This window comes from Orbicella faveolata, unplaced genomic scaffold (assembly GCF_042242905.1).
Source record: "Orbicella faveolata isolate gen_17 unplaced genomic scaffold, um_ofav_v1 contig_13, whole genome shotgun sequence".
Taxonomy (NCBI): domain Eukaryota; kingdom Metazoa; phylum Cnidaria; class Anthozoa; order Scleractinia; family Merulinidae; genus Orbicella; species Orbicella faveolata.
The window spans coordinates 26,822,648-26,894,736 of NW_028301540.1; the positions used below are offsets into that span (position 1 = coordinate 26,822,648).

General features: G+C 38.6%; 3 protein-coding genes across 3 annotated transcripts; 2 read left to right on the plus strand and 1 right to left on the minus strand.

Annotated features, from left to right (window-relative positions):
* Positions 1–6,830: 6,830 nt before the first annotated feature.
* LOC149115826 (uncharacterized) lies at positions 6,831–10,236 on the plus strand. The gene is made up of 4 exons (XM_089285223.1): positions 6,831–7,004; positions 7,509–7,707; positions 8,217–8,329; positions 9,960–10,236. The coding sequence occupies exons 1-4, from the start codon at positions 6,981–6,983 to the stop codon at positions 10,161–10,163; spliced, it is 540 nt and encodes a 179-aa protein (XP_089141349.1). The 5' UTR covers positions 6,831–6,980; the 3' UTR covers positions 10,164–10,236.
* A 9,991-nt stretch (positions 10,237–20,227) lies between these two features.
* On the minus strand, positions 20,228–26,136 carry LOC149115827 (uncharacterized). Its single transcript, XM_089285224.1, has 2 exons — positions 23,081–26,136; positions 20,228–22,810 (listed from the first exon to the last, which is right to left on the minus strand). The coding sequence occupies exons 1-2, from the start codon at positions 24,152–24,154 to the stop codon at positions 20,819–20,821; spliced, it is 3,066 nt and encodes a 1,021-aa protein (XP_089141350.1). The 5' UTR covers positions 24,155–26,136; the 3' UTR covers positions 20,228–20,818.
* Positions 26,137–60,438: 34,302 nt separating this feature from the next.
* LOC149115828 (uncharacterized) lies at positions 60,439–63,176 on the plus strand. Its single transcript, XM_089285222.1, has 4 exons — positions 60,439–60,506; positions 60,934–61,135; positions 61,752–61,861; positions 62,889–63,176. Exons 1-4 carry the CDS (start codon positions 60,483–60,485, stop codon positions 63,099–63,101), a joined length of 549 nt encoding a protein of 182 aa, XP_089141348.1. The 5' UTR covers positions 60,439–60,482; the 3' UTR covers positions 63,102–63,176.
* Positions 63,177–72,089: the final 8,913 nt, after the last annotated feature.

The following is a 72,089-nucleotide window of genomic DNA, read 5'->3' on the forward strand; positions in this document are numbered from 1 at the left end:
TACCGCCAGCAAAAGCAAACAAACAAACAAACGATATAAAAACAAGTTCAGTTTGATCCATGCGCGTTATTTGAGGTGCCTTGTTAGAATTTATCTGCGCCAAGTCTCGCAAAATCACCAGGGACAGGTCTGAAAGGCGGTCCTTCAGCTGCTTTCACTTTTCGGATGAAAACGCACCATCTTAGAGGCAGCTTTTTGTATTTTTTCTAGCGAATGCACATCAATTGCGACGCTTCAGCCGGTCGTTCTAAATAACTAAAATTTTCGGGCTGTGTTCAGGGGCGACTCTTTTTCTACTTGGTGTTAGTGGCGCGGAACTTGCTGCTACCTTGGTGTTTTTATTTCTGAAATTCTATGAGAACAGGGCTGTACTCCTCTAAGGCTGTGGGTGTAATTCGTAAAAACACTGAGTTCTTATAGTCGTTTTGAAATTCTTCGTTCCAGTTCAAATTTATGTCGTTGGCGCATGGGTGGGCACTTTATATGTAGACCGTGATGTAAGTAGTCTGAATTGGTGGTTTTCAGTGTCACGCCATAAAAAATAGATTAAAATAAAAATCAAATCTGTTCAACAGATAAAGTCCAGAATCTGAGAAAAGAAAGAAGGTAAATATGCCAAGACTCTCGCCAAGATTCAGGTCACAACAATTTTTCTTATGCAAGATATGGGGAAAAACTTTTTACCTAAATTTACAGAGATTTGTATGGAGACGCGATGTTGGTGCCCATCCGGATGGGCACCAACATGGCGGCCGGAAACCAACAGAAACATCTGTGACTGAGTTTTGCTACAAAAGCGTGCATTTATCCCTCGAGGAACTCTAAAACATTAAAATAATACTTTTTCTAATACAAGAATTGTTCAGATAGCCAAATTCCCCGCAATAAGTCACTTTTTTAACCAACATGACAGCTCTCTTCGCCGTCATGTAAATGCCGCGTCACGCAAAAGCTTAGAAATCCAGGCGCAGTCTATCACAAAACCAAGAACCCATTCGGAGCAAAACTTTCTATGAATATTAGTTTTCAGCTGCTCTTATACATCATTAAAGTAAAATCTCAGGAAGATCGATAGTTTTGTAGTTTGAATTTTAGTGACGTCATGTGAAAACCGGCAATTCCAGCCGTCTCTTCCCCTGAGCAGTTAAATGTTTATAAGGCAGACTAACGTAGCAGTGCATCATGAACGGCAAAACGATATCTTACATCATAGTCTGAATTTCAGCCGTCTCTTCCCTTCACCCCGCGCCCCCCTCGGGGTAAAGGGAAGAGACGTTAATCATTCACGACTAATATTTGTTCATCTGCTTGTCACAATCTCAGTGGAACCCATTCAATTCACCCCATGCACTATCAAACTCGATGTGTACCCTTATTTGACAACTTCGTAAACCTTTACCAAGTAACGTCTGAACCACTTTACATTAATAAAGGTAAATATAAATCACTAAACAGCAGGGAAAGAGTCCCTATTTTAAAAGGCTAAGTGAGAAATGAATTCCGGGCACATTCATTGTACATTTTTTCACGGTCTACTAGGGCCAGTTAAATAATAAACACTATGCTGTCAAATGTATAATTTTTCACTCATTTTCATTTTCTATACTAAGTTTAATTTGGCTCAACGGTTAAAATTAGACAGCGACACAACATTGTGCTTCACCAGGTGGTCCGTCGTATGAACGGTTTACTTCGAATTGAATGATTGGGTTTAATTGTTGTTGACATCGTGATGGTTTAACAAACGACGCTAAATTAGCTTAAATTAACATAGACATGCAACTGGGGGCTCCACGTTCTGAAATCACGCAAAGGTCACGGTGATAAAACATGCATTATGCTACGATCTGCTACAATAAAGACAAAGTGGGTCTTGAAATCTCTTTGTCTTCTGTGTTGTCTCAGTAACGACTGCGGATTTTGATTTAATACCCCATTACTTTTTGTAGAATTAGAACGATTATATTATTTAGATAACATTACGTCAGTGTCAGGTTTGTTAAATCTTAAATTGGTAATTACCTTAATTTTCCAGCACGTTGGACGCCATGTTCACGCCGCCTCACATGCAACATTCAATTTCTACACCTTTTGCTGTTCATTTACAGAAAATAAACATTCATTTGTTTCCAAGTTTCTTTCATTATGATCATTAAACTCTCATTAACACCAATATGACCTTCATTTGCGCGTAAGGAACGTTCAAGAAAAACATTTACATATGCATTAACATTCAAAATCATCAAAAGAAAAACAATACCTTCATTTGACATTCATTGACTGTAAATGTATTTTCATTTTGGTCGAAAAAAAATTCGTTGTCACGAAACGACAATCATTTACACTTTACGACATTCAGTTTTCAACAAAAGACTTTCAATAACACAATTTGCATGAGAACTAACATTCAATTGCATTACTATGCAACCATATCCATGAAGGTAACAATCTTTAATGCGGCGAGACAAACATTACAGCCATAATAACATTTATTTTTGAAAGATAGAATATCAAATTCGCTGAACGATTTATCCTTCAATTGCCACACTAGTAAATAGTAAATAGTCTTCGTTGACATCTTCAAAAGCCCTGACTATCCTTTCGCGGTGTTCAAATGCGATTCTATTTCTTCGTGGCATTTCTGGACAAATCGAACTGTCACTACATGTACATGTATGTCACACGAATACTGTAGTGCGCCCTCTGAGTTGTACGCAAAAAGTTTCGTAAGTGGCCGAATTTATATCTGCAAGGGGAGGATTGTGAAATTATGATTTGAAAAAAGTACATATGGTCCCTTGTTCTATAATCAAATTTTCGAGGAAAATTGGGCGAGATATCTCTGTTCAAAAGAATTACGCTAATGGGCGATTGTTTTCTCTTCACGTTAGGTGAAAACACGGTAATGTATGTCTCACCGCATTTAAGATTGTTACCTTCATGGATATGGTTGCATAATAATGCAATTGAATGTTAGTTCTCATGCAAATTGTGTTATTGAAAGTCTTTTGTTGAAAACTGAATGTCGTAAAGTGTAAATGATTGTCGTTTCGTGACAACGAATTTTTTTTCGACCAAAATGAAAATACATTTACAGTCAATGAATGTCAAATGAAGGTATTGTTTTTCTTTTGATGATTTTGAATGTTAATGCATATGTAAATGTTTTTCTTGAACGTTCCTTACGCGCAAATGAAGGTCATATTGGTGTTAATGAGAGTTTAATGATCATAATGAAAGAAATTTGGACACAAATGAATGTTTATTTTCTGTAAATGAACAGCAAAAGGTGTAATAAAACTGGGTCGTGCAGTCTCACGAGCGCTAGTTTCTTAACTACAAAACTGTTATCGAGTTCAACTTTGAACGTAAAATTAAGTTCATTTTATTGAAGCAATAAAGTTACAATGTTTCTGTGCATTTACTTTAGTCTATAACGGAGTTTATACGCAGTTATAACGCGTTCAGTTTAAAAGTAAAGCCTCTTCTGTCTTTTCTTATCAAACAGATCTCTATTTTATTTTTATTTTTCTTACAGCAACTGATGATTTGTCGGCAAATCGATTTCTAGCCAGGACTGATAATTATTGTGTATTTTGGCATCAATCAAATGCAACAGAACGTGACATCAGAGTTTTTAGGAGTTTGAAATGAAAATATGTAAGATATTTGTAAGAAAACTTTTTTTCATAACACGAGCAGTACCGAGGGACAAATCGGCTACGAGGCGGCAAACTACATTGATAACAATTATTAAATTATCGTGTAACTGCTGTGTACAAAAGAGTTTCTTTACTTTCAGCTTAAAACTGGAGTAATTGAGGCCAAAATCTTATTGGACGTCATTAACACACATCACTGAAGGTATGAATCGAAGCTTCGCCTATTTTCATATATTTGAAATGCGTAAACACAATTTTACCGATTGCCACTAGGTACGGCCCAGAAAGACTGACGGATGTGTCACATTTCTGAAATCTTAACAAGGTAAACACTATTTACGGTCACTTAAAGGATGTTTAAGGGCTGCGTGATTCCAATTATTTCAACGGTGTGTGGTCACTCCTCCCTTCCCAGAACGTTGTCCTGATAACGTGATCATCCAGCTGACTGATGCTCGACTGGCCTAGCAAATACTGCACGTTGAAATTTTTGCACGTTTTGTCATAAGTCAAAAGGTTGATCTTTTCATATCCGCCCACCTTCTCTACCCTTCTAGAGACTTCATGTCGGGCGAGATGCACAGGGTTCCATGTAATTATTATATTATCCACCATCCGGTCCGAGATTACATACATGCATAGGCGTGCGGATACCTTTGGGAGCTGTGACCTACTTGCCCGAAAAATTTACGCAATGCCCGAGTGCAAAAGTGTTGAAATCGGGATCCAAACGAACCCAAATAACATAAAAAACAAAAAATGTTCACAATTTCCACATCTAATGAAACTTCTAAAAATACTTATATTCAAAGCTTACATAATCAATCAATCATACTCTGTCAACAGTCTCAACCCGAGTAAAATTTACAACTTGTTAATAGAAAAATTCTAAAAAAGGTAACTAACTAGAAACTTTATTAACGAGTTTTGGAAATCACGCAAACAGCATTATTTTTTAATCTTTTCTCTCAATTGTCGTTGCCCGAATCATTAGCGTTTTGCCCGCAGTCCCCCTTGCCCCCCACCCCCCCCCCCCCCCCGCTCGTGCGCCTATGCATATATGATCTCGCCTTAAAATAACAGTAAATAGTAGGCGATGTAAGAAAAGACCGGAAAAAAGAAAATACTGAACAAACAAGCAAACTAACTAACTCTGTTATGTGTAATTTCTTGGAAACTTTTGGTTAAAAAAATGTCCAACACCAGCCAAGAAAAGGACAAAACTATATTCATTTGCATTCAGCATCCGGCCGCCCACTCCACTCATAGGTTCAGCATGTTTGTTTTACTTTATTAAATCCTCATTCTTGAAATTCACAGTAGTTCCCTATAAGTTACATTTTTATTTCCATTGGTATCTTCGGTTACCAACAGAAACTAAAACTAGAATATATGCCGAGCGTACCCACTGGGTCCGCCGTATTCGGCTCAACGCTTTCCAAAAAACCAACAGGGCAAAGAACCTCCAATTTTTCTAGTAACCCTGTTTGCGCAAGATTCACCTAGGCGTTCCATTGATCTGGGTGAATTGCGGTGAGGAACTGTTTCAAATCTAAATTTGAGCAGCATGTCTTGAGAACGCCTAGCAAATAAGGGAAAATACAGGAGTCAACATTTCGTGGACTACGTACCTGATCACCTGAGAACGTTCACGACAATCTCAAGGTTTAAAATATTCGTATTGTCTTTGAAAGTCAATTAAACCATTAGAGGAAAATCAATGAAACGTCTGAAACGTGGAGATGATACGATATTTCCTCTACGGAATCACGGTCCTGCCGTCGACGCAATACAAAAGATAAGCGGTAGAGTTGGTTACATTGAAATCCACGTAAATGCAGCTTAAAGTAAAAGAGGACAACGGCCTCGGGATATAGAAGCTTTACGAGAGATAATAAACAGATAAAGTAACCAGTTCAATTCCAGTTTACTGAGCAAAGAAATTGTTTCGTGCCCTGTTTGAATATTTACAATTAGATGTTGCCAAGCGTGCAAAGTAAAGAAAGAAGCCTTCTTAGAGCCGGAGGGTTTCAGCATTCTTCTAAAATAGTGACACCTCTCTAAATAAAAAGCTACATTTGCCGCGTTTCTTAGTACACTCAGCGTGTTATATAGATTTTCCCCGAGACCTGACTGGCTTTCACGCTTAGTGCTTAAATGACAATATGATATAGTGCCCGTGCTGCTCTTAAAAGAGAGAAATATTCTTCAATTTTGTCTTTAATATACTGAAAATTGTATGGTTTGGAAACAAGAGTGTGGCAAATATGGACAACCCGTAGCGCATAAACAATGCGCGTGCCCTATTCTATGGTTCACAAATATTATCACTCACTCGTCTCCCCGCCCGAGACAACAGTGTTGTTATTTGGCAAGCCAAGGACTCCTTTATTTAACACCGCTTGCATAGAAAACTGATTATACAATCTTACTTATCCGTGACTAATCGACAGACAAACATCCCTCGGAAGAAAATAATCTGTGCCTCAGTCACTTCGCTGGTTCGCGTGAGTTATGTAAAGTTTCGTGACTTTCGATTCACGGCCTTGGAAAAAGTGGGTTAGTGGGCTGGAAAAACTAATTTCAACGTTATCCAATACACAAACTAAGTAAGAAACGAGATTGACTTAAAGAAACTCAAAACAATTTATTCTGTATTGATCGATTCTGTAGGAAACTTTGCATGGCTATTGAATTATTCAGTCAATGTTCTCGGCAAGAATGTTCACGCCATGTCTAAGGTGTGGTTTTACGGGGGTGTAGCAATGAAAAAGGAACAAATTGATATACCATCCTACGTGATTTGTTGTCTACGGCGTTTGAAATTTGATATCAACAGAGAAATCCGTAAAATTATTGTGACCCAAATGGACCAGATATGTTTGTTTTGCCACTTTGTTTACATTATGACCACGATCGAGTCCCAGTATTGGATGTTTAGCTAGCTTTATGCGCAACCTCTCTATTGACCTTCATTTTAAAAATACACCCTCTTCGTCGAACGATCTGTGAGATAAAAAGTACTTAAGACCCTTAATTATTTTCGCCCACGTACCTATGTATGTGGGGGCTGGTGGGTCAGTTCTTCGTCGCGTCGCTTTGGTTGTAACAAGGACTAATACTTTTTTCATTAGTAATCTATTTTATTTCAGCTACATGCAGGATGAAATTCTTTTCATTTTTAATCAATTACATGTGCAAGAGCGGTTAAAATAAATCGTACATACATTAAAACCTAACCGTATAAATAGACGCTCTAAGCGTTAAGACCATCGTAACTTCGATCTAAAAGAACAAGCTTGTTACAAAGAGGGCAACATGGATTTAACACATATCTTTCTAGTAAGTAAAATAAGCGTCAATGACTAAGTCATTAGTTGCAACTTTTGATACTTTGATTAGGGATTCTTTTTATGTATGAAGTCGACGAAACTGTCGTATGATTTTGCCAGCATTGTATTTCATCCCCGTGTGCAATAGCTGTTTCGTTTTAAAAAAGGATGTGCTTTAGCCTTCCTAATTTTACGACAATATTTTCCCTGCACTACAAATGTCCTTGTCAAGCACATAAAAACTAAGTATATATAGCAATGCTTTCTGAGGTTCTTCCGGTAGATATTAAAGTTTTTCTTTTGTTAATTTACTAGATTGTGAAAAAAATAACTTTGATGGTAATTAATTTTATTTGCAACCTCTTACTTGAAGAAAAGTAATCAATTTTATCCAGACATTGTTTCCACTGTACGTGTACTGTATGCAAAATCAACTAGCAAAACTGGCATCAGTTGATTGGTTACCTTGGTTACTGTACATGTTGATATATGGGGTGTATTTTCATATCTGTAGACCGTGGTAGTATTCTTTTTGGCCCATGTAGAAGTCGGATCAACGTTGACAATAAACAGACCACGCCTTATGCAATCACTTCGCAGACTAGAGCAGAAGTGCAGCGGAGGAAATCTCCTTAAGATTCACACTAATAAATGTACCAACGGACAGTGTGAGGCAAAGTTAGATGGGGCGTCGACACGAGAAAAAAAAGCACGTAAGTGTTGCTATAATGCTACCGTCCGCGTTAACACAGGCTACGAAATTGCCGAACGCTGATTGGTCAGATTGTAACATAGCTGAGGAAAATTACAGCAAGTTGAATTAAATCCAGACTGAACGAATTGGGACAGATGCAAGGACCATTAGATTTAGTTTTCGCTGATTTGAGATTGCTTTGAGTCATACACTACTGAGCTCATATGAATTTGACAGCAAGATTCATTAAAATTTTTCTGCTTTAAAAAAAGTAACGACCCGATCTCTGCTTTTGGAGAAGGAAGGAAGAGGGAGGGACTGAGAGAGGGACTGAGGGGGGCGGCGGTAAAATATTCTATTAAAATCACCAGACAAGGGCCTTGGGCAGATAAGTTCACGGCAGAAATATTTAACGGGAAATTCAGAACCATTTCCGTTTATTGTATTTGCCTACTACAGAAATTTTGTCAGCTTTCAAGATTAAATTTGTTTCAGGTTTTCGCTAATAATGTATTTTTTATCTCAAAGAATTTTGGATCATAAATATCGCTACAGGAAAGAAGTGCATTGAGGTCTGTCATCATGGATACACTTACGCACTAAAGGCGGTCGTCAACAGCAACAATGTTACTTTTATAAAGGTGAGCGTGACAAAAACTATTTTCAACTGATCATTTTTAAAGTGGTTTTCAAATGAGTGTCACAAAACTAGAGAAATCACTACGCTGAGCGAGTGCCTTCAAATACTCGCGCCACTTTGTCATACAATCAGTAGTAAGATCAAAAGGAATTGGGAATCACTCGATTACGTTTCCCGGGATTTATGATTGGTTTTCTGGATTGTCTGCGTCCTATGTAATTGGCCAGAATGGTTTATGATGATTATTAAAACTCAAAACAGAAGGCCAAACAATATACAGAAAACCTCACCGCAAAGTTACAAAACTCAAATCAAAATTCTACCTTTTCCTGGGTTAACTTAACCGGGCTCTGAACAATCCGGCCCAGGCGCAACGCTTTTAGGCTGGCCTAAATCTTTATATTATACGGGACGGTTTGTCCAAAATGGTTCCCCGCGAGGCTGAACTGACAAAAATTTGGGTACCTATAGGACTGAGTTGGCACTTTGTGACTGCATGAGATTTATCGAGTTGTATATTCATGTCAGTAAAGACGTGACAAACTGAAACAAAAAGAATACTAATAAAACTAGACGCTCTAAGAGCGTTTGCTCAGGCTTCGTACCGCAAGTAGGCGTATCGAACACAACAAAAACTTTACATTGTGTCTAGACATCCCGCAGCCGGGAGGGGTTTTCAGAAAACTAGTACTAGATACCCGGCAATCTGAAATTATTATAGAATTTCCGCGAAATAACTCATTACTTAGAATAGCAGAACTTTGTTTAGACATGCCAAGCGATTTCAGGTATTATTTTTGTAGTTGAGGAAATTTTCCAGCTTGGAAGTACTATAAAATCTCGATTTTTGGACATTTTCTCCATTATGAAAATAATATTTTGTCAGAAATGCCAAGCAACTCTAAATAACGTTTTGTTTCAGTTGGGGACGAATTCTCCCGGCCATACTACAAAAATCTTCACTCACGGGCAAGGTTGTTCAAAATACTAGCTACTCGGCGGTCAATAATTCATAGATAATCAATTTCCGCGAAGATCATCGTTATTATTTGAAACCTCCCGAGAGTATATGAGTATTTTGATCTTTGGTCATAAACACCACGCGATCATGTTATTCAATGATTTGAGTTTGCCAGTTGTCTGATGAACTTTGCGTGACTCACAGGCACGGATTTTCAAGAAAAGAAATAAGCTATATATACCCGGCAGTCAGAAATTCTTTCCGCAGGTTCGAAATGTCCATTCGAACCTGCTGAGAATGCTCGATCTCTGTGTGGAAATGTCAAGCAATATAATTCGTGGGCCAACCCGTTCCGAAAACGATCGACATCTTCTTCGAGTCTTCCCCAACCTTTTTTCACAAATCACTGCATTCTCACGAAGAGCGAAAGCTGTCACATTCTCATCCCCAGTTTCCTCGCACAACGCTAGGATTGCCTGGGACCATGACCCCCCATTGGGCGACCAAGTACGACGACGACGACGACGACGACGACGAACGGCTTGCATTTTTAGACTAAGGCTTTCCTACGGAACCCTGAGTAAAAAGCGCTGCTTACGGTAAGGTTTGGCCTGATTTAAAAGGTTGAATTTGTTAAATTTGTCTTTTTTGTTCTCTTTTGCATTTTCAGAATCAAAGATGTGTCGACACTCTTAGCAATGAGTTCCAGTTTGAGGAGGATATAATATCTGAAAAACCCCTTATATACAAATTCAATATTGATAATAACAAGTGTCTAGGAGTAAAGGAAGGCTGTGATGATGCGACCTTATATTTAATCAGTTATATTGAAGGGAAAGATCGCGATAGGCGTTGTTTCTTTCAAAAACCATGAACACCAACACGGTAGTTCTTTTTCTTGTATTTGCAATCATTTAAACAAAATAAAAACCAGCAGTTATGATTAAGATTTGTATTTTTTGTGGAATTCTCCCTACGTGATAAAATGTTTTTGATTCATACGTAAAGTTAGGTGATACTGTCTTACTGACTTTCCATTTGTATTATCAAACCTTTTTAAACCACTCCTTGACGCCGACCAGTTTTGGAGACTTTATTCTACATTATAAATGTGGTTGTACAAACAGCGTCCCGGAACATTTTTGCGTATATTTTCTTGCGTTTGACCGGTATTCTACTCATGTTCTTAATTGAATTATTGTCTTATCTGGAGACCTGAAAGAAAATCATTAGTAGAAGAATCGAACCAAGTCGATGAGGTACAGCCGAGTTGAAAGTCAGGGCAATTAGGCAAAAGGTTTAGTACGCACTGCAAATGACTGCAGTTCAAAACCTACAATTTTCAATATTTTATTAACGGCAGAATTGAAGAACAATTTTGCATTTCATAAGCAGCACGTGCACCATTGACGGTAAGACAACGTGTCCGACTTTTCTATGAGCAGGAGAGCCAACCAGATTCGCCTTTCTAAAGAAACGAGATAAAAACTGAGAAAATTGTTTGTATAATCTTATTAAACAGCATTTTGCTAAGTGAGGCAAGAGTAACCAATCTAGGAGACATAAATCCGGTTACTTTCAACTATGGGATGTTGGGCATTCTGTCACGTAAGTCCAAATGGGGATCGATATTTTACATTTACTTAAATCTTCATAGTTATCCTTCATCACCCATGGGGGAGCATACAGTGCTTTGCCAATGCTTTGGCTCTCTCCTAGGAGTAGCTTACTCTTTCCAGCGGCTGCAGCATGGACAACTTACGACGGTGTCAAATTCTCAAGCACATGCCAAATTGACGTTTGACAACAGCTTCGTTCCTCAGTTCTGATTTTTAATCAAATAAGTCGGAACTAATTTTGACAATTCTTCAACCCACGCAATAAAGAAGGCCACAGTCCGGCACGTGTTCTATCGCAGTTACTAATGGGTAGTTTAGCCACAAGTTGACAACGCGATATGGATTTTCGGCGAAGCTGATTAGGATAATTGAACAAGTTAAACCGGTAGTTTTTTAAGAACAGGCCAGAGCCTTCGTTGACGGAAAAGTAAATACGGTAACTAGTGATCCCTAGTATCCACCCTAAAATCGCTTTGTTTCAGTGACGGAAAACGCCGGAAGTTGCGTTCTGACACAAATACAAACAAACAATATAGAGTGGATATATATTGACACATTATTGAGCTGTTACAATTGGCAATCAAAGAACGCGGTTTCGACAGCACGATTTAACGTAACCATGTCTCAGTCTTGTTTCACGAGAAAAGGAGAAAAACAAAGGCCTGCACATGGCCCACGTTTAGAAAGTGCTTTGTAATCACGACTGAAACAAATACAACCCTTAATTGACACAGATTACGGATCGTTGCTTGCGGTTGCGCCCGATTACCCGCGATATTGTTTGATTTTCAAAATTACTGAACTAGAAAGGGCATGTGCTAAAACCCAGACGGTGGATTCTGGACGATAGACGATGGACGATGCACGATGGACGATGGACGATATCTCTGACATTCATTTATTTCTCTCAGACAAAGTATAAAATTGTCACACAATCTTTTGCTCTTGTCACGCGATGTTAAAATATTGAACAGCGAAAATTCGTGCCCTCCCCCCTCCCCCGAGAAAAAATCTAACTTATTTGAACTGGACAAAGTTATGATCGCGAATTGTTCGTCACGCAATTTCACGAATTCCTTCTTTTATCACGCGATGTCACCATGGAATTTTGAAATAGTGCACAGCGAAAATTCGTGCTCCCCAGCAAGAAAAAAAAAAACAAACTTATTTTGACTGGACAAATTTTGACCGCGGATTCTTTGTCACGCAATGTCAGTTATTCATTTATTAAATTCTGACAACAAAGTATAAATGTGTCACACAATCGTTTTCTTTTGTCCCGCAATCGATTGCTTTTTCACATGAATTATTCCAGACTGCACGCAGAAATGACGCAGGAGAATCGTATCCCATACGGCAAGCACGTGGTATGTTTTTGCATGAGTTGCCGTGGGGTGGGGGGGGGGGGGTAAATAAGCAGCCTCACCTTAGTTTTTAAGCTGTTTTGGTGAAGCTTTCCACAAGCGGTCTGCCAGGATTATCGGTGCTTGCCATTACCAGTTTTCCCTTCCTTTCCTTACGTGTTTCAATTTCATTTTCGCCAGCTCTGAAAGTTTTTATTGCAAAATACCAGCGCTTACACTTGCCAAAAGGCCAAAAGATTTTTTTTTCGAAGCATGAACTTTTACACCAAGCGAACCCGAAAATGGGAATCGTGATAATTTGTCCATTCCCTTAAAGTTAGATTTTTGCTGGGGGAGGGGGAGGGCACGAATTTTTGCTGTTCAATATTTCAAAACTTCATGGTGACATCGCGTGACAAAAGCAAAAGGTTGTGTGCAAAATTTATACATGTATATGTACTTTGGCTGAGAGAAATAAATGAATGCGTGACATTGCGTGACGAAAAATCCGCGATCAGAACTTCGTGATAATTTGTCTAGCCCAAATAAGTTATATTTTTGCTCGGGGGAGGGGAGGGTGGAGGGCACGAATTTTCGCTGTTCAATACTTTAACATCGCGTGACAAGATTGTGTGACAATTTAAATGCCAAATAAATGAATGTGACAATTAAATGAGTGTCAGAGACATCGTCCATCGTCAATCGTCCATCGTCTATCGTCTATCGTCCAGAATCCACCGTCTGGGTTTTAGTACATGCCACTAGAAAGACCGCGGTTGAAATCTCATGTAATCGTTTGCGACTGATTCATTTCAGGGTTGGAAGGGGCATTAAGAGTGCCTGCCTGTAAAAATCAGACAAATTCTTAATTTCGCGGCAAGGGTCGAAAATTCGATTTCGCTCATATTCCTATGGTAGATAGGCTAGGGCATGACAAAAACTACTGGATAGCTTTTTTGGCAAAATATCCTTTTATTTCAAAGAAATATGCCAATTACCAAATTCGGTTAAAATCGTTTTGACGCACCATTTTATTACACAAGTTTGAAAGCCTCGCATGCAAAACCATATCATTCTTCCGTCTTTAAAACACTCAAATATTTTTATGCAATGTTTAATTGTGTACTGGGTTCATTTTACGGAATGTTGCGGTTTTTGTTGGGTGCAAAATAATTAAATTTCGAAGACATGTATTTCATTCACTTAAAAGTACTTCGTAAAAATAATTGATTTTCACCATGTGCAAAACCTTCAAATGGCTTAAGCTTCTTGTGGTTGAATCGCAGAAGGATGGTCTACAGATTCCTGTAAAAATTGCTTTGGGCAAATGATTGTGAGCGACGCGAGAGCTTTTCAAAGTATGTTAAAAATGCAGACATTTGACCATCCGTCGTCAAATTTCAATTTACGGGTTAGAGATATATTTTAGCACCCGCCTCATGTCTTGAGCTATATTAAGTTGAAATAGACACAGAGCTGATAATTTCGAAATGTTCTAACCTTATTTGCTGTAAAAGGCAGGTCCAAAAGCCGATTTGACGTGTTTCTGTCACCATTCCTCGCACATAAAGCAGAAGTTTGCTTTTGTTTACACAACGTCCGATGTACATCGCCAACTGTCAACTTATTTAATGGTCGAATACCATGAATCTATGACCCTCTTTCGACACATATGACCACCACTGCATCTAAGTCAAAAACGGCTAAGTGATTTGTTGATAGTTGCTTGCTTTGCACTACACCAAAATATTACGTTTGATCATCGTTTGATCTGTTGCTGCTTAAATCCTTGCTTGCAGCGGTTCCTCGTTTGTTCGTCACGCAATGCTGATATCCCATTTTAGAGGGTAAGGGTAGGACAATTTCTATCCTAATAAGTAGGGCTCCATAAGGCTTGGAACCACAGGTAGCACACAACCTTGTTGAGTAGGAAGAGATTCAATTAAGCAATGAAAAGAATGAATAGTTAACCATTGCCTGTGTTGTCATCTTTTACTAGACCACCGCAAACCACATGCCCTGCATAAATGGTGTAACGCTGAACTCGTACCTAGGTCTTATCGCGCTGTGCAATTATTTTTGGTTTACATATAATACAGTGGGCTACCCTCGGGGAAATGGGGGGTGGTCGCTTAATAGGGGTTGGCCGCTTAATAGAGGTTGGTGTACCTTGAATATCTTTTAACTACCTGGTTATAAAATTTCTTAGTGAACATGGAGTCAATTTAAGACAATCATTATAGACGTCATCCTGAGAGACCCAGGAGCAGTTACTGAGAGCGGGGAAAAGTCTAAAAGGGTGAGAAAAAAGTTCGCGAAGACCCGTTTAGACTTTTTCCCCGCCCCCACTAACTGCCCCTGGGTCTCCGCTAAATTTCGTAGTAAACATGGAGTCAATTCAAGACAATCATGATAGACGTCATTCTCGGAGACCCCGGGGCAGTTAGTGGGGGTGGGGAAAAAGTCTAAACGGGTCTTCGCGAACTTTTTTCTCACCCGTTTAGACTTTTTCCCCCTCCCACTAACTGCTCCTGGGTCTCCCAGGATGACGTCTATAATGATTGTCTTGAATTGACTCCATGTTCACTAAGAAATTTATAACCCGATAGTGAAAAGATATTCAAGGTACACCAATCTCTATCAAGTGGCCAACCCCTATTAAGCGGCCACCTCCCATTTCCCCGGGGGTAGCCCACTGTATTATATGTAAACCAAAAATAATTGCACAGCGCGAAAAGACCTAGGTACGAGTTAAGCGTTACAGTATTTACACAAGGCGTGTAGGTAGCGGTGGTCTTGTAAAAGATGACAACACAGGCAATGATTAACTATTCATTCCTTTCATTGCTTAATTTAATCTCTTCCTGCTTAACAAGATTATGTGCTCCCTATGCTTCCAAGCCTTACGGAGCCTTACTTACTAGGATAGAATTGTCCTACCCCTACCCTCTAAAATAGAATGACAACATTGCGTGACGAACAAACGAGGAACCGCTGCAAGCAAAGATTCAAGCAGGAATAGATCAAACGATGATCAAACGTAATATTTTGGTGTAGTGCAAAGCAAGCAACTATCAACAAATCACTTAGCCTTTTTTGACTTAGATGCAGTGGTGATCATATGTGTGGAAAGAGGGTCATAGATTCATGGTATTCGACCATTAAATAAGTTGACAGTTGGCGATGTACATCGGACGTTGCGTAAACAAAAGCAAACTTCTGCTTTATGTGCGAGGAATGCAGCAAATAAGGTTAGAACATTTCGAAATTATCAGCTCTGTGTCTATTTCAACTTAATATAGCTCAAGACATGTGGTGCGTGCTAAAACATATGTCTAACCCGTAAATTGACATTTGACGACGGATGGTCAAATATCTGCATTTTAAACATACTTTGAAAAGCTCTCGCGTCGCTCACAATCATTTGCCCAAAGCAATTTTTACAGGAATCTGTAGACCATCCTTCTGCGATTCAACCACAAGAAGCTTAAGCCATTTGAAGGTTTCGCACATAGTGAAAATCAATTATTTTTACGAAGTACTTTTAAGTGAATGAAATACATGTCTTCGAAATTTAATTATTTTGCACCCAATAAAAACCGCAACATTCCGTAAAATCAAGCTAGTACTCAATTAAACATTGCATAAAAATATTTGAGTGTTTTAAAGACGGAAGAATGATATGGTTTTGCATGCGAGGCTCTCAAACTTGTTTAATAAAATGGTGCGTCAGATGACGATTTTAACCGAATTTGGTAATTGGCATATTTCTTTGAAATAAAAGGATATATGGCAAAAAAAAAAACTATCCAGTAGTTTTTGTCATGCCCTAGCCTATCTACCGTAAAAACATAAGCGGAATCGAATTTTTGACCCTTGCCGAGTTATTTTCCATAATCCCACCCCCGTAACAACAGAACTTTTAATTATTATTATTATTATTATTATTATTTTTATTTTTTTGTTGTTGTTGTTGTTATTATACAAATTTCAGAAAGATCAATTCCTGTCTACGGCTATTTAACAATTATGAGCACGGGATTTCTATCGCGTTCACGCATAGAAATCAAGAGCGAAAAATCTAATTGTTTTAGTATAACTGTAGCAGTCGTTCAAAACTTTATCCAAAAACTCTTCACAGACACTTCGAAAACGCAAAGAAGCGGTCGCCAGTTTGTTAACAATCCTCCGTAAGAAAAAAGATGGCGACTACTACATTTACGCACAATTCTTAGAGCACGAAAACCTTAACGTTTTAAAAAACGTACAGAAACGTTATAAAACCTTCAAACCTGGCCTTCTCACTGTTCTTAGTACAGGAACAAATATTGTAAAAATTTGGCTTTCTTTGTGCCTTATAGGCTGTGCTAGGTTCGCAAGGCATCGTGATAAAATGTACCGCCGCCATCTTTTTTCCTATGGTGGATTAAGCGCTCATTGCTACGTTACTCAACAGAACAGAAATAGGCTGTGAATAACGTATTCAATAAGAGAACGCCATTCGTATTAAAACGCCAGTAGAATTCTACTAATCTATATTAGAAAGAGTGAAACCTTTTCCAAAGTAATTAAAGTGATCTATCGCTGAGATTGAGATACGCATCTATATTAATTTTTCGCGGGTTAGCCGAGATCGTAACTCAGTCTTGATCTTTGAATTCTTTGTTACATGTTTCACTTCGGTTGTCACAATATATGGATAGATTTGAATCAGAAGATAAATTTGTTTGTTGTAATATTTCTCTTCAGTTGTTAATTCTCTTTAGTCCTCATACAATATACTGACTCGAACAATATCTCGATTCTCAGATATAATAATTATAAGTTATTAACGTTTATTTAAATAGCGCCATTCATACGCTCATGGCTTGGCGCTCCACAAGGAAATGTGAAAAACTATGAAAGCTCTACTCGATTGAATCGAATTGAATACCGAACACGAATCGCTATGATAGAAAAAGTGAAAAGAAAAGGAACTGTTACGTTTCAAAGAAAACGCAAACGTTAAAGAACGTTGACGCTATAACAGGAATATATTGAGTTGCTTCGAGAACAATCAGTATATAGTATGTGCTCGTGTAGGCGGCGTGCACTTCTGGTTAGGGTACTGGAATTGTAATCCGGAGCGGCCCGGTGATTGGTGCTCCCAAATTCAACTGCTCCACGCTTGGTAAATAGTCAACTGTAACTGGCTGGTATTTTTAACAAGTTTCGGTTCAATTTAGAATCTTTGTTTGCTTGGTCACCAATTAGTGAAGCAGTGCTAACCGTTCCGACACTAAAATAAAGTGAATATTATTCATTTACATGTACTTCGACACGGATGGTGGGTGTTCTTTTGGCGGTCAAAGCATTTTGTTGCATGATTTGAAAACTACAACTAACACACAACGCAGCTGATTTCATTTTTTTATACATTTCTATCATTACTCGTATTGAGATACGCATTCGTGACTGTAGAAGTAAAGGTCTATTCAGGTTGAAAAAATCTCGTTTCGTGTACTAAGAGCAGTTTCCGCTTCAGTTTCCGCTTATTTTCAAAACGCCTGAAATCTGGATTTCCGCTGCAATGCAGCAACAATAGAACGTTATGCTAAAAGAGTGATTTTAAACCAAACAAGGTGCTTTACTTAATCAATTAATCTGCGATCTCTTTTCTGTGATACTCCCGATAAAGGGTGTTTTGGCTGCCACGGCATGCGTTTTAACCAAATAAGGCAACGTTGTTTTCCAAGAAGCGCCTTCATCTCTGATAGCATCTTTATTATAACCGTCGGAGAGTTGTTCGAGAGCAAAAGTTGAAATCAAACGTCTTGAGGATGTGTTCTTCGCAAACTCAACTTCATTACAGTGTTGTATTTATTTATTCATTAAAAAACAATAGCATTTATTTTGTTGATTTTTATTGATCGATCACAATCAAATTTATACATTTTTGTTTGTTTCTAAACGATTATCCAACGTAACCGCAATTTTTTTTCTTCTTCTTCTTTCTTCCTGATAATATTCATTATTTCAACATCTGTAATGATTTAGACCTTAACAAATCCGGCGCTCTTCACTTAACCTGCGATCAGCCGTTCCTTTTTTGGCGCCAAAAAAAGAGAAAGGAAAAGAACGCCTGATCTTAGGTTACCCCTCACTTGTTTGTGTAGACTGTGGTTTAATTTGCAGTCAGTTAGTAAACACGATTTCACTGCGTAACATGAAAAGTCTAGACGACAAAGCTGCTTAACTGAACTCTCAAATTGAAACGGAAGCTTTCAAGGGTGAAGGAGTTTCCGCCAGCAGGCAACTCCTGCCTTGTTTACTTTACGTGTTCATGGGGATTTAAATGTACCGCTGTCAAGTAACCTTTAGTACAGGCGTCACATTCTACTCTTGCCATGTCAACTTAAGCTCCTCATTCGTATGCGCCCTCGCAAACCAAACAAGCATCATGACACCCTAACCCAAAGGTACAACAATTTGTTAAAATCAGATTGGCATAAGTGGTAAAATGAGGTAGCGAGTTGATTTCCAGAACTCTTCTCTTCCATTGATTCGCGAGCTCGTTTTCCTTCAACACTTCCTTTAACTCATTTCTGGACGTCAGACTTTAGAAAGGTTCGTGAGCACAGTGAGAACTGATACCTACGGAAATCCACTACGGTATTTATTGTTAAATGGCAGTCTTACTGATATAGTTAGTGTCAGCTTTTCTTTACTTCTCTCATTTAGATTTCCTTTCTTTTCTCTCCTTTAGTTTAGATTAGTGTTTCCAATTAGCTTGTCTCATTCTGTACAAATAAATACATATAGCACTGAAGTAAAGTTGTTTTCTTTATTAATTTACTTATTATTTTTCCTGAGTGGGAGCTTGTTCCGCTTAAGTTTCCGTAATTGGATAGAGTCTTCTGAAGTTGACCTGATGAATCAAAGCCGGTACATTAAGGTTACTTCCCACCTTCGCGGGTGCCCTTCGGGAAAAAAATCGCACGCGCGCCAGTTTCAATAAAACTTCAACAAACTATATATCATAAGAAAGCTTAATAAATGTACTTTACGAAAAAAATACAATTTCAGCAATGTTTTCTTTTAGGAAGTGTCAGGAGGCGGTAAGGCGTGAAACGACCCAGGCTTCTTCTATTGAATTTATCGGTTATCGGATTCCTCAGTACGAGCAAAATGGCTGCAGAGTCTTATTCACAAGGCATCAATCAAGAAACGTGTGTCGGGCTTTTTCGATATTCTGATTGGTTGTCTAGATATCCACTTCTAAAGCTGGAGTAGCTAAAAATATGCGAGACGTGTTGCGTAAATGGACGCCACGGGGAAAATGTGTTAAATATCAAAATTTCCTGACACACTTTGGTTTGTCATTATCTCTGGAATGTTCTGGCGAAATTTCAGGAAAATCCGTCAAATCTGCATACCCTGTAAATTCGCTCAAAGTGGATGTATTCCTCCAAAACTCAAATGCGAGATTTTAGCTTGTTAAGAGTAAATGTCAGTAAAAATCAAAGATTATCGAAAAAATCGCGGACACGACCAAAAATCGATTTGGCTCATTTTTTGCCTGTAGGTAGCCTTATATAGTAAACAAACGGAAATGGGGTTAGATGTTTGAAATATGCACTTTAACGGGAATAAACCGTTAAAAACTTTCGGCGGGTCAATTGCTCAAATTTCACCAAGCGCGATCCTGAAATTATGCACTTTTCGGACAGTTGTCATACGAACAAAAATGTAACAGAAGGACTTTTCTAGCTATAGAAATATAGAGTTGGACTTGCTTAATCAAGACAAAGTGATAGATTTTGTCTCGTGTTATTCCTGGAGGAGCTACGTCTCTGTTAAGAGACGACATCTTCGGCCTTTTGAAATTAAGGCAAAGGTGGCCTAGAATAGCTTGGCAAATAATACATGTGGTAGTGTCTCAAAGTTTACAATAACACTACCAAGAAGCCTTGAAAGATAGTTCTTTTCGATTTGGGTTTTATTTCTTTGGGACCTTTGACAATCAAAAGATGACCACCGGCCGTAATTCGGTTAAATACTATGACGCCATAATGAGATGCATAATAACAAAATTAAACGCGTTGTACACAAATAACTGTTTTGGTCAGTTATATCTTCACTGGCCGTTGAAATGACTAGAAACATATTAAAATGTCTATAACTACACTTGATTTTCATATACTGTGACAGGAGAAACAAATTTCGACTTTTCCTACCCTGTGAATCGCGCCATAATTCTGCATAATTCTGCACACAACAGGTTGAACATTTGAATTGCACACAACAGGTTAAATTTGCCACACAGCCGTTAGTTTACGTTTGCTTCGCATCCAGTGAACATGAATTCGAGCATTTACATCCCTTCTGCGCCTTCTGCACTCACCAGTTTCGAATATACTGAAAATCGTCAACACAAATTGGAGGAGATGCCACCAGCAGCGGCGAGCTCGAGTGACTGAAATGCGATATGTAGAACTCTGCTGTCACGCAACGCCCTCTTAAAAATTATATACGCACCGCGTTTTATAATCAGCGGATCAGTTATTCGTGAAACGTACAGGGCTCAGTTACTTGGAAGTGCAGGTACACTCCTGGACTAATTGTGTGAGTCGTGCGATGTATGGCTTTTTCCTCTTCTGAGGTGAAATGTCAGAAATATCCAGCCCAAGGTCGATGCACATGTCTCTCAGCCTATCCACTCTGAAAGTTGTGAGTGTACGTTTTTGTACAAGTTCGCAGATGTTAAGATCGAAAGATACAATCGGATGCTGAATAGCCACATCTCTCATCACATTCGCACACACAGCAGATAGATGACTCTCAGCTTCGGCGGAAATTTCGTCCTCGTCGGAACTCTCCATGGCCACTTCTGAGACGTCACTGGCTTTTGCTTCGTTACCGGCGGCTGTAACTTCTAATCGCTTCTTTGCTGAAAGACGGCTAAAGAAGCCACTAATCTGCTGCGACGTGAGGACTTCATCAGGTTGAAATCGGCGTTCCCCCGCTTGGTCTCTTGCTAAGCTCATTGCTTTCGAAACTTCCTGTGGATCGCTTTTCCGTCCACTTTGCTCCCCTTTTTGAAATTGGTCAGTTAAGAATTCGGTCTGTTTCTTTGTAAAACGCACTTTTTTCTTAATTGTCTTCAGGGCCCAACCCATTGGAAGAGGCAGCAAGGCGTCACTCTTTGCTTGGACAGTAACTTGAACGTTTGGAATTTGACTGCATCCCTCCGTCAGCTTGGAAGAATATTCTCTTTTAGCTCTATCGTAGAGAGTTTCCTGTTCGAGCATCATTTGGTGTTTTCCAGTATCTAGGTGTGTCTGGAGGTTTGCAAAGCGACTGTATGCTTTTACACATCCATCCTCTGGACACGGGAAAAGCATGTCGTCTGGCTTATTTTGACCAATACTGCTTCGATCTTGGTTTTCGTTTTCAGTTGACAAATCTGCTTTGACAGAGCTTTTCTTGATATGTCGATGTCTCACAATCTTGAACGGCGGTGCGCCACTTACATTCTGCGATGGGGGTTCTAGGATTTCCAATTTTTCGGGCTGCTTCATGACTCCTTCGAACTTTGCCCATGGCACTACTTTACCGGAACCCACATTGAATGCTCTCCACACTCGTACGCCAGTTTCATCGTACTCAAAATTGTTGAGTAAGCTTATGCCATCCCATTTGATATTAAAGGTGCTTGACGGCTTGGCAGCAACATAGCTTGTTTTCACTCCTGTGGTTCCTTGGCCAGATTCAATGGCTGTTTTGAGCTGTAAAGCGTTGATGACATCATTGCCTTCGTTTACGTACCTTCCAACGTCTCCTTTGATTGTTGCTGCTTTGCGATCACATACCCCCTTTCCACCTTGAGGGTCCGAGAAGTCGTTTCTTACAACAGCCACTCCTACGGCATCACCGGCCAGCTTAGCTGAGATGATTGAATTTCCGCTATGATAACAGCCAGCGTTATCTTGTTTGTAATAAGCCATTTCCAGGTCTGGAATTTCCTTTTTCAGGGTGGTGAGGCAGTCAAGCATTATCGAAGCCACAGTCACACTGTCTTGGGCGCAGCTTTGAAATACGTGAACAAGTGTTTGCGATTCAAAGTGCTCAGAACCCTCTGACCGTCTTATGGCAACGCTAATGTGCCATGGCAATCCTCGCTTCGCAAACCAGTCTGACTGTGCCTCTCGATATTTTCGGGGCATATATTTCATTGCCCAGTCCTGGACTAACAACACCGATCGGCTGTCGAGTTTGGCTAAAACTGAATGCTTCGCCTCAGCTTGGTGGACTGAACGTAGCTGATGGGCTTTCCAGCTAATGATATCATCCCTTGCCTGTTTGATAGTATGCAGCATGTCAGCTTGATCTTCTGCTGACGAGAGCGCAATTGAACACTCATCTTCTATGGTACGCATGACTTCCTCTAACTCATAACACTGCACACATGACTCATTGTGGAGGTGGTCGCAGGAGCTCCGAAATTCTGCATTGCTTGGATCACTTAGCGCATAAATTCGACAATGATCGGGAACCTCTGAGGCCTCCACTGCATGTACCTAAAAAAAGAAGTAAAATGACAACCGCGTGATTCAGTGCATATTTGCAAAGCAACGCATGCGCATCGACATTTCAGAAAGATTACTTAACCGATTCTCAGCGTTGTATACATGTGTGTAAGCGTATTACAGTGAATTGCAACCTCTTGTTTCATGAATTAAGCATAAAAAAGACTTGGAGAGAAAGAAAAAGGTAGCCGTATATCATAGTAAGAAGTCTACTACATCACTTCCGCAAAGACAACGCATAATAATAAAATATGCACCCACCTTGTAGTCGCCCTTTAGGTACTGCTTCGACAAACGAAGTTGCTGCTTAATTTCCCTCGCCCATTGTTGAGTCTTGCCACAGTCAACAAGCTTGTCTACGAGTTTCTCTAAATGATCAAATGCTTCCGCTCCTTGTGCTGAAAAGTTATCAAGTCCTTGCAGAGACTTGCGAACAGATGAAGAACAGACGGCCAAGACTCTCTGTAGGGTTCTCTTACTCATAGGCTCAAAGTTGGTTTCACAGCAGTATTGTTGATACTGCTGGACAATGCGCTCTGGTATCATTGTTCTGATCACATTGGGTGTTTTTATGATCTCACCAGTTGACAATTCCTGAAGTTTTTCCCCAAAAGGAACATCTTGAATTACGTGTGGACTCGTTATGAAAGAAACAAAATGTTCTAATTTTACAGGTTCAATTCTCATTCTCTTTTTCTCCTGGTTTGGAAGAGGAGCAGCTCTTCCATGTAACAGCCTGTGGCGTCGGGCAATGTTGTAGCGATAGCTAGTAACGGTTGGAATAAACTCTCTCATCTCCTTAAGGGATAACTTATCTGCCATCAAAGAGAGTATTTGTCGTCTGGTGCTCCAATGTTGCGCGTTCAAGTAGCTCTCAGCAAATGCACTAAGAAGCTCCGTCTCTTTTTCACTTCTACCTTCGACCACAACCTGACTCTCTCTGCTTATAGCATGACGATCACAAAGCTCCGTCCACAGTTCTTGCGAATTTTCAGGTGCCAGAACATCAAGCATTGCAGATATACATTGCTGAGCTTTCCGTAGGTATCTGCGTTTAGTACGCTCGTGCGCTGTATTCCACGGCACTGATAACGTGTGACGTACTGGACTGACGTCTCGAAGCTGTAAGAAGCGATTAAGCTGCTCCTGGGACTCGTTGTCTAGACTGAAGCCTTCATCACTCTCTTCGGAATCTTCCTGCGGAAAAAAAAGGCTCTGCCGTCTGGATGTGGAACCTTCTGGCAGAGATTCATCACCAACAGTTACAGGACAAGTAATGGCAGGAATATCAAAGTCACTCGCTTGTTCATCAACCTGACAAAAAAGTGAACACATTGCTTTGGATGGCTTCGAAATGAGATCAACCGTGTGCAAGCACAGGGTGTCGTGTATAAAAGCGCAAGTCGCATGCGAGCTGGAAAGTAATAGTCGATAATTAATTTAATTGACTGGTAATCTATCCTGATATCTTCATCCAGTTACTACTCAGTATTGTTTTCCATTTGGAACATTTAGAAAAAAAGTTGAGAAGCCATATATTAATTTAAAGCCTTTATTATTTGGCTATATTTTGGGATGTGATTGGCTGTCCGGGCAGGACACGCTTTTCCAATTCTTGTGCCATGCATGTCTTGCCCAGTCGTTGACGGGCGGCAATGGCGCCGTTTTGAGGATGCGCATGCAAGTTATCCTCGACACGCCCTTCTCCCGCGTGGGTTGAACCCCTGAAAAGGGCGGAGAAGGGAGAATTCAGAGAACGCGTTAAGGTTTTTCACTTTCATTAACTATATTGGATGGAAATTTTTCATAAACACTTTGAAGAAACTCACCAAGCTTAGACCACATAGACCTTCTGTGATGTTTTCCACACCTCCTGTGGCACCCAAGTCCTGCGATTCTAAATGATTTTTTGTTTTTGCCAGGGACTGTCGACATCGTACACAAATTCCTTTAATATTTGGAGAGAAAGGATTACTTTATTCTTTTCTACTTTACACATCCCCCTTGAACAAATAGCTCTGAATGTGGCAAAAGAACAAACCTAGCCCAGGGAAAAAGCCCCACAAACCTCAAATTGATTACGCAATCTGTATTTTACCTTGTCACAAGTCAGTCTTTTACGTTCCTTTCCTTTTTTCCGAGCATTGTTGGAAGGAATTCTAATATCTGTAAAATATTTCAATTCGAGTGTTCCCCTTTTGATTAAGTCTTGAAGAAGGTGAAAATGTTGAGTAAATGCCTGTGTTTGAACAAGGTTCCGACGTAAAAGTATTTGCAAAACTCCTGAAAACTCGTGAGACATAAAAATAATTTTGCTGTTAAACTTGGCGTTACTTTACGCGGCAGTGAAGTGATTTGAATTAAGGATATGAAGTTTGTGATTCCCGCCAAGTACCCTGCGTGAAATGAGAAGCTATACGGATGTTTATCCTTGCATAAAGTGAGAATAAACATTGTAATCGCTTACCTGATCCGACGGGTACGAGGTTTTTCGTAAGCTCAAAAATTTGTATTGAGTGCTGCAAACTAATTCCCCTTTCTGCTGCGGGTACTTTTTCAGATTCCTTTTTGTGACCGGAGACATCCTGAGGCACAGAACATAATCTACTAGTTCTTCTCCATCCGATTCCAAGGCTTGATCGATGCAACGGGCAAACAGTCATTTCCGAAAAATTGACGGGGTTCACGAAAATCCCGCTTCTTGCTAAGAGAAGTTCTATCTCTGTCTCAACACCTGAGAACTGTAAAAAACGCTTGTGGCTTCTGATAACCTTGCTGCACGATGACAGCGATACTGTCTGAGTGGACGGATGCCTTGCGCGTTCCTCTGCACCACAAACGCCACCAACAATATCAAGGAAAGAACAAGACATTTTTTTTCTGCTGGAGTTTAAGCAACCGTTATCTTTATTACTTTCACCGACGATTATTACGCTTTTGCTTTTTGTTTACTATCGTTAACTGGTTACATTTGTTTCCCGTGGGAAAATTGAATCGTTATTTTCGTTCCATAAAGTTTTCACTGTACGTTTTAAATTTGTGACATTTTGTAAAGTCTGTTTCTTTGCTGTATCTTTTTTGTTCATGACGGCAATATATTTGTTTGGATTTTATTCGTGAGGCAGAATGTACTGTTAGTTGATCTCGTTACGTGACAGATTATCACATGTCACGCAGTCGACACGCAGACAGGAACCTGTGCAAATCGCTAGCGGTGCCTGCCATGTTGTACAGGATCTTTCGTGTGTGGGACGTCAAAAAAGCCGAAATTAGGATCAAAGTAGACTAAACGAAACTGGCTGGCGACACGCTATAGAAAATGATAACAACAAGTAACTTTTAAAGTTTACCCATCACCGGCTCAGTGGCTTCAGTGAGTGCGCCGGTCGGCCCCCTTTACACCAACTTGCAGAGGACAGTATTTCGAAAGTATCTTCCAAGCAGCATAATAAGGGCCTATAAAAGATTTCTAAGGTAAGGAACTATTGATGTCAAAGCAAACATAACAAGCTAAGTGCGGCTGCGACTCAAACAATGCTTTGCTTGTGTCACTGCAATGTTGATGTTGTTCATTTCAATATGGCGCCATTTGCAATTTTACCGAAGTTTGGTTGGTTGGTATATTGAAACAGTAGAAGATACCAGAAAAATGAAACGATAAATTTGAAGACCTACCTCAGAAGCCCTCGTGATAGTATTGCTGGAAATTTTGAGACACTACCACATGCATTTTTGCCACAATATATTAGGCCGGGTTTGACGTGAACTAAAAATGGCGAAGACGTCCTCTGGTAATTAACCCGTGGTTTCATCAGGAAGGACACGATACAAAAAATATCAGTATATCTTGGTAAAGGAAGGCCAACTGTATATATTTATAACTTGAGAATTCCTGCTGTCGCATTTTAGTTCATCTAAGGACGGCCTGAAAACTACATAATTTCGAGCTCGCACGCACTCATTTTCGATCATGCAATTCATTACGGTTTATTCCCGTCAAAATGAATATTTACACAAACTAACCTCATTTCACTTTAGCTAGTACCTATAGCTACCTGTAGACAAAAAATGGGACGAAACGAATTTTTGACCATGTCCGCGATTTTTTTATTTTTCTTTGATTTTTAGAGACATCCACTCTTAAGGTTCGTAAACAACTCGCACCACGCCCGGAGATTATCACGCCTGATAAAACCGCAAACCAATGGGACAACAGGACCTCCTAGTGTCTATGACAATAGCTCAAGATTTCCCGGGAAAAGCATCGCATTGCAACAGTGGAGTTCAATTCAGGATGGCAACGTAATATGGGCAAAGACGCCAAAGGCAAAGGCAAAGGCAAAACCCGCGCCAAAAAGGTTAAAGGCGGAAAATGTACCGCTGAAAAACAAGACGTTAAGGAATCGACGGACAGCTTGAGAAATACTCTTACTGCTAAAATGAGTTCCCTTGGGTAGGTTTCATTTTCTTCATCACTTCCGCCAGATTCCGACGAAGAATCTTGTTCGCAGCCTGCACTGACGTTAACTTTGATTTTTAAGCTACTTGATCCAAGGATATTCGAACGCTCCGGATCTTCAGCAGATGCCGAGATTGTCGAAGGTGTTTGGCCAAACCAAGAGCCTTTGTCGCTTTTGGCAAGGTTTTTTTCCTTCCTTGACAATATGGAGCTTTTTCTGTCTTCTTTACGCCGGTTTGTTTCGTTTTCTTTACCCAAGGACTTTTTTCTGCTTTTGATTTTTCCATTTTTCCACGGGGGAATTTCTGTCAAGTGCGTGATGTAAATAAAAATATGCAAATGTCGTGAAATACGAGCGATGAGCGTTTGCCGCGAAAATTTCCCCAGGGTTCTCGCCCGTTGACAAGATTGTGACACCTTCCTAGTTTATTAACTTTATTTGAAAATACGCTTTTTCTAAATAACTCGGCCGCTTTTTGAGAATTTAAATGTTTTTGTTTTGGAAATACTAAATAAAATGACGAACTTAAATTTTGTCAAATAAAAGAAAAAACGATTTTTTTGGCCTCTGAAGGTGCGAAGTAACCTTACGCCCAAGAGACACTCGTTCACTGTTCATAACTTAGAGTACTGATCTAGTGCTATTACTAAAATCGATAAATAACAGCGACTCTGGAATATCTGTTATAACGGGTTACGCATTCACGAGGTGGTCATGTCAGATCGAAAATAGTTCACAAAGACAGACTTTTTCGCATTTTTTACCCCGAAAAATCCGCTAGATATACTTCTTCTTCATTGAACAATTGACGTAATATCTTAATTTATCATGGTCGGTATCCTAGAGTTGTAAAGCAAAGGAACTTAGTCATAATTCTAATCTCATAATTTTAATACTGTTTTGGCCAAAACTGTGCTAGTGCATTTGGAACGCTCGTGGATTGAAAGAATCAAAGTCAGTCGCAATGGCTACAACAAACGTGTGACTTACCTTAACTGCTTTTTTTAAGAGATTGTTTTACTTTTGTCATGACTTGTTGATTCAAACTACTGAATTCTTTAGATCAGTTTTGGCGATCGCTTTCTAAAAGCTTCGAGGAAACGCATCGTGGAGCAAATTCAGTATTGTAATTTATGTCTACGTAGAAAACACACTATCTTATTCCAAAGGGATAATCTATTTTTTTTTTGCTCAAAAGGGATCCAAATATTGGAAGACCACAAAGCATGCCTTAAAGTAGCTGCCTTTCATCCTTAAAAAAAATACTGGCCCTCGCTTATCAAACGATGCCATATGGTATTTAACGGATAAATAACTAACCACTGAGCGATAGAGTGGTATGTTTTGTAGGAGGATATCGTTGTCCAAACCAAAACAAAGACATAAAAGGATTATGTTCAAAACATCCGTTATCAGGCTTCACCCAATCGTAAAACCAATAGACCCTGCAAAAAAATAACGATACTACCTACTTTATGTAATTTTCAGAATATGCTAAAATTTATGACGGAATGCGACATGTGAAAGACGAATTGGCCAACATCGCATGCGTTTTGGAGCAGGGATGCCACAGTGGCGAGAGCACTTGCTCCCACCAATGCGTCTAGGGATCGATTCCTGCCCGGGGCCATATGTGGGTTGAGTTTGTTGTTGGTTCTCGCCCTGCTCCGAGGGTTTTTCTGCGGGTCTCCGGTTTTCCTCCCGCCACAAAACCAACACCTAGCTCCAAATTCCAATTCCACCAAGAGAGAGGACCTGAACGAAAACCAGCTAAGCCTGATGTAGCTTTCTCTCCGAAATATTGTAAATTCTAATTACGTTAAGGTGTCCTTGCCATCGTTATTCTATGTGATTGGAAGATTTGAAGTTCCAAAAATTATCTTTCTCTTTCATAGGTAGAGCTACTGCGTTTTTATCTTTACGATAAGTCAAAAATGTTATAGAGATCTTTTTCGAGAGCTCTTTTCCACGCGAAACACGTATCCGGAAGGTGATAGATCTTCCATATTAGGCGAAAATAAACGAAATACGAAGAAAGTGGATCACCAACGCAAGCCGGAATGAAATTTAAGGATTCAGACATTTGCGGGCTGCTAAGGAACACCTACAAGTATGGACAAAAGTCTTGGGACAAATTTGCACTTTTGGCGCTTTTGCGTACACGCCAGGCGCGAATACAACTTCGAGCTTAAATAAAGTTTTTCTATGTATGTGTATGTATGTACCTGCCTAACCTCGCCCCCCACCTCCCATACAATGTTGAAAACTAGTACGTGCAATTTCAACTGATTGTCAACATTGTGTTGGGTAGGGAGGGGGGACAGCAACCCGTATATAAAGGATATAGCAGCGTTTTCTTCATACTTTAGTTCTAAAACACAGATAATCCGTTACATTACATAAGTGTCCCAAGGACTTTTGTCCACGATTGTAGCTATGAAACTGAACGTTCGCGGTTATTTACGAGGAAGACATAACTGGAGTGAGAAGGTGACTGGAGTAAATGAATTCGGCACGCAGTTTTCTAGTAAGTGAAAATAGTAATAGCATTCCCTATCCACGCCAAGTCATTTATGAAGACCTTCCTCAAATGACACGTTCTCTGGTGTTCCGCGATGTTTTAAGAACTGGCGTCAAGGGAGTTAATTTCTTGAGCTTTGCCCCACGCACAGGTTTTCCCGCGCTTCGCGTCAGCTACGTGTATTTGCTTCAAGGATTTGTTCATCAGATTTTCTGTGTCCTTTCTGGTTGGCTAAAGTGATCACTTTGGTTTTGGCTTAACGACGCTCTATTGCAAATTGCTATATCACCTTCTTCTTAAATGTATGCCATTTAAGCAACGAGCATGGCGTACAGGGAGCTGAATAGCCTTTAAGTTTTTCAGTGAAGTCTTAGAAAAATTTGAAAGTCTAACAAAGTTAAAAAATCCAAATATGTTACCATAGACCGGATAGGAAGAACGAGGTCTACGAAAAAGAAAATAGATTCAGTCATCTTCGAACATACAAGTAAGATGCTCGAATCATGACGTGGCCCCTTAACTGTGATTCCCTACTATTACACTGCGCACTATCAGTAACTATAAATTAAAAACATGCTAATTATTCTTCGAGTCACTTTATAAATCCATGCGAAAAATTGAAAAAGAAAAAAACTTTAAAACCAGCAGCAATTTCAAAATAGTCTCTTTTACCAACAATCTCCCTTGCATGTCACCGTCTATTAAAAAAAATAAACTATTAATGACAGTCTACCCCAAAATACTGAATAATTCTTACTGGATTCAGAAACTTCCATAAACACAAATAACGTGTCACAAACGATGAACATAAAATAAAAGAACAAAATTTAATTTGTCAATGTTCCGTACATGGCATAGAAAGAATTAGCGTTTCATCGCTTTAACGTGCAGTTTTCTGACCTCTCTTCTCTCAGGCATAACCCGAGTTTAACACCAGAAGGTTAACAACCAATATCTTTGCATATCCCACTAATCCGAGAGGTGTCTTAGATAACAGTAAAAGATAACGTGCAATATAGACGGTTGTGATATCAACATCACGGTAGTTTTTAGTTATTTTGGCTGTTTATAAAATTACCTTAAAAATTGAAGAGAACTTGAAAAAGGAACTAGCATGGTTGATGATGTAGAAGATTAATACAGATTACAAACGACGAACTTGAAAAATTTAGGCTTAACTTTTTAAGAAGTGCAAACTGAGTGGGAGGGAGTGGGAGGGAGTGTTGCGCTTTGGAAATATGTAACAACTTTGCAGATGATTTTTGTTCAATTTCCCTTTCCCATAGTTTGCTTTGCTACGGCTGTCGATTACAAATTAGCAACTTTAGGAACTTTCAGACATAGAAAGGTCATAGAGCACTATGGCAATGCTAAATATCTTTCAACACGTCGGAAACAGTTACGATTATACCGACAGCTATTCTATAGTGATACTACAGCAATTACCATTAGATTTGTCGAAGAGGCTTTCAGGTCTGTTTCACGTTCTTATGACATAAGTGCATTCATTTGAAATTCCGAGAACAAATCTCCCAGACTACTGCATCGCTATAGCTAATTACGTGACACGTGCTCGCCCACGCGACAACATGAAATATGGACACACTCGTCAAGGTTCGTTTCTGGCTCAAACGAAAACAGTCTGGCATAAAAATAGGCGGTTATTGTAGTATCATTATATCCTAAACAAAGGTGACAACAATAAAGGAAAATGATTAAATAACAAAGTGTAAACAAGGCATAAATGTAAGTTGCCAACTACCCGATGGGAACTTCTCTTTAACTTCCCCCTTTTTGCACACACCCTCGTCAATTGGCTGGGGTCCATATCCTGGACGTTATACGGTACGTGGGTTGAGTCTGTTATTGGTTCTCTTCCTTTCCAGGAGTTTTCCTCTCTCTCCTCAAAATTCAATCAATCTCAAGAATGTTGTGTGTTACCCTTGAAAAACAAAATTAAAAATCAGTAAAAAGCAAACAGGAACTTCAAGCTAACCGCATGCAATGAACTGGAAATATACAATAAGTAAAGATTAATCACCGACTGAACGTTTTTGCCTTTTCTTCGCATGCAGTGAACTGGAGTTCTTCAATAAGTAAAGAATAGTCACCGACTGAAAGTTATTGCCACTTTTTCGTTGTCTTTTTTTGTGTTTCGGGATGGTCCAAAATGGTTCGTGTTCGCGGTTTTTTTAACACTACCAAATGAACCTCTCCCAAAACTTCACGTACATGTGATAACCGGATGGAAGTCTAACTGAGCTGTGTAAGTGTACGTGCGTAGCGAATGACTAAGTTAATGGTTCTTTAAAAGAAATACAAATCAACACTCACTGTCCAGCAATTTCTAACACGACGTCACTATCATTGCGGGGTTGATTTTGCTACAAATGGTTACATGGTTTTGATTCAGGATTCCGTAGATTTTTAATAGGTGACATAGTGGAAATTCTCAAGCAAATTCTCAAGCACATGCCAAATTGACGCTTAACAACAGCTTCGTTCCTCAGTCCTGATTTTTAATCAAATAAGTGAACTAATTTTGACAATTCTTCAACCCACGCAATAAAGAAGGCCACAGTCCGGCACGTGTTCTATCGCAGTTACTTGTGGGAAGTTTAGCCACAAGTTGACAACGCGATATGGATTCTTGGCGAAGCTGATTAGGATAATTGAACAAGTTAAACCGGTAGTTTTTTAAGAACAGGCCAGAGCCTTCGTTGACGGAAAAGTAAATACGGTAACTAGTGATCCCTAGTATCCACCCTAAAATCGCTTTGTTTCAGTGACGGAAAACGCCGGAAGTTGCGTTCTGACACAAATACAAACAAACAATATAGAGTGGATATATATTGACACATTATTGAGCTGTTACAATTGGCAATCAAAGAACGCGGTTTCGACAGCACGATTTAACGTAACCATGTCTCAGTCTTGTTTCACGAGAAAAGGAGAAAAACAAAGGCCTGCACATGGCCCACGTTTAGAAAGTGCTTTGTAATCACGACTGAAACAAATACAACCCTTAATTGACACAGATTACGGATCGTTGCTTGCGGTTGCGCCCGATTACCCACGATATTGTTTGATTTTCAAAGTTACTGAACTAGAAAGACCGTGGTTGAAATCTTATGTACTCACTTGCCACTGATTCATTTCAGGGTTGGAAGGGGCATTAAGACCTAATCCCACCCCCGTAACAACAGAACTTTTAATTATTATTATTATTATTATTATTATTATTATTATTATTATTATTGTAATTATATAAATTTCAGAAAGATCAATTCCTGTCCAAGGCTATTTAACAATTATGAGCACGGGATTTCCATCGCGTTCACGCATAGAAATCAAGAGCGAAAAATCTAATTGTTTTAGTTTAACTGTAGCAGTCGTTCAAAACTTTATCCAAAAACTCTTCACAGACACTTCGAAAACGCAAAGAAGCGGTCACCAGTTTGTTAACAATCCTCCGTAGGAAAAAAGATGGCGACTACTACATTTACCCACGGTTCTTAGAGCACGAAAACCTTAACAACGTTTTAAAAAACGTACAGAAACGTTATAAAACCTTCAAACCTGGGCTTCTCACTGTTCTTAGTACAGGAACAAATATTGTAAAAATTTGGCTTTCTTTGTGCCTTATAGGCTGTGTTAGGTTCGCAAGGCATCGTGATAAAATGTACCGCCGCCATCTTTTTTCCTATGGTGGATTAAGCGCTCATTGCCACGTTACTCAACAGAACAGAAATAGACTGTGAATAACGTCTTCAATAAGAGAACGCCATTCGCATTAAAACGCCAGTAGAATTCTACTAATCTATATTAGAAAGAGTGAAACCTTTTCCATCGCTGAGATTGAGATACGCATGTATATTAATTTTTCGCGGGTTAGCCGAGATCGTAACTCAGTCTTGATCTTTGAATTCTTTGTTACATGTTTCACTTCGGTTGTCACAATATATAGATAGATTTGAATCAGAAGATAAATTTGTTTGTTGTAATATTTCTCTTCAGTTGTCAATTCTCTTTAGTCCTCATACAATATACTGAATCAAACAATATCTCGATTCTCAGATATAATAATTATAACTAATTAACGTTTATTTAAATAGCGCCATTCATACGCTCATGGCTTGGCGCTCCACAAGGAAATATGAAAAACTATGAAAGCTCTACTCGATTGAATCGAATTGATTACCGAACACGAATCGCTATGATAGAAAAAGTGAAAAGAAAAGGAACTGTTACGTTTCAAAGAAAACGCAAACGTTAAAGAACGTTAACGCTATAACAGGAATATATTGAGTTGCTTCGGGAACAATGAGTATATAGTATGTGCTCGTGTAGGCGGCGTGGACTTCTGGTTAGGGTACTGGAATTGTAATCCGGAGCGGCCCGGTGATTGGTGCTCCCAACTTCAACTGCTCCACGCTTGGTAAATAGTCAGCCGTAACTAACTGGTATTTTTAACAAGTTTCGGTTCAATTTAGAATGTTTCTTTGCTCGGTCACCAATTAGTGAACCAGTGCTAACCGTTCCGACACTAAAATAAAGTGAATATTATTCATTTACATGTACTTCGACATGGATGGTGGGTGTTCTTTTGGCGGTCAAAGCATTTTGTTGCATGATTTGAAAACTACAACTAACACACAACGCAGCTGATTTCATTTTTGATACATTTCTATCATTACTCGTATTGAGATACGCATTCGTGACTGTAGAAGTAAAGGTCTATTCAGGTTGAAAAAATCTCGTTTCGTGTACTAAGAGCAGTTTCCGCTTCAGTTTCCGCTTATTTTCAAAACGCCTGAAATCTGGATTTCCGCTGCAATGCAGCAACAATAGAACGTTATGCTAAAAGAGTGATTTTAAACCAAACAAGGTGCTTTACTTAATCAATTAATCTGCGATCTCTTTTCTGTGATACTTCCGATAAAGGGTATTTTGGCTGCCAAGTTATCCTAAACTACGGCATGCGTTTTAACCAAATAAGGCGACGTTGTTTTCCAAGAAGCGCCTTCATCTCTGATAGCATCTTTATTATAACCGTCGGAGAGTTGTTCGAGCAAAAGTTGAAATCAAACGGCTTGAGGATGTGTTCTTCGCAAACTCAACTTCATTACAGTGTTGTATTTATTTATTCATTAAAAAACAATAGCATTTATTTTGTTAATTATTGATCGATCACAATCAAATTTATACATTTTTGTTTGTTTCTAAACGATTATCCAACGTAACCGCAATTTTTTTTTTTCTTCTTCTTCTTTCTTCCTGATAGTATTCATTATTTCAACATCTGTAACGATTTAGACCTTAACAAATCCGGCGCTCTTCACTTAACCTGCGATCAGCCGTTCCTTTTTTGGCGCCAGAAAAAGAGAAAGGAAAAGAACGCCTGATCTTAGGTTACCCCTCACTTGTTTGTGTAGACTGTGGTTTAATTTGCAGTCAGTTAGTAAACACGATTGCACTGCGTAACATAAAAAGTCTAGACGACAAAGCTGCTTAACTGAACTCTCAAATTGATATAGTTAGTGTCAGCTTTTCTTTACTTCTCTCATTTAGATTTCCTTTCTTTTCTCTCCTTTAGTTTAGATTAGTGTTTCCAATTAACTTGTCTCATTCTGTACAAAGAAATACATATAGCACTGAAGTAAAGTTGTTTTCTTTATTAATTTACTTATTATTTTTCCTGAGTGGGAGCTTGTTCCGCTTAAGTTTCCGTAATTGGATAGAGCCTTCTGAAGTTGACCTGATGAATCAAAGCCGGTACATTAAGGTTACTTATCTGTTATAACGGGTTGCGCATTCACGAGGTGGTCATGTCAGATCGAAAATAGTTCACAAAGACAGACTTTTTCGCATTTTTTACCTCGAAAAAACCGCTAGATATACTTCTTCTTCATTGAACAATTGACGTAATATCTTAATTTATCATGGTCGGTATACTAGAGTTGTAAAGCAAAGGAACTTAGTCATAATTCTAATCTCATAATTTTAATACTGTTTTGGCCAAAACTGTGCTAGTGCATTTGGAACGCTCGTGGATTGAAAGAATCAAAGTCGTAATAGCTACAACAAACCTGTGATTTACCTTAACTGCTTTTTTTAAGAGATTGTTTTACTTTTGTCATGACTTGTTGATTCAAACTACTGAATTCTTTAGATGAATTTTGGCGATCGCTTTCTAAAAGCTTCGAGGAAACGCATCGTGGAGCAAATTCAGTATTGTAATTTATGTCTACGTAGAAAACACACTATCTTATTCCAAAAAGCGCAATCTATTTATTTTTGCTCAAAAGGGATCCAAATATTGGAAGACCACAAAGCATGCCTTAAAGTAGCTGCCTTTCATCCTTAAAAAAGAATACTGGCCCTCGCTTATCAAACGATGCCATATGGTATTTAACGGATAAATAACTATCCACTGAGGGATAGAGTGGTATGTTTTGTAGGAGGATATCGTTGTCCAAACCAAAACAAAGACATAAAAGGATTATGTGCAAAACATCGTTATCAGGCTTCACCCAATCGCAAAACCAATAGACCCTGCAAAAAAATAACGATACTACCTACTTTATGTAATTTTCAGAATATACTAAAATTTATGACGGAATGCGACATGTGAAAGACGAATTGGCCAACATCGTATGCGTTTTGGAGCAGGGATGCCGCAGTGGCGAGAGCACTTGCTCCCACCAATGCGTCTAGGGATCGATTCCTGCCCGGGGCCATATGTGGGTTGAGTTTGTTGTTGGTTCTCGCCCTGCTCCGAGGGTTTTTCTGCGGGTCTCCGGTTTTCCTCCCGCCACAAAACCAACACCTAGCTCCAAATTCCAATTCCACCAAGAGAGAGGACCTGAACGAAAACCAGCTAAGCCTGATGTAGCTTTCTCTCCGAAATATTGTAAATTCTAATTACGTTAAGGTGTCCTTGCCATCGTTATTCTATGTGATTGGAAGATTTGAAGTTCCAAAAATTATCTTTCTCTTTCATAGGTAGAGCTACTGCGTTTTTATCTTTACGATAAGTCAAAAATGTTATAGAGATCTTTTTCGAGAGCTCTTTTCCACGCGAAACACGTATCCGGCAGATGATAGATCTAAACGCGTCAAGAAACCGAACCAGCCTGCTTGGATGACTAAAGAGATCTTGTCGTCTATGAAAACAAGAGACAAACTGTTGAAAACGGCGCGAATTTCAAATCTGCCTGCAGACTGGGAACGCTATACGCATGCAAAGGGTAAAACTACAAGTCTCATCAAAAAAACAAAGAGAAGTTTCTTCCGCAAGAAAATCGACGAAAACAAAGGAAATCCAAAAGGAGTTTGGCAAGCGCTCAAAACATTAAGTGGGACTAGTAAACCTCGAGTTCGCATCGATGAATTAAACACAGGAAACAACATCATTAGTGACGAAGCTTCCATTGCAAATGAGCTTAATCAGTACTTCGTAAACATCCTAGATCAAATTGGCAAGGAAAACGACGCTGGCGTAGAGTTTGATGACACCAAGCTGAAAAATTTTGTCTCTTCGCGATTGAATGATAATGTGGCTTTCAACATCCCTCCAATAACGCCTAAGCAGATCATTGACACCATAGGGAAAATCGCTTGTAACAAGGCCTCAGGGCACGATGGCATAAGTATTCGTGTACTCAAAATTATTGCACCAGCGTTTGCAAGTCCATTATGCAAATTGCTGAACCTTTCAATATCGACAAACAGTTTTCCAGACCGTTGGAAAGTAGCAAAAGTTACACCATTGCACAAGGGTGGCGCACGAAACGATATCAACAATTACCGCCCGATATCAGTTTTACCTGTCTTTTCGAAGATTATCGAAAAACACGTAGCCAGCTGTCTTCTTAAGTTTTTACATGACAACAACATGTTATATGAGTATCAATGAGCCTTCAGGTCAGGTCACTCTACAGAAACAGCTCTAATCAGACTTACGGATCACATCCTGAAAAACATGGACAATGACGAAGTGACCGGTCTGGTATTTATAGATTTTCGTAAAGCTTTTGATGTTATAAATCACGAACTTCTTCTAAAAAAGCTGTCTATTTACGGTGCAAGCCCTCCGTCTGTTGCCTGGTTTCAATCGTACCTGTCTCAGAGAAAGCAATTTATTACATTAGGGAAAACCACATCTGAACAGCTGACTATCAGACAGGGCGTTCCCCAAGGATCAATATTGGGACCGGTGCTCTTCCTCCTGTTTGTCAATGACATGCCTCTAAACGTTCACAAGTCAACTATGGATATCTATGCAGACGATACCACCTTGTCTTTAAGCTCAGACTGGAAAGCTATTCCTGCACTAAACAAATCATTAACAAAGGACTTGACAGAAGTTGAGAAATGGGCTAGTGAAAACAAAATGTTTATAAATACCAAGAAAACCAAAGCGTTGTTGGCTACGGGAAAGCGTCTGCGCAGACGTATAACCCATGACGCAGGAAAATTTGAAGCTAGGATGCAAAATGCAGAAATTGAACAAGTTGGTAGCCATAAACTTCTTGGAGTGATAATCGACGAGAACCTAACTTACGAAGCACATGTTGACGAACTATGTAACAAACTTTCAAAACGAATTGGTCTTCTACGCCATATAAGCTGCTACTTGAAAAAGAATCAAAAATTGATCTACTATAACGCAGTAATCAAACCACTCTTCATGTATGCAAGCACAGTATGGACATCGTGTAACAAAGAGGCACTCGAGAGAGTTCTCCGTATGCAAAAACGGGCTGCGCGTATTATTCTTGCTGCACAACGTACTAGTCGAACTGTCACTTTATTTAATAAGTTAAACTGGATCCCCTTTTACAAAGAACCTTATATAAATCGATGTGCACTGGCCTACAAAAGGATAAACAGAACTTTACCTGAATACATGAACACATCTTTAAGGAAAAACTCTGACGTCCATTCGAGAAGTACTAGAAATTGTAATTTAAATTTATTATGCCCCTCTCACAGAAACGCCTCTGAGGGAGGACGCACTTTCGCCGTCAGAACTATTACAGATTGGAACAGTTTACCCCGGTCTTTAAAAACAGAGAAGTCCGTTAAATCGTTTAACGCTAAATTATGTAATACTATTCTTAACTCTCAGAAAACTAATGGAATTTTTTAACTCTTATTATTCGTAGTATGTTTGAAATTGTAAGTCCAGTTTATTATTTGTAACCATTTTAAATAGTAACTTAATTAAGTATTTTATTGTAAATAATATCGTATTTTAGCATTTTATTGTAAATAATATATTTTTAGCATTTTAATTATTTTAAGCTGAGGGCCCCAAGTTTATCAGTAACTTAAGTTACTGTCACGGGTCACCCTCATTAAATAAAGTCTTTCACATCACTTCACTTCACTCCATATTAGGCGAAAATAAACGAAATGCGAAGAAAGTGGATCACCAACGCAAGCCGGAATGAAATTTAAGGATTCAGACATTTGCGGGCTACTAAGGAACACCTAGCTATGAAACTGAACGTTCGCGGTTATTGGCGAGGAAGACATAACTGGAGTGAGAAGGTGACTGGAGTAAATGAATTCGGCACGCAGTTTTCTAGTAAGTAAAAATAGTAATAGCATTTCCTATCCACGCCAAGTCATTTATGTAGAGCTTCCTCAAATGACACGTTCTCTGGTGTTCCGCGATGTTTTAAGAATTGGCATCAAGGGAGTTAATTTCTTGAGCTTGCGTTAGTTAAGGAAGTTTTAACTTGAACGTCGAAAGATATCAGTATTTGTTATAGTTTTGCATTAGTACACTACACGATACTTTTTCATCCAATCAGAAGTAAAGCCTTGGGACAAATTTGCACTTTTGGCGCTTTTGCGTACACGCCAGGCGCGAATACAACTTCGAGCTTAAATAAAGTTTTTCTATGTATGTGTATGTATGTACCTGCCTAACCTCGCCCCCCACCTCCCATACAATGTTGAAAACTAGTACGTGCAATTTCAACTGATTGTCAACATTGTGTTGGGTAGGGAGGGGGGACAGCAACCCGTATATAAAGGATATAGCAGCGTTTTCTTCATACTTCAGTTCTAAAACACAGATAATCCGTTATATTACATAAGTGTCCCAAGGACTTTTGTCCACGATTGTAGCTATGAAACTGAACGTTCGCGGTTATTTACGAGGAAGACATAACTGGAGTGAGAAGGTGACTGGAGTAAATGAATTCGGCACGCAGTTTTCTAGTAAGTGAAAATAGTAATAGCATTCCCTATCCACGCCAAGTCATTTATGAAGACCTTCCTCAAATGACACGTTCTCTGGTGTTCCGCGATGTTTTAAGAACTGGCGTCAAGGGAGTTAATTTCTTGAGCTTTGCCCCACGCACAGGTTTTCCCGCGCTTCGCGTCAGCTACGTGTATTTGCTTCAAGGATTTGTTCATCAGATTTTCTGTGTCCTTTCTGGTTGGCTAAAGTGATCACTTTGGTTTTGGCTTAACGACGCTCTATTGCAAATTGCTATATCACCTTCTTCTTAAATGTATGCCATTTAAGCAACGAGCATGGCGTACAGGGAGCTGAATAGCCTTTAAGTTTTTCAGTGAAGTCTTAGAAAAATTTGAAAGTCTAACAAAGTTAAAAAATCCAAATATGCTACTATAGACCGGATAGGAAGAACGAGGTCTACGAAAAAGAAAATAGATTCAGTCATCTTCGAACATACAAGTAAGATGCTCGAATCATGACGTGGCCCCTTAACTGTGATTCCCTACTATTACACTGCGCACTATCAGTAACTATAAATTAAAAACATGCTAATTATTCTTCGAGTCACTTTATAAATCCATGCGAAAAATTGAAAAAGAAAAAAACTTTAAAACCAGCAGCAATTTCAAAATAGTCTCTTTTACCAACAATCTCCCTTGCATGTCACCGTCTATTAAAAAAAATAAACTATTAATGACAGTCTACCCCAAAATACTGAATAATTCTTACTGGATTCAGAAACTTCCATAAACACAAATAACGTGTCACAAACGATGAACATAAAATAAAAGAACAAAATTTAATTTGTCAATGTTCCGTACATGGCATAGAAAGAATTAGCGTTTCATCGCTTTAACGTGCAGTTTTCTGACCTCTCCTCTCTCAGGCATAACCCGAGTTTAACACCAGAAGGTTAACAACCAATATCTTTGCATATCCCACTAATCCGAGAGGTGTCTTAGATAACAGTAAAAGATAACGTGCAATATAGACGGTTGTGATATCAACATCACGGTAGTTTTTAGTTATTTTGGCTGTTTATAAAATTACCTTAAAAATTGAAGAGAACTTGAAAAAGGAACTAGCATGGTTGATGATGTAGAAGATTAATACAGATTACAAACGACGAACTTGAAAAATTTAGGCTTAACTTTTTAAGAAGTGCAAACTGAGTGGGAGGGAGTGGGAGGGAGTGTTGCGCTTTGGAAATATGTAACAACTTTGCAGATGATTTTTGTTCAATTTCCCTTTCCCATAGTTTGCTTTGCTACGGCTGTCGATTACAAATTAGCAACTTTAGGAACTTTCAGACATAGAAAGGTCATAGAGCACTATGGCAATGCTAAATATCTTTCAACACGTCGGAAACAGTTACGATTATACCGACAGCTATTCTATAGTGATACTACAGCAATTACCATTAGATTTGTCGAAGAGGCTTTCAGGTCTGTTTCACGTTCTTATGACATAAGTGCATTCATTTGAAATTCCGAGAACAAATCTCCCAGACTACTGCATCGCTATAGCTAATTACGTGACACGTGCTCGCCCACGCGACAACATGAAATATGGACACACTCGTCAAGGTTCGTTTCTGGCTCAAACGAAAACAGTCTGGCATAAAAATAGGCGGTTATTGTAGTATCATTATATCCTAAACAAAGGTGACAACAATAAAGGAAAATGATTAAATAACAAAGTGTAAACAAGGCATAAATGTAAGTTGCCAACTACCCGATGGGAACTTCTCTTTAACTTCCCCCCTTTTGCACACACCCTCGTCAATTGGCTGGGGTCCATATCCTGGACGTTATACGGTACGTGGGTTGAGTCTGTTATTGGTTCTCTTCCTTTCCAGGAGTTTTCCTCTCTCTCCTCAAAATTCAATCAATCTCAAGAATGTTGTGTGTTACCCTTGAAAAACAAAATTAAAAATCAGTAAAAAGCAAACAGGAACTTCAAGCTAACCGCATGCAATGAACTGGAAATATACAATAAGTAAAGATTAATCACCGACTGAACGTTTTTGCCTTTTCTTCGCATGCAGTGAACTGGAGTTCTTCAATAAGTAAAGAATAGTCACCGACTGAAAGTTATTGCCACTTTTTCGTTGTCTTTTTTTGTGTTTCGGGATGGTCCAAAATGGTTCGTGTTCGCGGTTTTTTTAACACTACCAAATGAACCTCTCCCAAAACTTCACGTACATGTGATAACCGGATGGAAGTCTAACTGAGCTGTGTAAGTGTACGTGCGTAGCGAATGACTAAGTTAATGGTTCTTTAAAAGAAATACAAATCAACACTCACTGTCCAGCAATTTCTAACACGACGTCACTATCATTGCGGGGTTGATTTTGCTACAAATGGTTACATGGTTTTGATTCAGGATTCCGTAGATTTTTAATAGGTGACATAGTGGAAATTCTCAAGCAAATTCTCAAGCACATGCCAAATTGACGCTTAACAACAGCTTCGTTCCTCAGTCCTGATTTTTAATCAAATAAGTGAACTAATTTTGACAATTCTTCAACCCACGCAATAAAGAAGGCCACAGTCCGGCACGTGTTCTATCGCAGTTACTTGTGGGAAGTTTAGCCACAAGTTGACAACGCGATATGGATTCTTGGCGAAGCTGATTAGGATAATTGAACAAGTTAAACCGGTAGTTTTTTAAGAACAGGCCAGAGCCTTCGTTGACGGAAAAGTAAATACGGTAACTAGTGATCCCTAGTATCCACCCTAAAATCGCTTTGTTTCAGTGACGGAAAACGCCGGAAGTTGCGTTCTGACACAAATACAAACAAACAATATAGAGTGGATATATATTGACACATTATTGAGCTGTTACAATTGGCAATCAAAGAACGCGGTTTCGACAGCACGATTTAACGTAACCATGTCTCAGTCTTGTTTCACGAGAAAAGGAGAAAAACAAAGGCCTGCACATGGCCCACGTTTAGAAAGTGCTTTGTAATCACGACTGAAACAAATACAACCCTTAATTGACACAGATTACGGATCGTTGCTTGCGGTTGCGCCCGATTACCCACGATATTGTTTGATTTTCAAAGTTACTGAACTAGAAAGACCGTGGTTGAAATCTTATGTACTCACTTGCCACTGATTCATTTCAGGGTTGGAAGGGGCATTAAGACCTAATCCCACCCCGGTAACAACGGAACTTTTAATTATTATTATTATTATTATTATTATTATTATTATTATTATTATTATTATTATTATTGTAATTATATAAATTTCAGAAAGATCAATTCCTGTCCAAGGCTATTTAACAATTATGAGCACGGGATTTCCATCGCGTTCACGCATAGAAATCAAGAGCGAAAAATCTAATTGTTTTAGTTTAACTGTAGCAGTCGTTCAAAACTTTATCCAAAAACTCTTCACAGACACTTCGAAAACGCAAAGAAGCGGTCACCAGTTTGTTAACAATCCTCCGTAGGAAAAAAGATGGCGACTACTACATTTACCCACGGTTCTTAGAGCACGAAAACCTTAACAACGTTTTAAAAAACGTACAGAAACGTTATAAAACCTTCAAACCTGGGCTTCTCACTGTTCTTAGTACAGGAACAAATATTGTAAAAATTTGGCTTTCTTTGTGCCTTATAGGCTGTGTTAGGTTCGCAAGGCATCGTGATAAAATGTACCGCCGCCATCTTTTTTCCTATGGTGGATTAAGCGCTCATTGCCACGTTACTCAACAGAACAGAAATAGACTGTGAATAACGTCTTCAATAAGAGAACGCCATTCGCATTAAAACGCCAGTAGAATTCTACTAATCTATATTAGAAAGAGTGAAACCTTTTCCATCGCTGAGATTGAGATACGCATGTATATTAATTTTTCGCGGGTTAGCCGAGATCGTAACTCAGTCTTGATCTTTGAATTCTTTGTTACATGTTTCACTTCGGTTGTCACAATATATAGATAGATTTGAATCAGAAGATAAATTTGTTTGTTGTAATATTTCTCTTCAGTTGTCAATTCTCTTTAGTCCTCATACAATATACTGAATCAAACAATATCTCGATTCTCAGATATAATAATTATAACTAATTAACGTTTATTTAAATAGCGCCATTCATACGCTCATGGCTTGGCGCTCCACAAGGAAATATGAAAAACTATGAAAGCTCTACTCGATTGAATCGAATTGATTACCGAACACGAATCGCTATGATAGAAAAAGTGAAAAGAAAAGGAACTGTTACGTTTCAAAGAAAACGCAAACGTTAAAGAACGTTAACGCTATAACAGGAATATATTGAGTTGCTTCGGGAACAATGAGTATATAGTATGTGCTCGTGTAGGCGGCGTGGACTTCTGGTTAGGGTACTGGAATTGTAATCCGGAGCGGCCCGGTGATTGGTGCTCCCAACTTCAACTGCTCCACGCTTGGTAAATAGTCAGCCGTAACTAACTGGTATTTTTAACAAGTTTCGGTTCAATTTAGAATGTTTCTTTGCTCGGTCACCAATTAGTGAACCAGTGCTAACCGTTCCGACACTAAAATAAAGTGAATATTATTCATTTACATGTACTTCGACATGGATGGTGGGTGTTCTTTTGGCGGTCAAAGCATTTTGTTGCATGATTTGAAAACTACAACTAACACACAACGCAGCTGATTTCATTTTTGATACATTTCTATCATTACTCGTATTGAGATACGCATTCGTGACTGTAGAAGTAAAGGTCTATTCAGGTTGAAAAAATCTCGTTTCGTGTACTAAGAGCAGTTTCCGCTTCAGTTTCCGCTTATTTTCAAAACGCCTGAAATCTGGATTTCCGCTGCAATGCAGCAACAATAGAACGTTATGCTAAAAGAGTGATTTTAAACCAAACAAGGTGCTTTACTTAATCAATTAATCTGCGATCTCTTTTCTGTGATACTTCCGATAAAGGGTATTTTGGCTGCCAAGTTATCCTAAACTACGGCATGCGTTTTAACCAAATAAGGCGACGTTGTTTTCCAAGAAGCGCCTTCATCTCTGATAGCATCTTTATTATAACCGTCGGAGAGTTGTTCGAGCAAAAGTTGAAATCAAACGGCTTGAGGATGTGTTCTTCGCAAACTCAACTTCATTACAGTGTTGTATTTATTTATTCATTAAAAAACAATAGCATTTATTTTGTTAATTATTGATCGATCACAATCAAATTTATACATTTTTGTTTGTTTCTAAACGATTATCCAACGTAACCGCAATTTTTTTTTTTCTTCTTCTTCTTTCTTCCTGATAGTATTCATTATTTCAACATCTGTAACGATTTAGACCTTAACAAATCCGGCGCTCTTCACTTAACCTGCGATCAGCCGTTCCTTTTTTGGCGCCAGAAAAAGAGAAAGGAAAAGAACGCCTGATCTTAGGTTACCCCTCACTTGTTTGTGTAGACTGTGGTTTAATTTGCAGTCAGTTAGTAAACACGATTGCACTGCGTAACATAAAAAGTCTAGACGACAAAGCTGCTTAACTGAACTCTCAAATTGATATAGTTAGTGTCAGCTTTTCTTTACTTCTCTCATTTAGATTTCCTTTCTTTTCTCTCCTTTAGTTTAGATTAGTGTTTCCAATTAACTTGTCTCATTCTGTACAAAGAAATACATATAGCACTGAAGTAAAGTTGTTTTCTTTATTAATTTACTTATTATTTTTCCTGAGTGGGAGCTTGTTCCGCTTAAGTTTCCGTAATTGGATAGAGCCTTCTGAAGTTGACCTGATGAATCAAAGCCGGTACATTAAGGTTACTTATCTGTTATAACGGGTTGCGCATTCACGAGGTGGTCATGTCAGATCGAAAATAGTTCACAAAGACAGACTTTTTCGCATTTTTTACCTCGAAAAAACCGCTAGATATACTTCTTCTTCATTGAACAATTGACGTAATATCTTAATTTATCATGGTCGGTATACTAGAGTTGTAAAGCAAAGGAACTTAGTCATAATTCTAATCTCATAATTTTAATACTGTTTTGGCCAAAACTGTGCTAGTGCATTTGGAACGCTCGTGGATTGAAAGAATCAAAGTCGTAATAGCTACAACAAACCTGTGATTTACCTTAACTGCTTTTTTTAAGAGATTGTTTTACTTTTGTCATGACTTGTTGATTCAAACTACTGAATTCTTTAGATGAATTTTGGCGATCGCTTTCTAAAAGCTTCGAGGAAACGCATCGTGGAGCAAATTCAGTATTGTAATTTATGTCTACGTAGAAAACACACTATCTTATTCCAAAAAGCGCAATCTATTTATTTTTGCTCAAAAGGGATCCAAATATTGGAAGACCACAAAGCATGCCTTAAAGTAGCTGCCTTTCATCCTTAAAAAAGAATACTGGCCCTCGCTTATCAAACGATGCCATATGGTATTTAACGGATAAATAACTATCCACTGAGGGATAGAGTGGTATGTTTTGTAGGAGGATATCGTTGTCCAAACCAAAACAAAGACATAAAAGGATTATGTGCAAAACATCGTTATCAGGCTTCACCCAATCGCAAAACCAATAGACCCTGCAAAAAAATAACGATACTACCTACTTTATGTAATTTTCAGAATATACTAAAATTTATGACGGAATGCGACATGTGAAAGACGAATTGGCCAACATCGTATGCGTTTTGGAGCAGGGATGCCGCAGTGGCGAGAGCACTTGCTCCCACCAATGCGTCTAGGGATCGATTCCTGCCCGGGGCCATATGTGGGTTGAGTTTGTTGTTGGTTCTCGCCCTGCTCCGAGGGTTTTTCTGCGGGTCTCCGGTTTTCCTCCCGCCACAAAACCAACACCTAGCTCCAAATTCCAATTCCACCAAGAGAGAGGACCTGAACGAAAACCAGCTAAGCCTGATGTAGCTTTCTCTCCGAAATATTGTAAATTCTAATTACGTTAAGGTGTCCTTGCCATCGTTATTCTATGTGATTGGAAGATTTGAAGTTCCAAAAATTATCTTTCTCTTTCATAGGTAGAGCTACTGCGTTTTTATCTTTACGATAAGTCAAAAATGTTATAGAGATCTTTTTCGAGAGCTCTTTTCCACGCGAAACACGTATCCGGCAGATGATAGATCTAAACGCGTCAAGAAACCGAACCAGCCTGCTTGGATGACTAAAGAGATCTTGTCGTCTATGAAAACAAGAGACAAACTGTTGAAAACGGCGCGAATTTCAAATCTGCCTGCAGACTGGGAACGCTATACGCATGCAAAGGGTAAAACTACAAGTCTCATCAAAAAAACAAAGAGAAGTTTCTTCCGCAAGAAAATCGACGAAAACAAAGGAAATCCAAAAGGAGTTTGGCAAGCGCTCAAAACATTAAGTGGGACTAGTAAACCTCGAGTTCGCATCGATGAATTAAACACAGGAAACAACATCATTAGTGACGAAGCTTCCATTGCAAATGAGCTTAATCAGTACTTCGTAAACATCCTAGATCAAATTGGCAAGGAAAACGACGCTGGCGTAGAGTTTGATGACACCAAGCTGAAAAATTTTGTCTCTTCGCGATTGAATGATAATGTGGCTTTCAACATCCCTCCAATAACGCCTAAGCAGATCATTGACACCATAGGGAAAATCGCTTGTAACAAGGCCTCAGGGCACGATGGCATAAGTATTCGTGTACTCAAAATTATTGCACCAGCGTTTGCAAGTCCATTATGCAAATTGCTGAACCTTTCAATATCGACAAACAGTTTTCCAGACCGTTGGAAAGTAGCAAAAGTTACACCATTGCACAAGGGTGGCGCACGAAACGATATCAACAATTACCGCCCGATATCAGTTTTACCTGTCTTTTCGAAGATTATCGAAAAACACGTAGCCAGCTGTCTTCTTAAGTTTTTACATGACAACAACATGTTATATGAGTATCAATGAGCCTTCAGGTCAGGTCACTCTACAGAAACAGCTCTAATCAGACTTACGGATCACATCCTGAAAAACATGGACAATGACGAAGTGACCGGTCTGGTATTTATAGATTTTCGTAAAGCTTTTGATGTTATAAATCACGAACTTCTTCTAAAAAAGCTGTCTATTTACGGTGCAAGCCCTCCGTCTGTTGCCTGGTTTCAATCGTACCTGTCTCAGAGAAAGCAATTTATTACATTAGGGAAAACCACATCTGAACAGCTGACTATCAGACAGGGCGTTCCCCAAGGATCAATATTGGGACCGGTGCTCTTCCTCCTGTTTGTCAATGACATGCCTCTAAACGTTCACAAGTCAACTATGGATATCTATGCAGACGATACCACCTTGTCTTTAAGCTCAGACTGGAAAGCTATTCCTGCACTAAACAAATCATTAACAAAGGACTTGACAGAAGTTGAGAAATGGGCTAGTGAAAACAAAATGTTTATAAATACCAAGAAAACCAAAGCGTTGTTGGCTACGGGAAAGCGTCTGCGCAGACGTATAACCCATGACGCAGGAAAATTTGAAGCTAGGATGCAAAATGCAGAAATTGAACAAGTTGGTAGCCATAAACTTCTTGGAGTGATAATCGACGAGAACCTAACTTACGAAGCACATGTTGACGAACTATGTAACAAACTTTCAAAACGAATTGGTCTTCTACGCCATATAAGCTGCTACTTGAAAAAGAATCAAAAATTGATCTACTATAACGCAGTAATCAAACCACTCTTCATGTATGCAAGCACAGTATGGACATCGTGTAACAAAGAGGCACTCGAGAGAGTTCTCCGTATGCAAAAACGGGCTGCGCGTATTATTCTTGCTGCACAACGTACTAGTCGAACTGTCACTTTATTTAATAAGTTAAACTGGATCCCCTTTTACAAAGAACCTTATATAAATCGATGTGCACTGGCCTACAAAAGGATAAACAGAACTTTACCTGAATACATGAACACATCTTTAAGGAAAAACTCTGACGTCCATTCGAGAAGTACTAGAAATTGTAATTTAAATTTATTATGCCCCTCTCACAGAAACGCCTCTGAGGGAGGACGCACTTTCGCCGTCAGAACTATTACAGATTGGAACAGTTTACCCCGGTCTTTAAAAACAGAGAAGTCCGTTAAATCGTTTAACGCTAAATTATGTAATACTATTCTTAACTCTCAGAAAACTAATGGAATTTTTTAACTCTTATTATTCGTAGTATGTTTGAAATTGTAAGTCCAGTTTATTATTTGTAACCATTTTAAATAGTAACTTAATTAAGTATTTTATTGTAAATAATATCGTATTTTAGCATTTTATTGTAAATAATATATTTTTAGCATTTTAATTATTTTAAGCTGAGGGCCCCAAGTTTATCAGTAACTTAAGTTACTGTCACGGGTCACCCTCATTAAATAAAGTCTTTCACATCACTTCACTTCACTCCATATTAGGCGAAAATAAACGAAATGCGAAGAAAGTGGATCACCAACGCAAGCCGGAATGAAATTTAAGGATTCAGACATTTGCGGGCTACTAAGGAACACCTAGCTATGAAACTGAACGTTCGCGGTTATTGGCGAGGAAGACATAACTGGAGTGAGAAGGTGACTGGAGTAAATGAATTCGGCACGCAGTTTTCTAGTAAGTAAAAATAGTAATAGCATTTCCTATCCACGCCAAGTCATTTATGTAGAGCTTCCTCAAATGACACGTTCTCTGGTGTTCCGCGATGTTTTAAGAATTGGCATCAAGGGAGTTAATTTCTTGAGCTTGCGTTAGTTAAGGAAGTTTTAACTTGAACGTCGAAAGATATCAGTATTTGTTATAGTTTTGCATTAGTACACTACACGATACTTTTTCATCCAATCAGAAGTAAAGCCTTGGGACAAATTTGCACTTTTGGCGCTTTTGCGTACACGCCAGGCGCGAATACAACTTCGAGCTTAAATAAAGTTTTTCTATGTATGTGTATGTATGTACCTGCCTAACCTCGCCCCCCACCTCCCATACAATGTTGAAAACTAGTACGTGCAATTTCAACTGATTGTCAACATTGTGTTGGGTAGGGAGGGGGGACAGCAACCCGTATATAAAGGATATAGCAGCGTTTTCTTCATACTTTAGTTCTAAAACACAGATAATCCGTTATATTACATAAGTGTCCCAAGGACTTTTGTCCACGATTGTAGCTATGAAACTGAACGTTCGCGGTTATTTACGAGGAAGACATAACTGGAGTGAGAAGGTGACTGGAGTAAATGAATTCGGCACGCAGTTTTCTAGTAAGTGAAAATAGTAATAGCATTCCCTATCCACGCCAAGTCATTTATGAAGACCTTCCTCAAATGACACGTTCTCTGGTGTTCCGCGATGTTTTAAGAACTGGCGTCAAGGGAGTTAATTTCTTGAGCTTTGCCCCACGCACAGGTTTTCCCGCGCTTCGCGTCAGCTACGTGTATTTGCTTCAAGGATTTGTTCATCAGATTTTCTGTGTCCTTTCTGGTTGGCTAAAGTGATCACTTTGGTTTTGGCTTAACGACGCTCTATTGCAAATTGCTATATCACCTTCTTCTTAAATGTATGCCATTTAAGCAACGAGCATGGCGTACAGGGAGCTGAATAGCCTTTAAGTTTTTCAGTGAAGTCTTAGAAAAATTTGAAAGTCTAACAAAGTTAAAAAATCCAAATATGCTACTATAGACCGAATAGGAAGAACGAGGTCTACGAAAAAGAAAATAGATTCAGTCATCTTCGAACATACAAGTAAGATGCTCGAATCATGACGTGGCCCCTTAACTGTGATTCCCTACTATTACACTGCGCACTATCAGTAACTATAAATTAAAAACATGCTAATTATTCTTCGAGTCACTTTATAAATCCATGCGAAAAATTGAAAAAGAAAAAAACTTTAAAACCAGCAGCAATTTCAAAATAGTCTCTTTTACCAACAATCTCCCTTGCATGTCACCGTCTATTAAAAAAAATAAACTATTAATGACAGTCTACCCCAAAATACTGAATAATTCTTACTGGATTCAGAAACTTCCATAAACACAAATAACGTGTCACAAACGATGAACATAAAATAAAAGAACAAAATTTAATTTGTCAATGTTCCGTACATGGCATAGAAAGAATTAGCGTTTCATCGCTTTAACGTGCAGTTTTCTGACCTCTCCTCTCTCAGGCATAACCCGAGTTTAACACCAGAAGGTTAACAACCAATATCTTTGCATATCCCACTAATCCGAGAGGTGTCTTAGATAACAGTAAAAGATAACGTGCAATATAGACGGTTGTGATATCAACATCACGGTAGTTTTTAGTTATTTTGGCTGTTTATAAAATTACCTTAAAAATTGAAGAGAACTTGAAAAAGGAACTAGCATGGTTGATGATGTAGAAGATTAATACAGATTACAAACGACGAACTTGAAAAATTTAGGCTTAACTTTTTAAGAAGTGCAAACTGAGTGGGAGGGAGTGGGAGGGAGTGTTGCGCTTTGGAAATATGTAACAACTTTGCAGATGATTTTTGTTCAATTTCCCTTTCCCATAGTTTGCTTTGCTACGGCTGTCGATTACAAATTAGCAACTTTAGGAACTTTCAGACATAGAAAGGTCATAGAGCACTATGGCAATGCTAAATATCTTTCAACACGTCGGAAACAGTTACGATTATACCGACAGCTATTCTATAGTGATACTACAGCAATTACCATTAGATTTGTCGAAGAGGCTTTCAGGTCTGTTTCACGTTCTTATGACATAAGTGCATTCATTTGAAATTCCGAGAACAAATCTCCCAGACTACTGCATCGCTATAGCTAATTACGTGACACGTGCTCGCCCACGCGACAACATGAAATATGGACACACTCGTCAAGGTTCGTTTCTGGCTCAAACGAAAACAGTCTGGCATAAAAATAGGCGGTTATTGTAGTATCATTATATCCTAAACAAAGGTGACAACAATAAAGGAAAATGATTAAATAACAAAGTGTAAACAAGGCATAAATGTAAGTTGCCAACTACCCGATGGGAACTTCTCTTTAACTTCCCCCCTTTTGCACACACCCTCGTCAATTGGCTGGGGTCCATATCCTGGACGTTATACGGTACGTGGGTTGAGTCTGTTATTGGTTCTCTTCCTTTCCAGGAGTTTTCCTCTCTCTCCTCAAAATTCAATCAATCTCAAGAATGTTGTGTGTTACCCTTGAAAAACAAAATTAAAAATCAGTAAAAAGCAAACAGGAACTTCAAGCTAACCGCATGCAATGAACTGGAAATATACAATAAGTAAAGATTAATCACCGACTGAACGTTTTTGCCTTTTCTTCGCATGCAGTGAACTGGAGTTCTTCAATAAGTAAAGAATAGTCACCGACTGAAAGTTATTGCCACTTTTTCGTTGTCTTTTTTTGTGATTCGGGATGGTCCAAAATGGTTCGTGTTCGCGGTTTTTTTAACACTACCAAATGAACCTCTCCCAAAACTTCACGTACATGTGATAACCGGATGGAAGTCTAACTGAGCTGTGTAGGTGTACGTGCCTAGCGAATGACTAAGTTAATGGTTCTTTAAAAGAAATACAAATCAACACTCACTGTCCAGCAATTTCTAACACGACGTCACTATCATTGCGGGGTTGATTTTGCTACAAATGGTTACATGGTTTTGATTCAGGATTCCGTAGATTTTTAATAGGTGACATAGTGGAAATTCTCAAGCAAATTCTCAAGCACATGCCAAATTGACGCTTGACAACAGCTTCGTTCCTCAGTTCTGATTTTTAATCAAATAAGTGAACTAATTTTGACAATTCTTCAACCCACGCAATAAAGAAGGCCACAGTCCGGCACGTGTTCTATCGCAGTTACTTGTGGGAAGTTTAGCCACAAGTTGACAACGCGATATGGATTCTTGGCGAAGCTGATTAGGATAATTGAACAAGTTAAACCGGTAGTTTTTTAAGAACAGGCCAGAGCCTTCGTTGACGGAAAAGTAAATACGGTAACTAGCGATCCCTAGTATCCACCCTAAAATCGCTTTGTTACAATTGGCAATCAAAGAACGCGGTTTCGACAGCACGATTTAACGTAACCATGTCTCAGTCTTGTTTCACGAGAAAAGGAGAAAAACAAAGGCCTGCACATGGCCCACGTTTAGAAAGTGCTTTGTAATCACGACTGAAACAAATACAACCCTTAATTGACACAGATTACGGATCGTTGCTTGCGGTTGCGCCCGATTACCCACGATATTGTTTGATTTTCAAAGTTACTGAACTAGAAAGACCGTGGTTGAAATCTTATGTACTCACTTGCCACTGATTCATTTCAGGGTTGGAAGGGGCATTAAGACCTAATCCCACCCCGGTAACAACGGAACTTTTAATTATTATTATTATTATTATTATTATTATTATTATTATTATTATTATTATTATTATTGTAATTATATAAATTTCAGAAAGATCAATTCCTGTCCAAGGCTATTTAACAATTATGAGCACGGGATTTCCATCGCGTTCACGCATAGAAATCAAGAGCCAAAAATCTAATTGTTTTAGTTTAACTGTAGCAGTCGTTCAAAACTTTATCCAAAAACTCTTCACAGACACTTCGAAAACGCAAAGAAGCGGTCACCAGTTTGTTAACAATCCTCCGTAGGAAAAAAGATGGCGACTACTACATTTACCCACGGTTCTTAGAGCACGAAAACCTTAACAACGTTTTAAAAAACGTACAGAAACGTTATAAAACCTTCAAACCTGGGCTTCTCACTGTTCTTAGTACAGGAACAAATATTGTAAAAATTTGGCTTTCTTTGTGCCTTATAGGCTGTGTTAGGTTCGCAAGGCATCGTGATAAAATGTACCGCCGCCATCTTTTTTCCTATGGTGGATTAAGCGCTCATTGCCACGTTACTCAACAGAACAGAAATAGACTGTGAATAACGTCTTCAATAAGAGAACGCCATTCGCATTAAAACGCCAGTAGAATTCTACTAATCTATATTAGAAAGAGTGAAACCTTTTCCATCGCTGAGATTGAGATACGCATGTATATTAATTTTTCGCGGGTTAGCCGAGATCGTAACTCAGTCTTGATCTTTGAATTCTTTGTTACATGTTTCACTTCGGTTGTCACAATATATAGATAGATTTGAATCAGAAGATAAATTTGTTTGTTGTAATATTTCTCTTCAGTTGTTAATTCTCTTTAGTCCTCATACAATATACTGACTCGAACAATATCTCGATTCTCAGATATAATAATTATAACTTATTACTTAAATAACGCCATTCATACGCTCATGGCTTGGCGCTCCACAAGGAAATGTGAAAAACTATGAAAGCTCTACTCGATTGAATCGAATTGAATACCGAACACGAATCGCTATGATAGAAAAAGTGAAAAGAAAAGGAACTGTTACGTTTCAAAGAAAACGCAAACGTTAAAGAACGTTGACGCTATAACAGGAATATATTGAGTTGCTTCGAGAACAATCAGTATATAGTATGTGCTCGTGTAGGCGGCGTGGACCTCTGGTTAAGGTACTGGAATTGTAATCCGGAGCGGCCCGGTGATTGGTGCTCCCAAATTCAACTGCTCCACGCTTGGTAAATAGTCAACTGTAACTGGCTGGTATTTTTAACAAGTTTCGGTTCAATTTAGAATCTTTGTTTGCTTGGTCACCAATTAGTGAAGCAGTGCTAACCTTTCCGACACTAAAATAAAGTGAATATTATTCATTTACATGTACTTCGACACGGATGGTGGGTGTTCTTTTGGCGGTCAAAGCATTTTGTTGCATGATTTGAAAACTACAACTAACACACAACGCAGCTGATTTCACTTTTTTATACATTTCTATCATTACTCGTATTGAGATACGCATTCGTGACTGTAGAAGTAAAGGTCTATTCAGGTTGAAAAAATCTCGTTTCGTGTACTAAGAGCAGTTTCCGCTTCAGTTTCCGCTTATTTTCAAAACGCCTGAAATCTGGATTTCCGCTGCAATGCAGCAACAATAGAACGTTATGCTAAAAGAGTGATTTTAAACCAAACAAGGTGCTTTACTTAATCAATTAATCTGCGATCTCTTTTCTGTGATACTCCCGATAAAGGGTATTTTGGCTGCCAAGTTATCCTAAACTACGGCATGCGTTTTAACCAAATAAGGCGACGTTGTTTTCCAAGAAGCGCCTTCATCTCTGATAGCATCTTTATTATAACCGTCGGAGAGTTGTTCGGGAGCAAAAGTTGAAATCAAACGGCTTGAGGATGTGTTCTTCGCAAACTCAACTTCATTACAGTGTTGTATTTATTTATTCATTAAAAAACAATAGCATTTATTTTGTTGATTATTTATCGATCACAATCAAATTTATACATTTTTGTTTGTTTCTAAACGATTATCCAACGTAACCGCAATCTTTTTTCTTCCTCTTCTTCTTTCTTCCTGATAATATTCATTATTTCAACATCTGTAGTGATTTAGACCTTAACAAATCCGGCGCTCTTCACTTAACCTGCGATCAGCCGTTCCTTTTTGGCGCCAAAAAAGAGAAAGGAAAAGAACGCCTGATCTTAGGTTACCCCTCACTTGTTTGTGTAGACTGTGGTTTAATTTGCAGTCAGTTAGTAAACACGATTGCACTGCGTAACATAAAAAGTCTAGACGACAAAGCTGCTTAACTGAACTCTCAAATTGATATAGTTAGTGTCAGCTTTTCTTTACTTCTCTCATTTAGATTTCCTTCCTTTTCTCTCCTTTAGTTTAGATTAGTGTTTCCAATTAACTTGTCTCATTCTGTACAAAGAAATACATATAGCACTGAAGTAAAGTTGTTTTCTTTATTAATTTACTTATTATTTTTCCTGAGTGGGAGCTTGTTCCGCTTAAGTTTCCGTAATTGGATAGAGCCTTCTGAAGTTGACCTGATGAATCAAAGCCGGTACATTAAGCCCAAGAGACACTCGTTCACTGTTCATAACTTAAAGTACTGATCTAGTGCTATTACTAAAATCGATAAATAACTGCAACTATGGAATATCTGTTATAACGGGTTGCGCATTCACGAGGTGGTCATGTCAGATCGAAAATAGTTCACAAAGACAGACTTTTTCGCACTTTTTACCTCGAAAAAACCGCTAGATATACTTCTTCTTCATTGAACAATTGACGTAATATCTTAATTTATCATGGTCGGTATCCTAGAGTTGTAAAGCAAAGGAACTTAGTCATAATTCTAATCTCATAATTTTAATACTGTTTTGGCCAAAACTGTGCTAGTGCATTTGGAACGCTCGTGGATTGAAAGAATCAAAGTCGTAATGGCTACAACAAACGTGTGATTTACCTTAACTGCTTTTTTTAAGAGATTGTTTTACTTTTGTCATGACTTGTTGATTCAAACTACTGAATTCTTTAGATGAATTTTGGCGATCGCTTTCTAAAAGCTTCGAGGAAACGCATCGTCGAGCAAATTCAGTATTGTAATTTATGTCTACGTAGAAAACACACTATCTTATTCCAAAGGGATAATCTATTTTTTTTTTGCTCAAAAGGGATCCAAATATTGGAAGACCACAAAGCATGCCTTAAAGTAGCTGCCTTTCATCCTTAAAAAAAATACTGGCCCTCGCTTATCAAACGATGCCATATGGTATTTAACGGATAAATAACTAACCACTGAGCGATAGAGTGGTATGTTTTGTAGGAGGATATCGTTGTCCAAACCAAAACAAAGACATAAAAGGATTATGTTCAAAACATCCGTTATCAGGCTTCACCCAATCGTAAAACCAATAGACCCTGCAAAAAAATAACGATACTACCTACTTTATGTAATTTTCAGAATATGCTAAAATTTATGACGGAATGCGACATGTGAAAGACGAATTGGCCAACATCGCATGCGTTTTGGAGCAGGGATGCCGCAGTGGCGAGAGCACTTGCTCCCACCAATGCGTCTAGGGATCGATTCCTGCCCGGGGCCATATGTGGGTTGAGTTTGTTATTGGTTCTCGCCCTGCTCCGAGGGTTTTTCTGCGGGTCTCCGGTTTTCCTCCCGCCACAAAACCAACACCTAGCTCCAAATTCCAATTCCACCAAGATAGAGGACCTGAACGAAAACCAGCTAAGCCTGATGTAGCTTTCTCTCCGAAATATTATAAATTCTAATTACGTTAAGGTGTCCTTGCCATCGTCATTCTATGTGATTGGAAGATTGGAAGTTCCAAAAATTATCTTTCTCTTTCACAGGTAGAGCTACTGCGTTTTTGTCTTTACGATAAGTCAAAAATGTGATAGAGATCTTTTTCGAGAGCTCTTTTCCATGTGAAACACGTATCCGGAAAGCGAGAGATCTTCCATATTAGGCGAAAATAAACGAAATACGAAGAAAGTGGATCACCAACGCAAGCCGGAATGAAATTTAAGGATTCAGACATTTGCGGGCTACTAAGGAACACCTAGCTATGAAACTGAACGTTCGCGGTTATTGGCGAGGAAGACATAACTGGAGTGAGAAGGTGACTGGAGTAAATGAATTCGGCACGCAGTTTTCTAGTAAGTAAAAATAGTAATAGCATTTCCTATCCACGCCAAGTCATTTATGTAGAGCTTCCTCAAATGACACGTTCTCTGGTGTTCCGCGATGTTTTAAGAATTGGCATCAAGGGAGTTAATTTCTTGAGCTTGCGTTAGTTAAGGAAGTTTTAACTTGAACGTCGAAAGATATCAGTATTTGTTATAGTTTTGCATTAGTACACTACACGATACTTTTTCATCCAATCAGAAGTAAAGCCACTCATGAAACCCCACGCACAGGTTTTCCCGTGCTTCGCGTCAGCTACGTGTATTTGCTTCAAGCATTTGTTCGTCAGATTTTCTGTGTCCTTTATGGTTGGCTAAAGTGATCACTTTGGTTTTGGCTTAACGACACTTTGCAAACTGCTATATTACCTTCTTCTTAAATGTATGTCATTTAAGCAACGAGCATGGCGTAGAGGGAGCTGAATAGCCTTTAAGTTTTTCAGTGAAATCTTAGAAAAATTTGAAAGTCTAACAAAGTTAAAAATCCAAATATGTTACTATGAACCAGATAGGAAGAACGATGTCAAAGATCGAGGAAGAAAATAGATTCAGTCATCTTCGAACATACAAGTAAGATGCTCGAATCATGACGTGGCCCCTTAACTGTGATTCCCTACTATTACACGGCGCACTATCAGTAACTATAAATTAAAAACATGCTAATTATTCTTCGAGTCACTTGATATATCCAAGCGAAAAATTGAAAAAGAAAAAAACTTTAAAACCAGCAGCAATTTCAAAATAGTCTCTTTTACCAACAATCTTCCTTGCATGTCATTGTCTATTAAAAAGAAATAAACTATTAATCACAGTCTACCCCAAAATACTGAATGACTCTTACTGGATTCAGAAACTTCCATAAACACAAAAAACGTATCACAAACGATGAACATAAAAAAAATAAAAGAACAAAATTTAATTTGTCAATATTCCGTACATGGCATAGAAAGAATTAGCGTTTCATCGCTTTAACGTGCAGTTTTCTGACCTCTCCTCTCTCAGGCATAACCCGAGTTTAACACCAGAAGGTTAACAACCAATATCTTTGCATATCCCACTAATCCGAGAGGTGTCTGTGATAACAGTAAAAAAATAACATGTAGTATAGACGGTTGTGATATCAACATCACGGTATTTTTTAGTTATTTTGGCTGTTTATAAAATTACCTTAAAAATTGAAGAGAACTTGAAAAAGGAACTAGCATGGTTGATGATGTAGAAGATTAATACAGATTACAAACGACGAACTTGAAAAATTTAGGCTTAACTTTTTAAGAAGTGCAAACTGAGTGGGAGGGAGTCTATTTAAAATGGCCTAAGTTTAACTCTGGGCTAATGAAGTTTAAACAAACAACTTTTTAGCTTCCTGTCAATTCTTAACGATCATAATTATATGTGCATTTTTTAAAACATTTGGTGTATAACAACGGTGGCTTAATTACCTTCCCGGTCATAACCTAGGATGATCACTGAATTAGCTTTCACTGAAATCAAACCGATCGACAAGTTCTGTCTGAACCTTTCTGCGAGAGTCGATACTTTTTCTGAACACATTGTGTTGCGCTTTGGAAATATGTAACAACTTTGCAGATGATTTCTATTCAATTTCCCTTTCCCATAGTTTGCTTTGCTACGGCTGTCGATTACAAATTAGCAACTTTAGGAACTTTCAGAAATATAAAGGTCATAGAGCACTATGGCAATGCTAAATATCTTTCAACACGTCGGAAACAGTTACGATTATACCGACAGCTATTCTATAGTGATACTACAGCAATTACCATTAGATTTGTCGAAGAGGCTTTCAGATCTGTTTCACATTCTTATGACATAAGTGCATTCATTTGAAATTCCGAGAACAAATCTCGCGCACTACTGCATCGCTATGGCTAATTACGTGACACGTGCTCGCCCACGCGACAACATGAAATATGGACACACTCGTCAAGGTTCGTTGCTGGCTCAAACGAAAACAGTCTGGCATAAAAATAGGCGGTTATTGTAGTATCATTATATCCTAAACAAAGGTGACAACAATAAAGGAAAATGATTAAATAACAAAGTGTAAACAAGGCATAAATGTAAGTTGCCAACTACCCGATGGGAACTTCTCTTTAACTTCCCCTTTTTGCACACACCCTCATCGATTAGCTGGGGTCCATATCCTGGACGTTATACGGTACGTGGGTTGAGTTTGTTATTGGTTCTCTTCCTTTCCAGGAGTTTTCCTCTCTCCTCAAAATTCAATCAATCTCAAGAATGTTGTGTGTTACCCTTGAAAAACAAAATTAAAAATCAGCAAAAAGCAAACAGGAACTTCATGCTAACCGCATGCAATGAACTGGAAATATACAATAAGTAAAGATTAATCACCGACTGAACGTTTTTGCCTTTTCTTCGCATGCAGTGAACTGGAGTTCTTCAATAAGTAAAAAATAGTCACCGACTGAAAGTTATTGCCACTTTTTCGTTGTCTTTTTTTGTGATTCGGGATGGTCCAAAATGGTTCGTGTTCGCGGTTTTCTTAACACCACCAAATGAACCTCTCCCAAAACTTCACGTACATGTGATAACCGGATGGAAGTCTAACTAAGCTGTGTAGGTGTACGTGCCTAGCGAATGACTAAGTTAACGGTTCTTTAAAAGCAATACAAATCAACACTCACTGTCCAGCAATTTCTAACACGACGTCACTATCACTGCGGGGTTGATTTTGCTACAAATGGTTACATAGTTTTGACTCGGGATTCCGTAGATTTTTAACGCGTGACATAGTGGAAATTTAATAAAGAACAAATCGTATAAATAAAGGCACTTATTCCTGAAATTTTATAACTTTGATCTCGAACTTAAATAGCCGATCACAGAGTTGACGAAATGGATTTAGCACGTATCTTTCTTGTAAGTGAAATTGGTCAGGTCATGACCTAATTGTCTTTTTAACCATTTTCATTCATTTAATTGATGTGTAAAGCTTTTTTTTATACTCGAACAATTTATGAGTATTGCTCAAGTCAGTTTCCACATGTATTTTATTTTCTGTATGGAACAAGGGTTTACTTAAGAAAATTTTATTTTTCTGTATGGAGCAACTGTTTTCGTTATATGAAAACTGCATTTCCCCTGACGCTAGAATTTTCCATCTCGTCCATTTTCTTTGTAAAGTACCAAAGCAGGGGTTTCAAGGTTATTCAGGAAGATTTTGATACCGGTTGTATTTTAATAGATTAGAAAAAAAGTAGGAACAAGTTAGATGGCAATTCACATCGGTAAGTGCAAACCGTGATGTAGCTCCTTTAACGTGTCACATCATTTTCTTTATCTGTAGGCCCTGGCGCTATGCTTGTTGGTCCGTGTAGAATATGCATCATCACGTTTTCCCGTCACTCTTCAATCACATTACAGAGTGAAAGATGAAACGTGCAGCGGAGGGAATCTCCTAAAGATTCACATAGATCCACAGTGTAGAGTTTCCAACGGACTGTGTGATGTAAGATGTAATGGGGCCTCTACCAAAGATGTTAGAACAAGTAAGAAGGGTTGCAGTGCTACTTTGATCCAATTATATTACAGGCGAGGAAATTACTGGATAGATTGCTTGCTTAGGACGAGTTCTTAGCAAATAATGAAAAATTACAACATGACTGAACTGACTAAATTGAACAAACATTCACAAGAGATAGAGGCCCAATCATTGCACTGGATTGTCGATGCATGGGTTGTTTAAAATCGGTTATAACGATTGTCTAACAGAAATTTTTAAAAACGCAGTCCTCACTAAAACATTTTCGAAGCGATCCACTTTCGAGGGTTGTTTCGTTACGAAAACGTATCAAAAGTTTCGTTTTCACGCTTGTACCATTTTCGCAACGTTTTATCCGTCCGTCCAAACTAAAACGGACAGAAACGCTGATACGCCATGAGAAAACGCTAGAAACCGTTATTTCCGCTCGCGCGACTTGACGTCCGCGTATTGGAAAAGCCTCCTTTTTCGTTGTCCACACTGACTAGACAGAACACCACGATAAAAAGGGCCCGGGTGCTTTTTCTCTCTTATTTGTTAGAAAAAACAATTAATGTTTGTGATAGAGAGTTTTGAAAGGCTTTCAACACGTTTTCGCTAATGGTGTATTTTATGTCTCAAAGGATTTAAGATAAAGAAAATAGGAGGAAAGAAGTGTATTCAGTTCACTGATACACAAGACGGTAGTAAATATGCGCTGAAAGTCACCAACGGAACAAATGTCGCATTTGAGGTGAGTTGAAAAACATAAAAATCAATTACTTACTTCTTATATTGATAGGCGCCAGCCGTTATTAAATCATGGCTCGCGCAATCATTCTTATGTATACTAATTAAATGTTACAAGCACACCTTTTTTTCGCCTCTTTAGAGACTTGAACGACTTCAGTTTGAATCAGAGACGAAATATACATAGAAAAATGATACTTCGAGACCCATCTTAAAGTGTCCCAAGCTTTTAGAGCGAAAATCACTGTTAGGCACAGTCAGTGTAGTCTGTGGTTGCACGCTTGTAGAACGCGCGCGTACGTGGCGTGTTTGTGGCCTAACGTTTACAAAACGAAGAATGCACATACAAATATCATATATGGAATTTGGATATAGGGTATATGGTAGCTAACTGTGAGTAGGTTAAATTCGTGTTGGCGTACAAAACAGAGCTGTATTTTAAATTCCATATGTACTCAAGATCTGAGTAGTCTTCCAGCAAATTTGGTTAAATATAAACATCATGCATGTTTGTGGCGTGCAAAGAATACGCCATCACGATCTGCCTTTTGCTATATATCTGCGGGGTGGTTTTGGTCCCAGTCGTGTCATCACGATCCGTCAAAATATTCAAAAGTTATTTCCAGCTTTTAGCTTGGTAAGACTTCCAGACTCCTCACGCCCCTCAGGTCGGGTGTATATATATGTATTGTACATGGGTGGCACTTGTGACGATGTTTGTTATAGAATGATCATATAGGGATAAAAGGTGTTAGGCAAACATCACTGATTTTTACTGGCTAGTTGGCCGGAGAAAAGGGGTTTATTTTTAATTACCTTTTCCTGTAGGAACATACTCTTAACTCGCCACCTCCATTAGAGATAATGCTCGAAATTTAACCGTTATCCGCTCAGTTTAAGTTAACAACTACTAGGGTACGTGCTTTCTTGCCCGCATACACAACACAATAAATACTCAGTAATAACTTCATTTGGAAGGTTTTGATCTATTTGTTAAATCGCTGTTTTGTTTTGTTTTCTTGTATTTACAGAAACGGCCATGCGACAACACAGTTACTGATGAATTCCGGTTTGAAGAGGAACTGAAAAATGACGCGGGAAAGAGACTGTACATATACAAACACACAGTTAATAGTAACACTATGTGCTTAGGGGTATCTAGCAACTGTAACGATAAAACTATATCTTTAATCAGCTCTAACAGTAACGACAGGCGATGTTTCTTCGTTAAAAGACGACATTGAGCCCTTGGAATTTTTTGTATCTACAATTATGTAAACATAATAAAAAAGTTAAACAGTTGTGATAAATTTGTATACTCCGTGTTTGTTGTTTTGTTTCATTTTTTGTTCATTTGTACATTTTTTTCCCCTTTAAAAATTACATTTCGCGCAGCACTTGAATGAATTCAAATGAGTCCTTTTATTAAGTAAAGAAACCTAAAATTTGGTTTTTCGACCTCGGCTGCAACATTCGACCCATTTTGGCCTTCTAATGACAAAAAGTTATGTTAATTCCATTTTAACCAAACTTAATTACCTTAATCCAAGGACCTGTAATTAATCTGTCTATTTTTCTAGAACTTCTTATTCACCCACTCTTGAGCCCCGGTCAAACGATCGTAACATTTCAACGTAACATATCGCAACATTGTTAGGGCGCAACATGTTGCGCACGTTTGGCCACAATGTTGCGACGTGTTGCGACATGTTGGATGTTGTTGGCTCAAGTTTGAAAATGGTCAAATTTGAGCTAACAACACCTAACTTGTCGCGACATGTTGTGCCTAACAATTTTGCGCTGTTGCTGCAACATAGGATTAAGGACCTATATTGACTTCTTTCAAGAAGATATGTGAGACTAAATCTGCTTAAACATGTCTTTCTTCCCAAGGTTAAAAAGTTATTTGAACCTGAGTAAAAGTTGGCTTAAGAATTTTAACAGTCTGAACCAATAACTAAAAGCGATGTCAGTTACAAAGTGACTCCTTAATTTGAATTTAGTCTTAGGTAATCATTACTTAGCACATTGTTGAATGAATCAACTTTACAAATAGCAAGGATAAACACTATACAATAAAACACTTGACTTTAGAGAATTGAGAACTTTTAAGAGTTTAGAAGTGGGTTGATGGCAATATTTCCGTACTGAGCCACACCCTGATTACCATAGTAACAAACTCTGACTGAGCACTCTCTAAGGTTACATAAAGCCATTTCGTCTCATCTTAAATTCCTTCTCTCGTCAAATAGCACCTTGATCAGTCGGGCACGTATAGCCAACCCAGTCTTTCAGACCTATTGGTGCCTCCACCGCCGAGTGAGTTCCCATGTTCACTCATACATCGCTGTCAAATTCTCTTGAACACCGGCTTAATTAATAAGTGGATTTTGTTGTACATCAGTAGTTAGCGAATGTCCTTCAGAGGAGTGAGAGAAGAATTAAACTGAAATCACCTTCGTTCAGTTCATTCAGTAATTTTGCAAATTGCAAAATGAGTCGGCGCAAAGACCACGCACTCTATTTATGATCCTCTTAACAACAACGCCTAATGTTTTTCTTAAGTATTCAATATTTTTTGGTCAACCGCCCTTAAAATGCGAGAATCTCAGCGGTGCCGGTTAAACGTACCTACATTTGACAGTACTGAGATAGGAAATAAAAGGGCTATAAGGTCAGAGTAGACATTTTTAGACATTTTTGTTTATTTTTATCAACTAACAGTGCTTAACTTCAAATTGGATTATATCCACAAAACCCTGGCGGCAAATCAAAGAAATACGATTTCCGAGCATTGCAAATAACACTAATTCACACAAATCGATATAACGTGAAAAGTCGGGTCTTTGTTTTTCAGGTTTAACCTGATGCAATCCGTTTTAACCTTATACAATTTTGTCCACCCATGCCTATTTTTTGCTTCCCAGTGTTTCTTTTGGGTTCTTCTACAGTTTTAAGCCGTTACTGTGATGTTTCGGTTAATTTCATGACCATTTGGTAAGAACTAGAATTGCCTTAATTTGGATGACGTTCGCTGACGGACCACGTAGAACCGCCATCACAAAAGATGGCTCACGCTTGTTGAATGACATGCACTGTTTGCCATAGCCGAGTCAAGACACATTTTTTCATCTGCACTCGGGTGACAACACAACCTGTGGTCTACCGATAACTGAAAGAGATGTTAACGGCCATTCAATTCACTAAATTATTTACGCTTCGATTCGGTTGGCAACTGGTAATTCTCGTCTGCTGCATTTTGGGAAAATAAGAGAGAACAGCTACAGCTAAAAATAAAACCACTGAACAACGACTCTCATACAACGACAGTTACATATTTCTTGAAATGCACGACCATTGTGCGGTTACCGAAGGGTTAGCTTTTAATAATGCAAAACTAATATGACATTGACCGAGTTCCTAACCGATAGAGGCAAAAGTCCGTTAAAATCGAGTTTCGTTGAGTTTAGTTTAACAGTTTTTCCTCATATCACGTTAGATTGCTTTGCTCCAGGCAAATAGATGTACGCCCACGTGACTATAGGATATATGAAGCTCCCAAGTTCCGTTGTCGAGACTCCATTGTCCAAAAAGAGAGCAGTAATTTAACGCATTTACAAAAACAGAATGATAAATGGCTTAACCCAGTTCTCGTTAAAGTAATTTTTTTTTTGTTGATCAGTAAACTCAAGACCTTTTTTTCTGTTTCGTGCAGTTCTAAGTTGCCGCTATTGGAAATCCTATTATCTTTAAAGTATTGTTTCCGTTTCTACTTAAAACGCAAGACGTGAGTTCTGTCTCGTTGTGAGGTCCTGATTAAACTTACCACAATTTTAAAAGTTGCCTAATCCTCAAAAGATCTCAAATATAAGCCTCACAAGTCTTAGATAATTTTTGCAATAAACTTCATGAATAATGTGACAGGTTTTTTTGCTTGGCACGGGAATTTGTCAAAATCAGATTGACGTAACTGCTGAACTGAGGAACGTTAGCATATGTCTACACAGATCCTTTGTTTTTTCCGGCCTGCTGAAATAGCACCGTTATCATTGATTCAAAAGTTCATTTCATTTACGTCCAGTATTTCCGGGCATCGGTCTTTGAAAACGTCCGTGAGAGATTGTGTTAGGGTTTATTGTATCCGTAGTATCACTCATGGGTGGAAACCATTTCCATTTTAAGTTTCCGTACTTTAAAATCGGATGAAGGCTGCCTGTTAGCACGTACCTGCCTAAACAAAGTGTCATAGGATGATGCGAAATTGTTGATCCATTGCACAGATTAAAAGGTGGGCAAACTGAGTCGAAATGGGAGCATGTTGAGAGCAATGGTATAATGAAACATATCGTGATAACTCGTCGATTATCGGTCCCACTATGATCAAAAGGAAGTGACTTTACGGAAATGATGCCGTCATACCGCTCCTAGTTCTTGATTTCAAAAGATCAAAAGCTGTGATCGATTATTTCAGCTCGTTATTGTGTTACGGCTTATTGATTCATATTACTGCATATTACAATTAAATTTTACTTGACCTTTTCGTTTGAGCACGTACGCACATTATTAAACAAATTATATTCAGGGTGGCATTGAACCTACATTCTACAAGTTTTATCCATTTGTTCAAAATTCAGCACTTTTGTGTCAGACTTTGTTGGGCAAACAATAGTATTTATTATCGTCCAAACGTCAAACGACGAAAAGCAGCCAAGAAAAAAATCAAAAATCTAAACTAATCTTATTTTCGTTTATTTCGTTTAATACACGGTTCGAATTTAAATTAGTTTACCTAGGTGTGAAAGATTGAAGAAAGATGTCAGCTATGAAAACAGTTTTGAACAAATGGATCCCGTATGACTTGAACATCTGCATTTGATAATTGTGCTGGAGACAAGATGACTTCAAAACGTCATGTATCAGCATTTATATTTCTTTTATAAGGTTTTTTCTTTATATCTTCCTTAATCAGTCAATCCGTGCATATTTATTATTGTAATTGGACGCCAGTTATATTCGGTTACGTAACGTTAAATATTGTCGTGTACATTTTGTATCCATTGTTTCTGAAAAGCGTCTTCAGCAGTTATTTTTTTAGTTGTCGTTGTCAGTGTGTTTTAGTCTTCTTAGTAGCCACACGAATTTTGTAAGTTTCGTTAGCGTTCCGTTATTTTTCGCTTGCTTTACTTATATTTTGTTTTGTTTCTTGTTCCGCATGTTTAGCTTATTTTTATTTGTTTCAGCGAATCACTGGTTAAGGTGCGAATAAACCAGGTGTGTGGAACTCGACTACAACCAGTGGGCACTCCGTCGGACGAGGTCAATAGATTCGAACACTGTAGAGGTTAATTGGATGCAGCTCTTGCTGTGGATAAACAGTTCAATTTGAGATTTACAGGTGCGAAATGGCCTCAGTTCTGGGAGACGAACTGTGCCTCGTGTATGGTTGACGAGAGCTCGCAACTGGCCTTCCTAGCTCTTTTTGCCTCTGCTGCCAGGGTGAGGTGTTATTCTTCAAGTAGGAGTACCTTGCTCTTGCATCGCTGCTCCCAAGGTCTCTGTCACTAACCGGTACTTTCCACGTCGCTCTGTTCAAGCCGGTGGACTTCATGAAAATGTAAGCATTGGCTTCTTTTCAACAATTTAGTGACGTAGAAATTAGAAGGTAGCAGCTCTACCGTTGGAAGACAAGGATAATTTAGAGAACTTGCAGTTCCTTACTAAAACAGCGACAGCAGCGCCATTGCTGTTCTGTAATGTACCACGACGCATGCGTTTGCTATTGACGCACCCGGGTTCAGCGCGCTGATGGCCCTCGGGATGACGTAAGCGTTAGGGTCTTATTCCGTCATCAAAACTTCGCCGACTAATGTTCAGTACACAAGGGAAAACTAGTGCGGATGTGTACAAAGGAGACATGACACCTACGTTTTACAGAGCATTGCTTCATTTGAAACGAACGGGAATGGAAGCGAATTTCCAAATCAGGCCAATAGAAAATGATTATAAAAATTCTTGTTTTTCGGCCATTTCAATTTCGGGACATAGAAAAAACAAGCAGCGGTTACAAACATAGCAAACAGGTTTCGCATGGCATATTAAAGTTGACGTTTCGTATGCTACAACCATATATACATCTTCAGAAGTGACGGTTACAAAATATGACAAGATTTTAAAAGACTAAAACTAAAGCGAGGTATTGGTAACTAGCTAGACAACAATGAACAAAAGAAACTACATCCGGTGTGAATCAATAAAGAAAGAGTTTTTCAATACCGACGTTTTCATAGGGCGGGTTTTAAGTCCCGTATTAACAATGTTTCCTTGATAAATGTGGGAGTGAGGTACGTAACGGAAAAACAGACAAGCTGAAGCAGGCAGGCATTTCTGACCGCTCAGAAGCATTTAGTCGGTTTCAAACGTTCGTTGTCACCCATATTCAGAAGTGGATGATATAGCTGGAGAGAGAGAGCAAATTAAATGGATTTACCACGCAATTGCAATTTTCTCGTAAGTAAATGTAAATTTTGTATTATGTCAACGCTAAACCTTTAAAGTAGCCGGTTGCTAAAAACACTTCGTCATATGTTGCTTTTGAAATGTTTAAAGAGTTAACTTATTTTAATTTTGCAATAAGTTTTGTTAAGCTCTAGCTTGTACAAAATTGGACTCACATCTAAAAAAAAACTTGATAGTTTTACTCAAGCAAAGTAGGAAAAAACTAATGAGGAGTAAGGATGGCTTAGATTGGGAGGTACTAAGGAGCTTAAGAAAACCACTCCGGCAATGGCAACGGCAACGCCGGGCAACGTCGCTAAACGAAAGGGTTTAATGGGGATAACAATGGCTGTGCACGTGCGTTATAATTCTTGGTACATTTCTTTGCCGTCCTCTGCAAAACAACAACGTGAAATGACCAAATTCTGCGTTGTCTGGAGGACGTGAACCACGACGACTATTTTTTTAACTTTTATTTCAAATTTATCGCTGTGTCCTAGATTCAGTTTAGTGATAGCTTGACAGTGATAAACAAATTAAATGACTCTAGGGTATCGCAAGATTCGTAGGTAAAATATAAATTCATTTTTTAATCAACGTTGTCCTCGGCGTCGCCGTCGTGGTTTTTTAAGCTCCCTACTGAGACAGATAACGAAGGTCCACGAAGGTAGAATAAATCAAAGCAAAGTGTTTTAAAATCGGCACCAGCAATGCCTTCAGTGCAATTACCATTTCATGTACTTCACTGCATACCTTTACTGAGCAAACTTTCGCACGTTGCGGACGCGCACGTTCGGTTCTGATGGCATGGATAATTTTGGGCTAAATTTGATAGGGAGAAAAAAATCGTTCGTCACAGTTTCATCTTTCAGAGTAGCTTACAGATCGAAACATGATGCTTATACCCCGAAATAGAGAAGTGTTTAAAACTAAGAGACTTAAACTGTTGATAAATCGATTAGTATGCTTACAATTAGTACTTTACAAATTTTATTATCACGATAAAAATTCATCACTTAATCATTCTTCCCAAGCCTAAGGAAGCTCCAAATCTGCAGGGAACTGTATTGGAATCCAAACCTTCCAGCAAACTTTCTTAAAGAAAACCGACAAGAACGTCCTTTAAGCTTCTTTTTTTTCTGCTATGTATCTCGGTTTAATTTTTCGACTGGATTCTGTATCCCACTTTTCGGTCCAAAATTATGCCTGCAGTGGAAACCTCAAGAGCACATGTACATGTCTTGAGAAAGAAGGGATAATTAATTCGAAAATTAAGTGCTTCACCTGTGACATATGCCTACTTCCTACTTAGCTTGAGGTCATTCTTTTCAAGGAGCACTTTCCGTTAAAAAGTTAATCTAATTTAAATTGTATTTTTACTGGTCTTAACAACAAGAAACGTCAGTGTAATTGCGCTTACTTTTCCTCGGGTCGCATCATTAATAAATTTATGCAAAAATAAAGCCAAATAGCACAATCTTTGCGATGAACACCAAAATGGTCTCTTTCACTCAGAAAACGGAAACAGTAATAATGCCATTAAAATTTTCTTCATAAAGGCCCCCCTAATATTTTTTCTGATTGCAACAGTGATGCTGTATACAAGAATGATTAGGGTGTGATGTGGCCGAGACGCGAATTACAAACGAAAAAGTGGAAACAAAACAAAGATTTAAAGACGTCTTTTCTGCTGCAAAGAATTTTTTTTTACAAATTGAAGAAAAACACAAAACTGACAAGAAAGATAGTAAGCACGTAAAAAGAATTTAAGTCCGAGGGACTATACGAACTAAACCTGAAAGAAAGTGGATGACCATTTTTTCATGACGAGGCATCTACAGAGAAATTTTTTTCCTTGTTAAACGTCAAGTATGGTCAGCTCTTCTTCTTAAAATCAACAAAAACAACAACATCCAAATCGTTTCTATTACCCTAGCCTTTAATAAATTATTCACTCTTTCTATTACATAGATATAATTTTAAGAAACAAGGGTGCTCCAACCCGAAAGAGCCATTTGGTCAAAAATGCTAGGTTGTCAATTTGTTGGAAGTTAATTATACGGTTTGACAATCAGGAGACCACAAGACATTTCTTTGCATTTTCTACTAATTAATATGAGGATATTGTGGGATAATCCTATAAAATTGTCAAGTGATATTGACTCGTGTAATGCCGCCATTTAAAAACCCAAATCAATCTCAAGTACTTGAAATAACGCGATTTTAACTCCTCGCCTACGCACTCTTTAACCTTTCTGCCCGGATGAAATAGTACCCAATCCTTCGCGCAAAACCATTCCTATGAAAAATGTGTTTCCACTACAGGTTCTTTTTTCATATGAAATGTTTTGAAAGATGACTCGCTTTCAAACAGAGGCACGAGGTAACTCGGAAATGGCCTACTGTTTGGCTCCTATGGCAAACTTGTTGTCAAAGTGCGTTTTACGCGCATTCGGTGTTTGTAAGCTAAAAATTTTGATTACTTTTAATAGAATTTGGAATTTATGTAAAGGTTATGACTATGTACGCTCATTCTTGACCTTGGTGTATAAATAAATGAACAATTATTCTTGTCACAAGGTCTGAAAAATTTTTTGTAAACGAAGCTTTCGACTGTATCGCACAGTCTTCATTAGCTGATGAAGACTGTGCGATACAGTCGAAAGCTTCGTTTACAAACATTTTTCAGACCTTGTGACAAGAATAATTGTTCGTTTATGTAAAGGTTGTTCTAATTTCTTATATTCGTACACTGCATATTTTCCGGAATTTCGGATCGGTTTTTTGTTCGTCTCCCTTATTCAAGTAATGCGTGAAATTCAAGATGGTGCATCCGAGATAGCAGACGTTTTGAAATGTGTGACGTCATTTTGGAGCTTTGGGACATCCTTACTGACACGTGATTATCACTTAAGTAAAGAGTTTTTTTAAAAAATACTTTGCACATAATCAGATGAGTTTGATTAGCACCGATTTAATGGTTTTGGAGGTACATTGGGAAAAGTTCCCGCCTACCTAGGTGGAGAAGAGTTTTAAATGTTCTACGTCCACAGTTAATGCTACATTCACGAGTCTGAAGAATAACGCCCGACAAAATTTTTCGTTTTCCGGTCGCGCGAGCAAATCAGTCTGTCAAACTTAGACAATAAAGTCTTTGATACATTGCCTAATGCTATTTCTCAGGTATCTGACAGCATATCTAATTCAGCCCTCAGAGCGAAATCTTCGAGCGCCTTTCACGGTGATAGTGGTAACGACGCACAATGGCAGGCACAAGGAAGACTATAACCAAGACTCGTGTAACATTATTCATTTCTTATAAGCACAAAAGTTAAATACTAGTTGAAGAACTGATGTATAACTTTTCAACTGAAAAGACAGTCAAGTAACAGCATGTCGAAAGACTTTGTCTATATTTATTTTTGTCTACATTCCTTTTATTATTTTGTTATTCTTACTGACTGAGCAACCAAGATAATCGAGTCGTTATTTCCGGAAGAGGCCGCGGTTACATGTTCTGTATAACATAAATCAAGAATTGAGCAGATTTGCACAAAAGCTCTTCGGGCATAAACTGACTGTTAATGTTTCGCAATTTAGATTAACTAATATGAAACGAAGTTCCAAGCTTATGATGCACTCCCTCCTGTGAAACCATTGTCTTTTGTTTCGTTAGAATTTCCTTGTCCTTGGCATGACCCATTGCACTTCTACCAGCTGCCGATATAGAAATTACA

Bases quoted from the DNA above. Each gene is read 5' to 3' on its own strand.
- LOC149115826 (XM_089285223.1), top strand. From the start codon at position 6,981: ATGGATTTAACACATATCTTTCTA. The intron at 7,005-7,508 runs GTAAGTAAAATA...TCATATCTGTAG, and splicing joins ATTTAACACATATCTTTCTA to ACCGTGGTAGTATTCTTTTT. The intron at 7,708-8,216 runs GTAAGTGTTGCT...TTTATCTCAAAG, and splicing joins GACACGAGAAAAAAAAGCAC to AATTTTGGATCATAAATATC.
- LOC149115827 (XM_089285224.1), bottom strand. From the start codon at position 24,154: ATGTGTTCACTTTTTTGTCAGGTTGATGAACAAGCGAGTGACTTTGAT. The intron at 22,811-23,080 runs GTGGGTGCATAT...TTCTTTTTTTAG, and splicing joins ACCTAAAGGGCGACTACAAG to GTACATGCAGTGGAGGCCTC.
- LOC149115828 (XM_089285222.1), top strand. From the start codon at position 60,483: ATGGATTTAGCACGTATCTTTCTT. The intron at 60,507-60,933 runs GTAAGTGAAATT...CTTTATCTGTAG, and splicing joins ATTTAGCACGTATCTTTCTT to GCCCTGGCGCTATGCTTGTT. The intron at 61,862-62,888 runs GTGAGTTGAAAA...TTGTATTTACAG, and splicing joins GAACAAATGTCGCATTTGAG to AAACGGCCATGCGACAACAC.